The 72,089-nt window shown below is 45.9% G+C and overlaps 1 pseudogene across 1 annotated transcript; it reads right to left on the bottom strand.

Annotated features, from left to right (window-relative positions):
* Positions 1–18,825: 18,825 nt before the first annotated feature.
* On the bottom strand, positions 18,826–61,706 carry LOC311522636 (up-regulator of cell proliferation-like; annotated as a pseudogene). Its single transcript has 14 exons — positions 61,677–61,706; positions 57,453–60,324; positions 33,276–33,447; positions 32,702–32,759; positions 25,420–25,551; positions 24,945–25,024; positions 24,578–24,683; positions 24,040–24,048; positions 23,148–23,243; positions 22,301–22,405; positions 21,800–21,935; positions 20,931–21,025; positions 19,720–19,872; positions 18,826–18,930 (listed from the first exon to the last, which is right to left on the bottom strand). The product of its transcript is annotated as an up-regulator of cell proliferation-like (transcript).
* Between the last annotated feature and the right edge of the window lie 10,383 nt (positions 61,707–72,089).

Genomic DNA, 72,089 nt, shown 5'->3' with positions numbered 1-72,089 from the left:
AGCTGTAACTAGCTTGGAAGAGCAGGTGTTTTGTTAGGGTCGGTTTTTGTTTTCTACTTTTTTAACAAACGCTGTTAGAAACAGTGACAAATTTTTTTTTTTTTGGCTTTAGCTTTTGTACGCACTGAGGCTGTGGGGGCTTTAAAGGCCAAAAATGTTTATTGGCTTTTTATTTTTATGTAAACATTGGGTGTTATTTTAGGAGCACTGACAACAAATTGGCTCGGCATACCAGGGGAATTAATTTTTTTAATATTACCGTGAATTGTTTCATGTTCTATGCATTGTTTTTACGGACCCGGCAGGATTTGGTATGTGGGAGCCCACACCCCTTTCACCGGCCCGTAGGCTTGGCAGGAGCACTGCGAGTGCCTGCAACTTTACCCTGAAAACGTTTAAGTTTGTTTTTACGGCCACAGATCAGATGGCACTTTTGAAGCACGAGTAAGGGCAGTGGGCCAGGCCTGGTGCTTAAAGTCACTGTGAATGGCCATTAGCTGGTTATTTAGGAAATTTTGAACATGCCAGATTTTATTGCAATTTTTTTTGCCTTAGTGATATTTAATACCATTTTTATTAACAGCTTTTGGGTTATTAACCTAAGGGCGGAGATAACATGTAATTTACCCATTTCAGCTTGCACTTTGGTTAACTGTGCTTCAGTCATAAGACTAGTGGCCTTTTTTAGCTGCCCTGATTTTTTATTATGTTGTTGGCTTCTATAAATGTTTTCAATTGCTGCTGCACTATTGGCCCCACTTGACAGGTGTTTGACCCAATATTTTTTTAGGGGAGACACGGGCGCTTTGCTCTGCTCACCAAATGGCAGCTTTTTTGGAGCAGTTGGGATAGATATATGTGACCTGAAAGCTAAATAGGGCAAGGGTAAATTTTATAGTTTTTAATATAGCATTAATTACTATTACTTTAACACATTTATTTTAGTAAAGTACCATACCACATTTGTTGTTTATATAATTTAAAATACTTTTAAGAAGCATTGACATGAATAGCATAGGAGGGGTATTTTGCAACATGGTACAGATTAGGTTATTAATTACTGGGACTATTTTAGTACAGGTAAATTTTTGGTGGCAGAACACACCCTTTTTTAAATATGAATTTGGTTCTTTACTAATTGGGCAACCAAAAACAATAAGGACCTTTTTTATGACATATTATAGACCCCTAAGATGGCTTTTATATTAACCCCGCTATAAAATCCACAAATTTTAATTTTAGATTTTTGAGGCTTATTTGTAGTGATATTGTATACTTTTCTTTTTATGGACTAGTTTGTTTTTTATTTAATTGTTTTCTTAGATAGGATATTTTGAACCTTTAACCTAATTTTTTAAACAATATTTAATTACATTATTAAAATGTGAAGGCCTTGGCCATTGGGTTTTATTAGAATATCTGATGTTGTTTGTATTTGGATGTGTTACGGGGGTAGAAGTATCACGGAGGGAATGGCAGGGGCAGTGGCAACAAGGCACCTTTGGTATTTGTTATTTGAAAGCGAATTAGGGAGGGCAATACATGCTGAAGGTACTTATTGAAAAACACAGGGCGCAGCCTTGGAATAAACCCCCAAACCCAATTAATACCACACTATTAAGCATGGATTTTACAAGGGTTTTTTTTTTTTTGCCAGTGTATAACGCTTCGCCTTGTTTACCAGGGCCAGTTTTTAATGTTCTTTGTAGTTAGGAATTTTTGGACTTTGGCGGTTTTAGCAGAGTGAGCGGCTTTGTTTGTTTTTGTTTGTTTGTTTGTTTGTTTTGGAGCAATTGTGGTTTAGTACTGTGGAAGAAAATATATATATATATATTAGTTTGAATGCAACAAGCCAAAAAGAGTTTATTTTTAAGCAATTGCAAGGGAAGAAATGCAATGGATGAAGAATACCTTTGCCTTAGTAGTTTTTTAAAGTATAAACAATATAAAGCGGTATTTATACCCTTTGATTATATAAGATGGTGTCTTTGTTTATACTTTTTTGATATTTTATTTGTTTTAAAAATTTTTTGCTAACAATTACATTTTATTTTTATTTTAAGGCAAGGTTAAACAGCTTTGTTTGCAGTTTTTTATACGCTTAAGCAGGTCTGCCTTTACATATTTTGCGTTATTATGGTTCTGCATTAGCCTGACTGTTGCTTTGTTTTTAAATCAACTGAGAGGCCGACATTTAATGTTTTTTAATTTTGTTTTTACACTCTCCCCCCGCCTTTTGTGCATTTTTTAGCACAACTACCATTTTATATTTTTTATTTTTATTAGATTTTGTATTTTTGATTTTAGATTAAATGGTTAGCCTTATCAACTGTGACTGGATATAACAACAAAGCATACTGTTTGAACATGAAAGGTATTTTTGTTATTACATTTTTTACAACAACATATTTTTAAACTACATGAAAACAGTATAAACATTACTGTTTTTATTGTAACAATCTGCTGGGGTTGATTTATAGCCTTAGTTACATAACACACTACATTATGATAGACACTTTATAAACTGTGGAATGCATGGTTTTTAATTGAATATATAATTTGAAGTATAATATAATATACTTTGAAGTACATAAATATATATGTACATCAATGAAGTACATAAATACAATATAACTTGAAGTGCATAAATTTGACCTTGTAATTTAGAAATTTTTTGAACCTTTGGTAGGAGTGAGTGTAGGTTTTGGAATTGGTTTGGTATGAAGGTAGTTTAATTCAAAGGTATTTGAAACCTAAGATTTAATTGTAGGACTTTATTTGCAGGACAATAATGGAATTGTTGGCAGCAGTGATGAGATTAAAATGTATATTTTACAAAGTGGTGGCCTCAACATTTACACAGCTGTTACTAACTGGGAAATTCGGTGTTTTGTTCGGGTCGTTTTCTGTTTGCTACCTTTTTAACAACCATTGTTATAAACAGTGATGACTTTTTTTGGCTTTAGCTTTTGTACGCACTGAAGCTGTGGGGGCTTTAAAGGCCAAAGTGTTTATTAATTTTTTATTTTTATTTAAACATTAGGTGTTATTTTAGGAGCACTGACAACTAATTGGCTAGGCATACAAGGTGGTTTAATTTTTTAAATATTACGGTGAATTATTTAACTTTACCTGCATTTTTTTTATGGACCTGGCAGGATTTGGTATGTGGGAGCCCACTCCCCTTTAACCGGCCCGTAGGCTTGGAAGGAGCACTGAGAGTGCCTGAAACTTTACCCTGAAAACATTTAAGTTTGTTTTTACGGCCACAGATCAGATGGCACTTTTGAAGCACTAGTAAGGGCAATGGACCAAGCCTGATGCTTAAGGTCACTTTGAATGGCCTTTAGCTGGTTATCTGGGAAATTCTGCATGTTTGAACATGCCAGATTTTACTGCATTTTTTTTTTGCCTTAGTGATATTTAATACCATTTTTGTTAACCGCTTTTGGGTCCTTGAACTAAGGGTGGAGATAACATGTAATTTACCAACTTTAGCCTGTACCTGGGTTGACTGTCCTTTAGTAATAAGACCAGTGGCCTTTTTTAGCTGTTTTAATTTTTTATTATGCTGTTGGCCTTGAAATGTTTTAAATTGCTGCTGCACTCCTGGCACCATTTTACAGGTGTTTTACCAGATTTCCTTTTTCTAGAGGAGACCCAGGGCCTTTGTTGTGCCAACAGAACAGCAGCCCCCTTGGAGCAGTTTGGATATATAAAATTGACCTGAAATGAGATAGGGCCAAACAAATTTTACAATTTTTAATGGAACATAAATTACTGTAAATTAGTATTTTAAAACTTTTTTTTCAATAAATACGGTACCACATTTGTTTAAATTTTTTTATGTACCTTTAAGAAGCATTGACATGAATAGCATAGGAAGGGGTATATTGCAGTATGGTACAGATTAGGTTATTAATTACTGGGACTATTTTAGTACAGGTAATTTTTTGGTGGCAGAACACACCTTTTTTAAATATGAATTTAATTATTTTCTAATTGGGTCACCAAAATCAATAAGGACCCATTTTTTATATATATACTACAGACCCCTGGAATGGCCATTATATTAACCCCATTATAAAACCCACTAATTTACATTTTAAATTTTTTAGGCTTATTTGTAGTCATGTGATATACCTTTACTTTTACTGACCAGTTTGTATTACTTAATTGTTTGCTTATATGGGATATTTTGAACGTTAAAAATATTTTTAAACAATATTTAAATAAATTACTAAAGTGGGAAGGCGTTGGCTATTGGGTGTTATTAGACTCTATGGTATTGTCTGTACTTGGATGTGTTACGGGGGATAGTATAGTGGAGAAAATGGCGGGGGCAGTGTCAACAAGGCGTTTCTGGTATTTGTTATTTAACAGCCAATCAGAAAGGACAATACATGCTGAAGATACTTATTTAAAAACATAGGGCGCAGCCTGTTGAATAAAGCCCCACATTTAATTAATACCACTTTGTTAAGCATGGGTTTTACAAGGCTTTTTTGGCCAGTGTATAATTTTTTGGTTTTTTACCAGGGTTAGTTTTTAATATTTTTTGTAGTTAGGAATTTTTGGACGTTGGCAGTTTTAGCAGAGAGAGCGGGTTTTTTTTGTTTGAAGCAGTTGTGGTTTAGTACCATGCAGGGGAGAATGACCAGCACGTTACCCTGCAGTGGTCTGGGTTTTTTTGGCAAATGCTGGCTGTGTGGTAATTTCATTACTGGACAAGTGAGCGGTTACTAGCACTTCAGTTTGTTTGTTTGTTTGTTAGTTTTGCTGTCCAGAAGGAGGAAAAGCAATACCAGAAGGAGGGACAGGCTGATTAGTAGTTGAAGTGGAGTTATTTTGAGGCCGAGGGACTTTTTTGCAGAAAGAAGCATGGGTTCAGGCAGTGAGCTCTTGGCACTTTACAGCAGTGTTGGTAGTTAGCAGGACTTGCTAAGGGCCTTTTTAGCGTGGGGCAAGAGCAGTTTTGTGTTGATGGACCTGTACGTAGACCCAGTTACCTGTTTTTTAACCAATGGCAGGCTGGGTGAAGTTTCTTGGAGCAGGACTTGTCTTACCTGTGAATACAGAGACCTAACACATTTTATTAATGCCTGGCATTGTTCTGCAGATTTTACGGCTGCTTGAACCCATTTTAAGCCCCCGTTTTTTTCTTGGGGCAGTTAGGTTTTAATAAAACCCCTTATGTATTTTTAGCTCATTTGACTAAAATGTTTATGGCCAAATGATTTTAATTAAATCATTTTTTTTTTGCCTGGATTTATTTGCAGACCTTTTTTTGAAAAGGGCCCTTTTTTTTTTCTTTCAACTGGCTGCAAAGAAACCAAGAATTTCTTTTTTCTTCCCAGCATTTTGTAAAATTTAACTACTTAATTTTTTTAGCAATTATAGAGTTAACTTTAGTTTTTTAAAATTACTTATTTTTTAAAATGACACTTAAAATAGTAAAATCTAAGTTAATTAATTGTTTTAGGGATTTAAATTTTTGATGCTTGTTATTAGCTATGCTTTTAAAGTTTTTAACTTTTAAAAAAAAAATTTGTGTTGCTTGCTTGGGCCCGATTTTGCTTTTTTTGCGGAACCGTTCCTTTTTATGGGTACAAGCCTTGTTTTATTACCACTTTAGCAAGGAGGGTGGGCTTTTGAACTAGCCCCCACCCCTTTGGGTTATTTTTTTGGAAACATTTTTATTTCCAAGGGCTACCCGGGTGGTGGTGTGTGAGGCTGGCCACCTGGGCAGAATGCATGGCCAATTGGCATTCTCACTGTTTCATGTTTTTTTACGGCAGACACACGGCCATTGCGGCATATGCTGAGCACACATGGTTACATTTTCACATGTTCCTGAAGGGCTGGTACTTGCTTAGCCAGGGCTTCAGGCATGTGCGTTCCGCTTGTTTTGCCTGGAAGTTTTGTTTTAAGGCTTGCAACTTGTTTTGGGCGGAGGTTTGAGTTGCTGCTTGGATAGTGATTTATGCTTTTAGTTGCTTCATTTTTTTGAGCTGTTGGGTACACATATTTTTTAATTTTTTTTTATTGCTTAGTTTTGCTATGACTTGGGGTAGACCCACCTGCACCCTTTGTTTGCAGCCCGGGGTGGAGAGCGGAATGCTAAACCGTTTTTTTGGTTTTTAGGCATACTACAATGGAGAGTGGGGCTTATTTTTAATTATGCAATTTTTAACCTATAATACCAACAGTGCCAAACAAAGCAAGCGTAAAATAACAAGGATAAAACAGATAGATGGTGTGCACTGTTCAGGGCTTTTTCCCTTTGCAATTTTTTCTTCAACTGTCTCAGATTTTTTGTTACCAATTTGCCTGTGCCTTAGTTAATTAGGCTAAGACCACAGGATCGCAGGGGCGGAGATGAAGAGCACACACCATGTGACTGAATTTTAAATCTTTATTAATAAACTAACACAGTGGTGAGTGTAGGAACTGCTTTTACGTCACTTAAAGGAAGAAAAAATGTTAATACTTAAACCTTGACCCACTTTTATACATGTACACACGCTGCCCGGGCTAGCCAGCCCTGGGGGTAGGAGAGAGAGATAGAGAGAGAGAGGTGGATGGTAGGTGGTTTTGTGTATAGATTGTTTAGAGGTACGCTGCAAAATTTTGTAACTTGCTTTTCCTTTTCGGAGCGATTTTTATGCCCTGGGTTTTTGGGGGCGTTCCTTTTAGGGATCTTTGCTTGGTATTTTAGTTTAGGCCGGCTGTTTGTGGCCTTTTTAGCGTTTTCAAACCATTCTGGCTTTAGGGTTGCAAAGGCAGACTGTTGGGTTTTACCGGGCAGCCAATCTTTGCAAATGTAATTTTAGTTTTGCAACTTATTTGCTTTTTGTTTTATGTGTGTTTATATTTTTTTTACAGCCAGCTGGGTGTGAAAGCAGTTTTTTTTCTACTTGGCTTGGTCTCTGTTTTTTGATTTTTGAATGCAGGGCAGCTTTTTTTATTTTTAGGCCAAACTGACTTTTAAATTAACCCTCCCCCCCCCCTTATTGTTTTTTTTCATTTAGCTTTAACTAATTGGGGATATGAAAGAGCTGAGAGGGTTAACAATATAGTTTGGGTAGGGAGGCATTTGGTTGCATTACATTTAGTTTTTACATTTTGTACTTGAGTTTTTAATTTGGGGAGGGAGTTTTTTGGCTTTTGCACTTGAGACTTATGGAGGTTTTTGTAGCTTTTTTTTTGACGTGTATGATTTTATTTATTTATTTTGTTTGCTGTGTTAGCTGCTTAAAAGCTAAAAAGATTTTTATATACTTTAGGGAAAGGGTTTGCGGGGTAGCAGTTTATAAGTAGGAAGGGCTTTTACTTTTTTGCACTGTTTGCTGGGTCATGTGGTTTGGCTGACCCCTCCCCCCTTATGTTTAGAACTTTTTTACTTAGAGAGTGAGGGCCCTGGTGTGCCTGAAGTTAGCTTAAGTCCCAGACCTCGATAACGGCACTTACTTTTTACACATTTATTATTTACTTTTATTTTATTTACTTTTATATTTAGATGCATTTTTTTAATCTATAACCTTAATGTTTTATGTTTGGACGTAATACACCCTTATTGAGGCAGCAAAATTTTTTAGCTTTGATTAGGTTTGACCTCAACCTCATATTGGGGGTGCGGAAAAAAGTTTTTCAGCACCACTGTGCATTTGGCCTTGTTGCATAATAAATAAGTTTGCATGGCGTGAGCCCAAAGGGACAGACAGTCCCATGGTTAGGATATTTTTTTTGATACCCCAGTATCGATTTTTATAGGTTTTTTTTACCTTTTGTTTGGTGCTTTGGACTTTGAAGGGGAAAGGTTTGTAGTAGTTGCTGCTGTTTTAGCCGGGAATCGTTATCTGAGTCACGGCACCAAATTGTGGAAGAAAACAAGTTCTTACTTTTAGTTTGGATGCAACAAGTTAGAGACAGTTTTATTTTTAGGCAATTGCAAGAAGGAAGACGTCCGTTTGGACAGAGTGTCCTTACGCAAATTTTTAAAGTATAAAAAATGTAAAGCAAGTATTTATAGCTTTTTATTATTTATGTAATAATAAAGCTTTGTTTTGTTTATACTTGTTTATATTTTATTTGTAGCAAAAAATGTTAAACAATTACATTTTATTGTTATTGTAAGGCAAGGTTAAAACCAACTTTGCTTTGCAATTTTTATACGCTTACCAGTTTTGCCTTTACAAGTTTTGCATTAGAGTTAGCCTGACTTTTGCTTTCTTTTCAACAGAACTAAGATGGCTGAACTTAAATCCCTTTTTGTTACTTCCACAGGAAGTTTAGACTTGAAATTAGAGGAGAGTACCATCAGAGGAGTGAAGTTCTGGAACAGCCTTCCAAGGGAAGCAGTGGGGGCAAAAGACCTAGCTGGTTTCAAGATTAAGCTTGATAAATTTGTGGAGGAGATAGTATGATGGGTTAACATGATTTTGGCAATTAATTGATCTTTGACTATTTGTGGTAGATGGGGCCTAGTGGCCTGGGACGGGATGTTGGATGGAATGGGATGTGAGTTACCCAGAAAAGAATTCTCTGTAGTATCTGGCTGGTGAATCTTGCCCACATGCTCAGGGTTCAGCTGATTGCCATATTTGGGGTCAGGAAGGAATTTTCCCCCAGGGCAGACTGGCAGAAGCCCTGGGGTTCTTTTGCCTTCCTCTGCAGCATAGGGCACGGGTCACTTGCTGGAGGATTCTCTGCACCTTGAAGTCTTTAAACCATGATTTGAGGACTTCAATAGCTCAGACGCAGGTGAGAGGTTTATTGTAGGAGTGGGTCGGTGAGATTCTGTGGCCTGCACACAACACTAGTCATTAAAGGCATGTGTTCCGTATGGCTGATGTCAGGTGTGCAGTCCAGAATAACAGGGTAATATCTTGCTGACTTAAGATCTCCCACAATCATCCATTTGACTTTTGTTGCCAGTAACTGAATGATCTCATTTTAAATGGTTTTCCAAGGTAGTAGTGTGTGTACATTTCTTGGGTGATGACACTTCTTAGAAGCTCCTGGAGTACAGCACCAAACTCAGCCATCAGCTCCACAATTTTAAGGAAGTTTCCATTGTTTGGCACATACAGCTGATCTGACATGCCACGCAGTGCTAGGTTTTTGGGTAGCAAGCATTCTCACAATGGCAAGGAGCCTTTTCCGAACATTTTGCCAGGAAAGAGACTCTGATGCAATCTTCTCTTGATGCTGATCATCTATGGAGGCCTTTAACCTTAGTCTCATCTCAAGATTTTTCACCTATAAAATGCTCTCTGGTGATTTGCTGCCTTCTCATGGCATGCCAGATTTCTAGCCAGATTTTTCCAGTCCTTTGTTTCTGTAGAACCCAACATGGCTGGAACATTAGAATTCAGTATTTTCGATTTTTGAATACATAAGCCGTGGCCTCTCCACTTTCTCACCATTGGGGATTTCATGCCAGTAATGTGTTGGATGGGAACTACTATTTTCATTGTCTTTGGGGAACATGAAGTTTTTCACTTGCTGTGGCCCGTGCAGTACAAGGAAGTCCCTCAGGCTACTGCTCAAGTGGGTCCACAGTCCTGGATCATCTAGACTCAAGGAATTCAACTCAGCAGCAGCAGTTTCTTGCGCCTCCACCACACTCTTCTCTGAGCTACACTTTTCTTCAGGATCGTGCATGGTTACATCCATTGGAGATGCAGATATGGATGCTGCAGTATCTGCCAGGTCACCTGCACTCTGACTAACTGGAAGATGAGGTATCTCCTCACCACTCACACCCTTACTGGGGCTGGAAGGCTCACTGTGAACATTTGTGTCTACGTATCTCAGGAGAGCTCCTTCCTGCTTAGATAAAGAAAGCAAAAGAAGCATTTCTCTTTTTCTGAATGCTGCCTCAGAGAGACGTTTTCTTCTTTCACTCATGACTGCTGTTCTGTGCCAGCTATAGTGGCTCTCAACGCTCAGTTGAAGGGGACAAATAAGCAGGCTGGTAGCAGGGCCTGAGTGAGGGAAGAAATCAGCGTCTTAAGGGCCTAACTGGCTCCTACTACCTCAGCTGACTTCCTGTTCTCCTCACGTGGGTTCAGGGAAGCAGCAGGAAACAGGAAGCTCCCTGAGAAGCTGGGGTTAATCAGTCCAGGCTCCTGGGGATGCTAGAGAGGTACATAAGAGGCTCCTCCTCCTCTCTCTCCCTGCAGCTCCTGCTGCTTTCTGTGATTCTCTCTCACCTTTTCTCCTGCCTGCCTGTTATGTCTCTTGTGCCCTCCTTCCTCCAGCACAGCACTCCACCCTCTCTGTGCATCTCGAGCAGAGAGAATCCACATGCACCAGCAGCAGACACAGTTTTCTACACTCTGGGTCCTAGTGGTGCCCCCCACAGTCTGGCACCTGAGTCGACCACCTCAGTTCACCTCCTAGTAAGGCCAGCCGTGTCCTGTGGGCACAGAGCACCTAACTCCCACTGAGGTCAGCCTGGGAGGCTGGATGTGCACATTACAGGCAGTAGACTGTCAGAGCAGCATAATCTACTGAAAAACCGTGTATTGCTCATTGCAACCCAAGCTCTCACTGTGTGGCTCTTTGTCCTGCCTCTGTTGTGTATAGCATGAGCAGAGGTTTATGAGATGGCGGCTGCTGCTGTGGCCAGCCATCTCCGTACCTTTCCCATTGTCTCTCTTCTGGCTGTGGATGCTGGACTGCAGCAGCTCCGTGGAGGTCCCAGCCTCGCTCTTTAATGTCCACTCTCCACTTGCTTGGATGGCGCTTCATGGACCATTGAGTAGTCTCCTGAAAACATCCCAGTTGTGGACACAGGCACCAGCAACCGATTCCCCAAGCCAAACTCCCCTTCGCAATCCAGAGAAACAGCCTGGAGCACAGGGTTTGGCCCATGCTGACTGCAGACACCACAGCTGCTGCACGGTGACTCCTGTGACCCCTCTAGCCCATCAGCACTCGGCTCTCCTGCATTCTGCTGAGCGGCTGAGGTCTGGGGGAACAGAAACCCTTTGTTAGAGATGGAAAATCTCTTCACAGGGTCAGTCTGTTAATGGCTGCCAGACGCCTTCCCTGTGAAACCCCAAATGTGCAGCCCCTCTGATTCCCACAGGGGAGATCTCTGCTCATTCACTGGTCACCCGTGGCTGCAGTCTCTGATGGGGGGAATGTAGAGGGGTCTGTGCAGATGGTCCCTTCTACAGCACCCATAAAGGGAGGATATTTGGCCTTGTGATGTGAGGCATGGATCTGAGACTTAGGGCTCCTGGATTCTGTGACTGTGAAAGGGGGTGAGGTCTAGTGGGTGGAGCTGGATTGGTTGACAATGAGTGAGCGGAGCTTGTGCTGAAGGACCCTGGTTCAATCCCCCCAATTCCTGTGGTGTCTACATGTGGCCAGTGATGAGCTGCCAAAATCTTAACAACCGGTTCCCTATAAAAAGTTCTGATTTAAGGGATGTGCCCCAGTATGTATTTTTTATACAAACAGAGTTAGCATAAGTCTGTATTTTCCCGGGAGGAATTTTTAAAATTTAAAAATTCCTCCTGGATGGCGATTTAAGAACCAAAAAGCCTGACCTGCCTGGGAAAATATGGATGTATATTAATCCTGCCTAAAGTTCTTTTTTAAAAAGATGGGCCTATACTAAAAAGGAGCTCACATGTGTGGGTCCCCGCCACACCCTGGGGGTGTGCTAGTGTGACCAGATGTCCTGATTTTATAGGGACAGTCCTGATTTTGGGGTCTTTTTCTTATATAGGCTCCTATTACCCCCCGGCTCCTATTACCCCCCACCCCGTGTCCTGATTTTTCACACTTGCTGTCTTGTCACCCTAGGGTGTGCACATGTGTAGGTCCCAGCTGCTCCCTCTCCCCATCATTGAAGCAGGTGTGCAGGGTTACTGCCCTGGGAACAGCAGGGCACCAGTGGATGTGGGGGTGGGAGCAGCAGGGGGTGGCTGGAGACAGGGGCTGGCTGCGGGCAGGGGGTGCGGCAGGGGGTGGCTGCAGGCAGGGGGAGCGGAAGAGGGTGGCTGGAGACAGGGGCTGGCTGTGGGCAGGGTGGTGGGTGCTCACGGGAAGAGCAGCAGGACGTAGCCCAGGCCCAGCAGAGCAGCCAGGGACCCAGCAGGCAGTAGTGGGAGCCCCAGGGCCAGGGGAGCAGCAGCAGCACCAGGGGCTGGCTGCAGACAGGGGGAGCGGCAGTGGCTGGAGACAGGGGCTGGCTGTGGGCAGGGGCTGGCTGCAGGCAGGGGGTGCGGCAGGGGCTGGCTGCGGGCAGGGGGTGGCTGGAGACGGGGGCTGGCTGCGGGCAGGGTGGTGGGTGCTCACGGGGAGAGCAGCAGGATGCAGCCCAGGCCCAGCAGAGCAGCCGGGGACCCAGCAGGCAGTAGTGGGAGCCCCAGGGCCAGGGGAGCAGCAGCAGCCCCAGGGCTCGTGCCCAGGGCCAGGCGGCAGCCCACGTGGCTTCCACAGCACAGCGCCCCCGGCGGCCAGAGGAGGAATTACATCACTTCCCGGCCGGAGCCCATCAAAGCCTCAGCGCCCCCTGCAGGGAAGCGGGTTAACAACTGGTTCTAAAATGGCTTCAAAATGTAACAACCGGTTCGCGCGAACCGGCTCCAGCTCACCACTGCATGTGGCCATGACTTTACTTACCTGTCAGTGTAGGTTGTTCAGACTATTCCTGGATACATGGTACATCTGCTGCTGGCCATCCCTGAGATGTAGGTCCTTCATCCACACAAGGACATGGCATATCAAGGTCAATCCAGCAGCTCCCATCTGGTCTTCACCTCTGCAATGGACGGCTAGTCCGACCCTGACCAGAGAAAGACAGGGTGGTGTTCTTCAGGGGAATCTGCTGGAGCTCCCGTATCCCCCACTCCACCTCGCTCCCCCGCACGCGAAGGAATTTCCGAAGATACCACTGTTGGGGACACTGGGGCATGGCCACTAGGTAACTCGAGGGGATGGAAGACCACGACTGTCGATAAAGCCCCCTCGCACTAGGCCCAGGTGTTCTTGGCCCCCCATCCTGCCTGGAGGCACTCGCAGCAGCTCTGCGTACTCGGCCCACGTGTCCTTGCCCCCCCCCCCCCCCGCCCCAGCCTGGAGGCACACACAGCAGTTATGCTAAGAATCTGCAGAGTCAGACTGCCTGCAACTAAGCAAGGCCAAACAGGGGAAAGATGGAAGAACAATGCTAAATAAAGCAGCTTTATGTATAGTTTAACAAATGATACAGAAAATCAGGGAACTAGCTGGGAACTGGATTGGCTGGCTATATGGATACTTGGGGCAGCTTGCTATTGGATAAGTATGCTGGAAAAAAGAATGTATAAAAGCCTGTGTAACTTCCTGCTCTGTGTGCAGGATTTGAGATTTTATTCTCCCTGTACCTTTTTGCAGCTGCAAATAAACTTTTCTGTTTCTCCACCCCGTTGTGATTATTGGGTGCAGCACACCAGGTAACGAACCAACTCAAGCTGTTGTTCAGCCTCTCGGCACTGGGTGCCGGCAACACCACTAATCATGGATAAACAAAGCAGCCAAGATGAGGTCAGTGTGGGTTGATTTACTGAGCAGACTGGTTCTAAAGGAAGAACAGATTTCTCCCCTGTTCTAGGGAGATTCCCATCGGAAAAGTATCTGATGGTGGGGGTGGGGGCAATGCAAGCCCCCAGCCCCTTGAATGGCAGGAAATCAGGACTCGGGGAGTTAAGGGGTGTCTCTGTCCTGCTGCAGGGAGCAGGCCTGGAGAGCAGAAAGGGCACTAGTGGCGTTGTAGGAAAGACAGTGACTTCTACCTGTGAAGGTGGCTGAAGCTTCTTGCAGACATTAGTCGAAGATCCTCACACCGCCTTTGGGGATCCTTTTTCCCTAAGAATAAAATAAGGAGAATGACGTGTGAAGCCCAGGTCTGGGATCCAGGGAAAAGGCAGAATCTCAGCCAGGCTACACGCCAGGAACCTGATCTTTATCCCAAGAACCACAATTACCCAGATGAGGTTTTCTCCCCCATTTGCTTCCAGGTTATTTACTCACAGGATACATTCACTTGCTTTGCTGTGTTTCCACTCTCTGCATCTGTTCATTGGTTTAAGTAACATTCTTTCAGTTTTTGCTTCTGTTTCCTCTTATTACAGGGTAGCATCTGCTTAGCACCTTCAAAAAATAAATTAAAAACAAAATCCTGATTCTACATTGAAGAGGAAAGTTTCTGAGAATTAGGCTGCAGAACTTTAGTGTCTGCATATGTCATTCACTAGTATTTATTGTGGTGCAGGTCTGATGCAATCTGCCCACCCAAGAATACCCACATGAAGCATGGGGTGCCCTTAGAATACCAGTTAAAAGAGAGGAAGAGAGTGGATTAATAGCGGGAGGGGGGGAATCCAAAAAAATCCAGTGCATCAGCACTTCTCTGCATCACTGCAGCACCAGTCCCGGGAGCAATACAGGTTAAAAATCTCCATGGTTCTTTCCCCCTAGAACCACATCCGAGCAGAAAAAGGCCTTCAGCCAATTATTTCCTTACACTCTGAATGGGTGAAATTCAGCCCTGTGCAGACAGCCAGGGCAAGGTCTGTGCATCACAGTGGGTTTAAGTGGCCACTTCACTGCCCAGGTGCTGTGAGACTTCGGTGGCATAGTTTTCATCCTGGATTGGAACAGCCAGTGGGAATCCTGTGAGGTACAGAGCAGAGAGGTTGGGGCCACAACGTTCACCTCAGAGGCTGAGCTTCTACAGACTTTTGGGATGGTCCCATCTGAGGAGGATGATTTTGGCCAACCCTAGTTCAGAGCTTTCAGCACCTCAACCGGTGAGTCTCTGGCACAATTGTTCTAATGTATCTGAACTTTTCAGGCCTTGCCCCCACCTCTGACACCCCTTGTACCTCACCATTGCCCTCTAACAGCCCCTGTCCCTTCTCTTGATCCCTGCCATGCCCAAATACAGAGAGTAGCTCATGCTCCTTCTCTCTTAGACCTTCTTCTTACACGATCCTTCCCTACCTTTTGATAAACTGATCACTGTGCCCTTCCCCAGCTCCTGGAGGAATTGCGGCTCCTCAGGACAACCTGGGAATGGGTGGCTCCTACCTCCGGGTGGGGTGTGTGGTTTTCCATCTAAGCATCCCTGAGAGCCAGTACTTCTCGATTTCACAGGATGAGGCCATGGCTCCCCAAGCCGGGCCAGCTGCAGGCTGCATTGCTGTTGGCGACATGGACAGATCCCAGAACCTGGAAGACAGAGCGGGGAGGAAACCCTTGCTCATTTCCCTTTCAGAGCCCCCTTCAAAGACGGGTCAAGAGGGAAGGAGAGGAGGAAGGGCAGAAAGTGAAGCTGCCCCTGTGGGGAGGGCACTCCTGTAGAACCCAGTCAGTTCCCAGCTCTCCCCGACATTGCTCGGTGTGACCTTGGAGAGGTCACTTCCTCACCTTCATTCCCTGTCTGTAAAATGGGGGTACAAGTCTCCCCCGCCCCACAGGGAGGAGAAGCGAGGAGAGACCCATTTTCGGTGAGGGACTCAGACACTCTGGGCACAGATTGTGCCAGAGTGAGGGAAGGGACCCAGAGTTTGCTCCCTAGACCCAGGGGAGGAAGATGTTATCAGAAGGTCAGCAAAGGGGATGGGCCAGGAACTGCTGCCATGGACAGAGCTTAGGGATTTGGTCAGTGCCAGGGACTTTGTACCTCCCTTCAGCAAATGGCTTCCCTCTTGTCATCAGCAGTCCATACAGTATCTGAACTCCTTCCAAGTGTCCTGAAGGGGCTCCCTTCATTCTTCTTGCAGGTGATGGATTCGTTGACCCAGGTCGATAGCTGGGAATTTTGGAGAGGTCATTTGTAGCATGACATGAAATCAGTGGGAAATCTACATTTAGCAAAATAAAGGTTTCATTGGCCTTTGCAAATTTGGAACTGATCTGTCCTATCAATCGACGGTACATGTTCAGAAGAGGATGAAGCACGCCATCGTGGTCAGGTGATCTATGAGAGTCAGTTCCATCATGTGGCCATTTGATTCGGTAAAATTCCTGGCAATGGCTGCCCATGGCCAGGGCAGGGTCTCCAGAGGCCTGAAATGCCAAGGAGTTTGGTGCGTGGTGCCTTGCTGAAAGCGCAGAAGTCACATCAGTCAAGCTAAGTCTGAATTTCAGCCCACATCTGGCACCAGCTAATGAAGCAGGCCCTGGTGGTCATAGTAGATGAATCTACTTCCAGGATGAGCACTGAGTCTCCAAATAGGTGCAGTAGTGAAGGCAGTTGTGAGCTGTTTGTGGGCTTTTTGGAACTTGGGTGACCAAACAAACATGGCGATTATGTGGAGGAGAGCTCTCGTGGGGGTTATTGGCTCTGAGAACCCTGGGCCGAAGCAGCAGTAAAGCGGGTGAAGTCTAGGAAGCACTGGTCTTCTTGAGGACTTCAAACTTCATCCCATCTATGAATGGCTTCCACCTTATTTGGATCAATCGTAACATTTTCCGGGGAGAGGATGTAGCCCAAAAACTCTGTGGAGAGTTAGCCGGAGGTACGCTTTTCGAATTCTGTGCTGAGACTATGCTGCCGAAACCTCTCCAGGTTCAGGTCTGGTGCGCATGCTGCTCTTGGTTCTCCAAAAAAAAGAAGTCTGTCACCTGAATAGATGACACTGTGCAGATCCACAATGGCCCCAAATACATCACTGATGAAGTGTTGCAAGGGCAAGGGACCGTTAGTTAGCTCAAATGGCATGTCTGACAGTTAAAATGTCCATAGTGTGCATTGAAATCTGCCTTCCATTTGTCCCCTGCCCAAATGAGTGTTAGATTGGAAATCCTTACAGATGAAGTTTGATGAACAACTTTGCAGATTTCCTGCGAGCAAACAATTGTGGGATTCCTAACTGGGGGTTATGGTTCCAAATGATCCTTTTTTTCAGGGGCTGATTGTCTAAAGAGAGACATAGTAGAGTCCCACATTTCTTCTTCCCCAAAAGGGCCTGGGCACCCGTGTGAAACGCTAATTTGCTCATAAACTCTTAGGACCGGTTTTCAAGCCTGTACGCAGGGAGAGCCACTAATTCTGGTTCCACCAATGTGTAAATACTGATGAAGGCAACTTTCAACCAAGGTTGCAGGTCAAGGGGGCAGTCATAGTCCTGGTGCAGAGGCAACTAGTCCCCATTTCTTTCAAAGGTATCCATGTAATCCGGATATTGATCAGGAATGCCGGGTGTCCGAGTCAAGAAGGTGGAGTAGGTCCAGAGGCAGAGGCTGGTTCAAGGAACCCCGACATTTTCAATCATTTCCATTGTGCAGCTCCAGCAGGGACATCATCAGGCCAGGCTCATGTAGTGAGGCCCTGGTTCACACCTGGTGTGGTGTGTCCCTGTTGCATACAGGCCACTGACTTGCAGAGATCCTGCTTTTCTCCAAAAAGTTGCACCACCTAATGTCATGTATTGCATCTGATCATGATGCCCAGGGGTGGGAGCACAGGTCGCAGCAAGGTGCAGGATTGTGCCGAGGCTAAGAGTGGTCCTAGAATCAAGGTCCAGGGACACAGCAGGGTCAAAACCGAGATCAGAGTCCATCGACAAAGCAGAAGCAGAACCAGGGCCAGAGTCTAAATCCATGCCAAAGGCCATAGCCCGGTAGTCAGAGAGCAAAGATCAGCCAAGTCAGTGTCAAGCCAGAGTCCAGATACAGGCCGAGGGTCAAAGCCGGGTAGTCAACGTCCGAGTGGTTGGGGAAGATCAGGAGGAGAAGGCAATGCTGGAGCGGGTCAGTGGAGGGCCTGGAGCGGGGCTAAAGAAGGGCAAGGAGATATGGAATCAAGGTGGGCAGGCAACATCTGGAGCCAAGAAGGGTCACGCCAAAGTCATAATCAGAGACCGGAGCCAAGGGTCAAACCAGAGTCAACAATGAAGAACCGGAGGGCAGGGCAGGACAGGGTGGTGCATGCAGGCGGGAACCAGGATGACTTACAGGTTCTCCTAGGCACTGCCCAGCTGGATCCCTAGAGACCCCTAAGCGGGGGACTCCCTTCCTAGGAATAAAAGAAGGAGAGCAAGATGACAAAGATGTCTCTGACCCTGGGGTCGAAGCCAAGGGCAGCTCCCACCCAATCATTGTGCCAGGACCCCATCCCCCTCCTGGTTCATTTCACACTCAGAGACCCACCCCCCCAGCAGGAGGGGAGAATAAAGGGCAGAAAGTGAAGTTGCCTCTCGGGGAAAGGGACTAGCCTGGGATCCACTCCAGTTCCCAGATCTACCCCCAGGAGTGTGTGACCAGGATTGCAGCCCTTCTTCTGTGTCTCAGTCCCCACCTGCCAGATGGGGAGGATCCTTCCTTGCCCCAAGGTGTTAGGGGGGAGTTTCATTCCTGTCTGGGAAGGGTTCAGATACCATGTGTGTGGCTTGGGCTCCAGGTGGGGGATGGTCATACATTCACTGCGACGGGGTAACATGGGCAATGGGGAGGTCTGAGCAGTGACGACAGGGGAGGGCTCCACATCGGGCCACCCCTCCCAGAATGCAATGATGACTGAGGATAAACCCTGGCTCTGCGGATGCTCCCATTTCTGGGCCAGTCCCATGGCCCTGAAAGCCTGATGCTTCTGAAACTGGCCTCTGGGCATGGGGGCAGGGACCGTATCTGGCCTGGCCCCAGCTCCAGGAGTCAGGGTGGGGCAGGGTGGTGAGAGCGAGGTGCTCGGTCTGGGTTTCTCTCAGTGCTGTGGGGTTTATGGCCCCTCCCCCTAGCCCTTCTCCCCCAGGCCCAGCAGGAAAGAGCAGTACCTGCAGCAGGGAGTGGGAGGTTCTGGGCATGGGAAGGGGGGGCCCTTCAAGGCTGTCCCACGGAGCACAGCCCCTGCAGCGCTTTGGGCACCTGGCGCAAGCACCGGATGTTGAACAGGTGCGCCATGATCGCTGCTGTCACGTCCTCCTGCTGCAAGGGAACAAGGATCGGTCAGAGCCTCCGACACCCATGGCAATGAAGGGCATGAACGGCACTGGGAGCCAGCAAAATTTCCACCCCAACCCTCCCCACATCCAAGGGACAGATTCCCGCACCCAACCCTCCGAGACGAAATCTTGTCTCCTCTCGAGTGACCTCCAACCCCACTCCCACCACTGTGGAATGAACTCCTGTCCCCTTCCTCTCAGTCCCCCTGTGAGAGCTATTCTACCTCCCAACCCAGCCAGGGATTAAGCTCCACTCCCCAGAATCCCCTTATCCACCCTCTCCCCCTCCAGCTGAGGGGCTGGAAGGCTCTGGGCAGCAGTGCTGTGGGGTGAGAGGAGATGGAAACCTTTCCCAAAGGGATCCCCCCCCCCCGTTATTAAGATGATGCCATGGACAGTAGCTCTGGGGAATGGGGCACTTCAGCAGCCTCTGCTGACTGACTCCTCCAGTTCTCCCAGAGCAGGTGGTGGCTGGGATAACATGATACTAGGGCCCTAGGAACCAGCCTGAGGCCTGGAGGGGTATGAAACTCTCACAGGGGGAGTTGGCAGCCCCTAGCATGAGCAATAGCAGCGTGTCATGTTGATGTGACACCTGTTAGGAAATAGCCAAGCTGGGTCTGCTCTGCTTTGAGCTGCTCAGGGGAGAAGCTGACACCTAACAATGGCACCTGCCCGGGTCAGTGCAAGGGGCTGGGATGGGAGTGACTGTCAATGGCCTGGAGGTGAAAGGCCCTGGGTGTCCCTCCCGAATTGATCCTTCTTTGGTTACCTCATTCCCGATCAGCTGGCCGGCTTCCCCCAGGATAGAATATGTCAGCACAAGCCCAGCCTGGCTGACACGGAGCTGGGGGTCATGTATGGCCAGAAGCGCTGCCTGGAGGAAAGATCTTTTCTGGCCTTCCGTGAAGATCTCTCCAAAGACCTAAAACAACAGCACCAGAGCCCTTGTCAATTGTCCAGAACCAGGCTCCAAATCCCTCTACTATCTCACAAGGTGGACAAGAGTCCTCCTTGTGCAGCCAACTTTTGGGGTCCCATGGACCAAGGAACCCCCTTCAGGAAGAGGTTGCAGGCACTGAGGAATAGCTCTTTCTGGAGCGGGAGTCACCACAGGTGCCATGACATGCTGGGAACGTGTCTGCGCACTCTGGAACCCAGCTCACAAAGACAACAAAGGACCCGCTAATGCTCCCAGCAGCGCTATTTCCTGCAGCTCACCCGCTAGAGGTTAGGGGCCTTTTCGATCTGCTTCTGTTCCTGCTCCCCATCCCACCGACAATCCCACGAGCGTCACATATGCTGCAGTGACTCAGCCCAGGAAAGGAGCTCAGTGTCCCTCACACAACGCCCAGGGCAGGGGCAGGTTCTGCTTCCTGACTCGCCCTGGTGCTCGGCAAACCCCACACCCTGCCTGTGCTTCCAGAGGTGCAGGGAATCCAACAAGGATCTGGTCCAGCAATTGCTGGTGTGAGCTTCCCAACTCACTGGCCCAGGGGCTCACCTCTCAGACACCAGGGTGTCAGCCAGGGAGACAGTCAGCAGAGCCAGATTCCTGGAGATACAATCCTTCATTAACTCAACCCACCAGAGGATCCCTTTTATGCCATGTAACCATGGATCCATGCAACACACACAAGCCTGGATCGTTAGCAAGGGTCCAGCCCAGGCTCCTCGGCCTCTTGCAGCCAAACACTGTCTGCTGGAAATAAGTATCATAGAATATCAGGTTTGGATGGGACCTCAGGAGTTCATCTAGTCCAACCCCCTGCTCAAAGCAGGACCAATCCCCAACTAAATCATCCAACAGATTTTTGTCCCAGGTCCCTAAATGGCCCCCTCAAGGATTGAACTCATAACCCTAGGTTTAGCAGGCCAATGCTCAAACCACTGAGCTATCCCTCCCCCTACAGAACACACTCACTGCAGGGGGAGACAGCTCCACACCTGAGCTACTGCAATGCCCTGGCGGAGAGTCCTTACCTCCCCAACCCTGGCCATGTTTCTGTACGCCAGGCGCTCGGTGTCTTGGAGCCCGTCCCGACACCACAGATCGCTCTCCTCTCTGATGTTCAGCCCTGGGGGAGAAAGACACACCCATTGGGGAGGTTTGGCATCTGGCTTTAATGCCTGTTTCCTTCTCTTCCCTTTGCTGGGTGAACACTGGCTGGGGTTCTCATGGCATCCACGGCCCAATGGACTGGCAGGGTCCCCACCAGGTGCTTTAGTACCTGAAGGGGGATTTGTCTCATTTATCACAGTAATCAGGTGACCCTTACGGTCATTCTGCTCTGGGCATGGGTGCCTGTTAATGGTGGCTGCTAATGCTGAAAACGCCCCACAGCCACTGACTTCAGGATCTGGCCCTAGCTACCCACTGGTGACATTCTAAAAGCTTTGTGTCCATCCCCTGTGGTCCCTGCCCCTGCCTTCATGATGGGCTCTTTCCCTCCATGTGTCTCAATAGGTCCGTTCCTGTCCCCTCACCAGCTGGCAGCCCCCTGGGGGGCTGATTTCTCTGGACTGGGGGACAGAGCCAGGCTATGAGGTAAAGCAGCCAATTTCCCTGGCATCTTCATCCCCTTCCTCTCTCCCTGAATTAGGGAGATGAGTGTGAGTCATCATCTAAGCTGGGGTCAGTCTCAGAGGAGGGAGCTTCTTTCTGTAGGGTCCCTTGGCCAGTAAGTGGGGGGCCCAAAACAGGGGCCTTCTTTCCATTGGGGTCCCTCTGCCCTGCTGCAGTTGGTCTAAGAGCAGAGGCCTTAGTTCTATTGGTGTCGCAATGGCCAGCTGGAGCTAGTCTCCAAGGGACTCATTTCTATGGGGTCCCATTGCCCAGCTGAGTTTCTTACCCCTCCTCTGCAGCAGGAGCCTCTGCAGCCAATAGATCCCAGCCCTGGCTTGCCGGCTGATGTCATCGGCTGGGTCAGAGAGGTAGAGACCCAGCCGCAGCACAAAGTTGCCCGCCTTGGGGAAATCGGAGGAGGTCTGGTGGAGGAGGAGAAGGGGGGAATCCATCAACATTCTGCCTTCAGCTCCCCAGCTCCCCGGGGCTAGAGCTCTTCTCCCATCCATCTGTAGGAGGCACTGAGGGAGAGGAACAAGAGCCCTCTTTCTCTCTGCCCCCAAGGGAGCTTGGAGCAAAGGGACCCACGGCCTGGGCCCTCTATGAGCACTAGCTGCCAGGCTTCTCCAGAGTAACAAGGGCACTGAGGCCAGGCGCGACCCTGCCAGCCAGTGGCCTATGGAATGTCGCAGTCCCTTACGGAGCCAGGGGGGACCACTTAACCAGGGGATGAGGAATTTGACTCAAGCCCTGGCTCTGCAGGATGCTGGGGTCAAAGGTCACTTACGTCAAATCCAGAGAGGGAGGTGGCAAATCGGAGCAGGGCAGCGCTGCTCCGTATGGCCCTAGCTCTCTCCTGGGTGTTTCTGGAGTCGAGCCAGAAATGGAGGTGCTGCAGGAGAAGAAGGCAGGGGAGGGTCAGCCGGCAGGCTTACATGCTCTACAAACGAGCCTCTCCCACTCCACATGGGGCAGAGAACTTGTGCTCAGGGTGCAATATCTGACTCCTCATGTGGGGGTTCATGACACTGCCCACATCTTGCTGGGCACAAGCTGTCACTGTCTCTCCAGCCTGGGACAAAGCTCAGCCTTGGGGCTGGTCTATTTGCTCTGAACCCCTGATCCTTCAACAGCCCATCAGGATCGAGGCACATGCCCTGTGCCCCCAGACCCCAGCTCCAGAGGCCTTGGTAGGATGGATGGAGGGGCCGTGGGGACAATCACTCCAGGAACTGCCGTGTCCCTAGGACAGAAGAGCTGTTTCCCTCAGTCTTCTCCTCTATCTCAGGGTCTCCCTAGAAAGGAGCCAGTAACTTTTCTCAGAGGCCTGTGTCCCAGGTCGCACAGGGGTTTCAATCTGTCAGTCCCCAGCCAGGCCTGGTGCTCACTGTTCGTGCTCAATGGAACCATGCAGAGCTCTGGCTGACAGTCCCAGCTCCTTCCCTCTGCCCCCGCCCCTTCCCCGCCACCGCTACCCCGGATCATTCAAATGCACTGATGGCTCTGGGAAAGCGTGGCCATCTGCGTCCAAGCTGGGAGGACACAATGGAAACATGGTTCTTCTAGTCTCTCCTTTGCAGCCCTCCCACGGGGTTCATGGTAAATTCCCCCCCAGACCCTCCCATTCTGCTCACCTCCAAGAGGTGCTGCAGCTTGTCCGTGGTGGGGGTCTCTGCCAGCAGGCCCCCGAGCATGGTGTCCAGGCTCTCTAAGTAGGTGTTGTGCAGAGCCTGTGTCATAAATATAAAGGCAAGGGTAAACCCCTTTAAAATCCCTCCTGGCCAGAGGAAAAATCCTCTCACCTGTAAAGGGTTCAGAAGCTAAAGGTAACCTCTCTGGCACCTGACCAAAATGACCAATGAGGAGACAAGATACTTTCAAAAGCTGGGAAGAGGGAGAAAAACAAAGGGTCTGTGTCTGTCTGTGTGATGCTTTTGCCGGAGACAGAACAGGAATGGAGTCTTAGAACTTAGTAAGTAATCTAGCTAGGTGGGTGTTAGATTATGATTTCTTGAAATGGCTGAGAAAAGAGCTTTGCTGAATAGAATGAATATTCCTGTCTGTGTGTCTTTTTTGTAACTTAAGGTTTTACCTAGAGGGATTCTCTATGTTTGGAATCTAATTACCCTGTAAGGTATTTACCATCCTGATTTTACAGAGGTAATTCTTTTCTTTTTACTTCTATTAAAAGTCTTCTTGTAAGGAAACTGAATACTTTTTCATTCTTCTAAGATCCAAGGGCTTGGGTCTGTGGTCACCTATGCACATTGGTGAGGATTTTTACCAAACCTTCCCCAGGAAGTGGGGTGCAAGGGTTGGGAGGATTTTGGGTGGAAAGGCGTGTCCAAACTTTGTTTTCCCAGTAAACCCAGATAAAGTTTGGTGGTGGTAGTGGAAATCCAAGGGCAAAGGGTAAAATACTTTGTACCTTGGGGAAGTTTTAACCTAAGCTGGTAAAAGTAAGCTTAGGAGGTTTTCATGCAGGTCCCCACAACTGTACCCTACAGTTCAGAGTGGGGAAGGAACCTTGAGAGCCTGCAAGAAGAGGGAGCACCCGTCAGTCATGGGACATGGGGCTACCCCTCTCAGGGGACCAGGAGGGTTCTCTGGGGAGCCCTGGCCAGACCCAAAAGGTACATCCTGGCCTCTGCCATTCACATCACTGCAGGGACACTTAGCAAGAGTTCATGGCTGGATGCCTGCTGGCTCTTCAATCCTTGCCCTTAGCAGTTCTCTGCGCAGGGCCTGGTACCCAGCAGAATATGGAAAAGCCAAACCGCAATGGGTGGGAGGTAGGATCCCTGGGAAAGTCCAGGCAGCAGAGCACACAATGAGGAGAAGAGGGAAGGCTGGGATCAGCCACAGAGGGGTAACGCAATCCTCACTGGCGGGAAGGGGCCCTCCCTTGCAGTTTGTGTCATCCCCCCCACCCCACACGCCCTGCCCGGGCTTGCCCCCCGCTCTGCTCACCCCTCCCCTATTCTCAGCAGCTCCATCAAACCGAGGGGGCAGGGACCAGAGGCCGCTCCTGCTCCTGGGACAGAGAAGTAGGATCATGACCTACCCGGAAGTGGGTGGTGTCCTGCCCCGTGCCCATGGTGAAAATGGTGTATTGTAGAGCCCGCAGGAGGCGTGACTCCAGCTCCAGGGCAAGTGGTGGCTTCAGTTTGCTGGAGGGAAAGAGGAGCCCGTGTTATGCTTGGCAGCACCGGAGTGGCGCTGGCAGTGTCATGCACATGACCCTCCTCCCCTGCAATGATCCCTCCCTATGGCCACTGTAACGTTACGGGAGTGAAATCACCCCCAGCCAGGAAAGAGGGGATGTTCCCACCTCCTCTGCTGGGGGATGCAAACAGACACGGCTGGGGTTAATCTAGGCCCGAGAGGATCTGCACCGGGGTTAGAGCAGCTGGATGGGAGGGTCCTGGTACCTGAGGCTGCAAACCGCGGCCATGGAGCTGGAGACGATGGAACTCGGCTCAGACACCATGGGCAGATCTTCAATCAGCTCCTGAGAGACCCCAAGGAGATAAAATTGCATGTGAGATTCAGGCCCTGTAGACCCACAGGTGCTTCCCAGGGAGGAGGCCAAAGTGCTCTGCAGAAACAGTCAGTGTCACCCCCACCCCTAACCAGCTGGCCTCCCCATTCCTCCCATCCATCAAACTTACTCTTTCCTTCCTCCTCTCCCACCCAATTCTTCCCTCCCCTCAGCCTCAGCTGCCCCTCCGGCCTTACAGTTTCCCCACTGCCAGTTCCCCATCAGTGTCAGAATTTCCTCTTTCCCTGCTCCCCAGTCCTCATCCCCAGGAAGCCCTGTCCTCTGCTTCCCCCTCCAGCCCCACTAACTCTTCCTCCCATGTTGGGCTCCCTCACCCCAGGAGCCGGGCACGGGGTCCCACTCACCGCAATGCTCTCCACAAGGGCCGCTTTGGAGAAGTGCGGCTCCAGAGTGTCCCACCCCTGCTGCTGTGCCGACAAGCACAGACGTGGGACAGCGTGGAGGAAGCGGAGCTGTTTGGCCCTGTCCTCCACCCACTAAGAGTGGGGTTGTGGGAGAGAGAGAGAGAGAGAGATGGTCAGGTAGGGACCTCCCCACCCCACCTACAAAATCTCCAGGTCTCAGGACCTCCCTGGAGTTGGACAGGGAAAGCCGCCCGTCTTCCCAAAACCAGTGTCACCCTGCACAGACTAGGGTTGTAACTGGGGCAGTGTCTGCGGGAAGCGGACACCTTGGCCTGCATGAGATGAACACCCCCACTTTGAGGTGCCAGGTAACAGGGGAGAAGTGCCCCTCATTGCGGGTGATGGATTCTCTGGGACAAGACCCCGAATGTGGGTGGGGATGGAACAAGGGGCAGGACAGACTTGGGGGCAGTGCAGCTGGAAGATTTTTGTACCTCAACTCTGCCCTGGAGGTGCTGCTGGATGACCCTGATGGTGTCTTGTTCAGGGGACACATCCTCCTCCTCCTCCTCCTCCTCCAGCTGGGCACTGAGGGTCTCTACACCAGGGAGAGAAGGAGAAAAGCATCATTTATGCTACTGCTGTGAGAATGCAGGGTAGAGAAATGGCTCAATGTCCCCCATCCTCAACAAGGAACCCCATGGCATCAAGGTCCCCACCCTGCCCTTCCCAGAGATGACCTCAGCCCCATCAGCCTCAGGGCCCCGTGGCCATCAGCCCCCACCCAACATTATCAGGGGAGGCTGGAGTTCCCCCAACTCTGCCCAGCATCTCCTGCCATGGAGTGTGGCTGGGCCACTCCCACTGGTGTCAGTGGGGCTCCCGTGGCTCCGTCCTGGCGCCTTGGTGAGCCAATGGGCACAGGGTGTGTCATAAAGATCAAGGGAAGGGTAACCACCTTTGTGTATACAGTGCTATAAAATCCCTCCTGGCCAGAGGCAAAACCCTTTCACCTCTAAAGGGTTAAGAAGCTAAGATAACCTCACTAGCACCTGACCCAAAATGACCAATGAGGGAACAAAATACTTTCAAATCTGGAGGGGGGCGGGGGACTAATCAAGGGTTTTGTCCGTCTGTGTAATGCTTTTGCTGGGGACAAATCAGAAATGCAAGCCTTCCAACTCCTGTTAAGTTAGTAAGTAATCTAACTAGCAAATGTGTTAGATTTTCTTTTGTTTAATGGCTGGTAAAATAAGCTGTGTTGGAGGGAATGTATATTCCTGTTTTTGTGTCTTTTTGTATCTTAAGGTTTTGCCTAGAGGGATTCTCTGTGTTATAAATCTGATGATCCTGTAAGGTATTTACCACCCTGATTTTACAGAGATAATTCTTTTACCTTTACTTTTATTAAAATTCTTCTTTTAAAAAACTAACTAATTTTTCATTGTTCTTAAGAACCAAGGTCTTGGGTCTCAGTTCACCTGTACCAATTGGTGAGGATTATTATTAAGCCTTTGCAGGAAAGGGGGTGTAGAGCCTTGGGGGATATTTTGAGGGAAGATGTCTCCAAGTGGTCTCTTTCCCTGTTCTTTGTTTAAAATGCTTGGTGGTGGCAGCATACTGTTCAAGGACAAGGCAAAGTTTGTACCTTGGGGAAGTTTCTAACCTAAACTGGTAAAAACAAGCTTAGGGGGTCTTTCATGCAGGTCCCCACATCTGTACCCTAAAGTTCAGAGTGGGGAAGGAACCTTGACATGGTGGCAGTGGTGGGATCATTTTGGACCAGAAACACAGCAGGATTTTAAAAGGTTTTGTAAAAGGTGATTGCAGCTGTAGATTTTGTCTCTCTGTCTGGGGGACAGAGCAGCAGGCATAACAAAAGGAGTTTTCTGTCGGCTGAGAACAGCTATCAAAGAAAAAAGGTATCGGGTTACAGCACAGCAAAATTTTACAAGTCAGGGTTTTTGGGTTTTTTGCTTTATTTCTAACTCTTGGGTGTAAAGTGAGTTAAAAACAGAGAGGTGAAGAGGACAGAATGCCATGTTCAACAGAAGCTGCAATTAGCCAGATTTGAGGCTGAGGGAAAACAAAAGGAACATAAAAGATGGGTCGAACTCAGGTAGAGAAAATGAAGGCAAAAAAAGAAATGGAGGCAAAGGAAAAAGAAATGGAGGAGAGGAAAAAAGAAAAGAAGCATGCAGAGGAGAAGAAGGAAAAAGAGAGGAAGCATACAGTGGAGATGGAGAAGGCAAAGGCTCGGCAGAATATACTAAATAACCCTAACAATCCTTCCCCAACAATCCACAAATCCTTCCCCAACAATCCATTACACTATGTCCACAGTATAATGAATCCAGTGATATTGCTGAATATTTTCTCACCTTTGAGAGACTTTGCACACTCCATCAAATCCCTGAAGCTCACAAGATGACCAGATCGGCCGCAAGATTGCCTGGAAGAGCTCTGGACATATTCAATAAGATGGTGATTGAGGAGGCTTCGAACTATAATAAATCCAAGGGTTTGGTTTTAAAACAATTTCAAGTTACACCTGAAACTTACAGAGTAAAAGTGAAAGCCCTTAAGAGAGGACCTGGACTAAGTAATGTGGCTTATGTAAACCAGAGAACAGATCTGTTTGAGAAATGGCTCAATGGACAGGATGTAACTAGCTTTGGAGGAATACGGGATTTGATAATACAGGAGCAATTCCTGAATATGTCCAAGGATGATAGATGGCAGTGTTTATGGGATAAAAAAATGAACTCAGCAGGAAGTCTTGCTTTTTATGCTGATCTATACAAGCAGTCCCAGACTGCCAGAGAGGCGAGGCAAACCGGAACAAAACGGGTGGAGGGAGGAGAGAGGAACAACCCTGGTCACAGTTGGAGCGGATACCAGAAGGGACACCCTCAGACCACATCCTACTACCCGGGGCAGCCCAAGGCCCCAACTACACCCCAAGGAACACTCCAGACACCTTGTTGTCCCACCACACCGTTCTCCAGCAACCCACCTCGCCCCAGTGACCAGTCAGCTGGGCAAAGTTTTAAATGTAACAAGCCGGGACATGTCAAGCCCAACTGCCCCAAGAACCCCTGGAAATTATAGTTCATTGCACCAAAATCACACCAGAGGTCCTCAGGCCCAGATGCCTCCCAGACACCCTCAGAGTGGAGGGAAACTGTGAGTGTGGGCAGGAAGAAGGTCACAAAATGGAGGGACACCGGAGTATTGGCTATCCAGGCTTCCTTAGTGGACCCCAATTTAATTGACCCAGAGGTCCAAGTGACAATTCAACCCTTCAAGGCCAACTGTTTTGACTTGCCTACAGACAAGTTGTCTGTTCGCTACAAGGGCTTGTCAGGAACGTGGACTTTTGCAGTCTATGATAATTATCCCATCCCCATGCTGTTGAGGGAAGACTTGGCCAATCATGTGAAGCTAGCCAAGAAGTTGGGAATGGTCACCCGCAGACAGGCTAAGCAAGCTGTCACACCTAGCTCTATTTTGGAGACTTCTACCAGGACGCACTCAAAGATATTGGAACCCGACCCCATACAAACGTCTGCAACAGCAGGAGTGAATCCAGTCACAGAGACCCAGACAGAGCCAGTCCCAGAACTGGAACCAGCAAAAAAAACAGCACCAGACCCATTGCCAGCACTGAATCCAGTACTTGCAACCCCAACACCAGAGGGCCCCACCCAACCTGCACTGGCAGCAGCAGATAACCCTACACAAGAGGCTCAGCCAGAGCCTAAACCCCAACATAGTGCACCAGCCACGAGCGGTTCACAGTCAACTAAAACAGCCCCATCACCTGCATCGCTTCCAGAGGGACCAAGCCCAGGTCCACAATCCAATCAGGAATTGATGTCTCCAGCATCAAGGGAACAGTTCCAGACGGAACAGAAAGCAGATCAAAGCCTCCAGAGAGCTTGGACAGCGGCACGGAACAACCCACCGCCTCTCAGCTCTTCGAATCAATCCAGGTTTGTTGTAAAAAAAGGACTTTTATACAAGCAAACTCTTTCTGGTGGATACGAGGAAAACTGGCATCCTCAGAGACAGTTGGTAGTTCCAACTAAGTATCGGGTAATGCTATTAAGCTTAGCCCATGATCATCCTAGTGGCCATGCTGGGGTGAACAGAACCAAAAACCATTTGGGAAAGTCGTTCCACTGGGAGGGAATGGGCAAGAATGTTTCTACCTATGTCCGGTCTTGTGAGGTGTGCCACAGAGTGGGAAAACCCCAAGACCAGGTCAAAGCCCCTCTCCAGCCACTCCCCATCATTGAGGTTCCATTTCAGCAAGTAGCTGTAAATATTCTGGCTCCTTTTCCAAAAAAGACAGCCAGAGGAAAGCAGTACATACTGACTTTCATGGATTTTGCCACCCGATGGCCAGAAGCAGTAGCTGTAAGCAACACCAGGGCTAAAAGTGTGTGCCAGGAACTAGCAGACATTTTTGCCAGTGTAAGTTGGCCCTCCGACATCCTTACAGATGCAGGAACTAATTTCCTGGCAGGAACTATGGAATGCCTTTGGGAAGCTCATGGGGTGAACCACTTGGTTGCCACTCCTTACCACCATCAAACAAATGGCCTGGTGGAGAAGTTTAATGAAACTTTGGGGGCCATAATATGTAAATTTGTAAATAAGCACTCCAATAATTGGGACCTAGTGTTGCAGCAGTTGCTTTTTGACTACAAAGCTGTACCACATCCCAGTTTAGGGTTTTCACCATTTGAACTTGTATATGGCCACGAGGTTAAGGGGCCATTACAGTTGGTAAAGCAGCAATGGGAGGGGTTTACACCTTCTCCAGGAACTAACATTCTGAACTTTGTAACTAACCTGCAAAACACCTGCCAAACCTCTTTAGCCCTTGCCAAAGAAAACCTACAGGATGCTCAAAAAGAGCCAAAAGCCTGGTATGATAAACATGCCAGAAAGCATTCCTTCAGTGTAGGGGACCAGGTCATGGTCTTGAAGGCACTCTAGGCCCACAGAATAAAAGCTTGTTGGAAGGGCCATTAATGGTCCAAGAGCTCCTGGGAGCTGTTAATTTTCTCATAGCATTCCCCACCTCCAACTGAAAGCCTAAGGTGTACCATATTAATTCTCTAAAGCCCTTTTATTCCAAAGAATTAAAGATTTGTCAGTTTACAGCCCAGGGAGGAGATAACGCTGAGTGGCCTAAAGGTGTCTACTACAAAGGAAAAAGTGCTGGTGGTGTGGAAAAGGTAAACCTCTCCATGACCCTTGGGCATATGCAGCGACAGCAAATCAAGGAGCTGTGCACTAGCTACACGCCGACGTTCTCAGCCACCCAGGACTGACTGAATGGGCATACAACTCCATTGACACAGGTAATGCTCACCCAATTAGAGCCCGACCTTACCGGGTGTCTCCTCAAGCTAAAACTGCTATAGAATGGAAGATCCAGGATATGCTACAAATGGGTGTAATCTGCCCCTCTGGCAGTGCATGGGCATCTCCAGTGGTTCTAGTTCCCAACCCAAATGGGGAAATACGTTTTTGCATGGACTACCATAAGCTGAATGCTGTAACGCTCCCAAACAACTATCCAATGCCACGAACAAATAAACTAGTGAAGAAACTGGGACGGGCCCAGTTCATCCCTATCTTGGACTTAACCCAGGGGTACTGGCAGGTACCGCTAAATAAATCCGCCAAGAAAATGTCCGCCTTCATCACACATGTCGGGCTGTATGCATTTAATGTGCTCTCTTTCAGGCTGCAGAATGCACCTGCCACCTTCCAAAAACTTGTAGATGGTCTCCTAGCGGAATTGGAAAAATGTGCAGTCACAGACATTGATGATGTGGCCATATTTTTGGAATCCTGGGCAAAACACCTGGAACACCTACAAAAAGTCTTCAAGAGCATAAGGGAGGCAAAACTAACTGTTAAGACTAAAAAGTGTCAAATAGGCCTAAACAGAGTAGCTTACCTTGAACATCAGGTGGGTCAAGAAACTATCAACCCCCTACAGGCCAAAGTGAATGCTATCCAAAAGTGGCCTGTCCCAAAGTAAAAAAAAAAAAACTGGTCCAATCCTTCTTAGGCTTGGCCAGATATTACAGGCCATTTGTTGCGCAATACAGCCAAATTGCCAATTTCAAGTTACACCTAAAACTTACAAAGTTAAATTTCAAACCCTTAAAAAAGGCCTGAACTAATGTGGCTTATGTAAACCAAATAACAAATCTGTTTCATAAATGGCTCAACAAACGGGCTGTTACTAACTTTGAAGGAAATGTATATTCCTGTTTTTGTGTCTTTTTGTAACTTAAGGTTTTGCCTCAAGAAATTCTCTGTTTTAAATCTAATTACCCTATAAGGTATTTACCATCCTAACTTTATATAGGTGACTCTTTTCTCTTTTCTTTAATTAAAATTTGTCTTTTAAACACCTAATTAATTTTTCATTGTTCTTAAAATCCAAGACTTTGGGTCTGTGTTCACCTTTACCAATTGGTAAAAATTATTATGAAGCCTTCCCCAGGAAAGGGGGTGTAGGGCTGGGGGAAATATTTTGGGGGAAAACGTCTCCAAGTGGTCTCTTTCCCTGTTCTTTGTTTAAAATGCTTCGTGGTGGCAGCAGACTGTTCAAGGACAAGGCAAAGTTTATACCTTGGGAAAGTTTTTTTTACCTAAGCTGGTAAAAATAAGCTTAGGGGTCTTTCATGCAGGTCCCTACCTCTGTACCGTAAAGTTCAGAGTAGGGAAGAAACCTTGACAGGGTGTTACTAGTCCCCCGCTGCCCCTGTCCTCCCCACTGTCCCGTGGGTCTCCCCTCACCTGCACAGAGGGAGCCTTCAGCCTCAGGGCTCTCAGACCCCACGGAGGGGCTGCTGGCCCCTCGGGAGAAGGAGGAGCTGCTGGTCCCCGTGCCAGAGTCGCCCAGCTCCTGCTCTGGGCTGGCTGGGGGCTCCTCGGTGGCCAGGCTGGTGGATGGCTCCGGTTGGGCACTGGGGTGCGGCTCCTGGCTCCTCCGCTTCCTGTGAAGGAAGCTGCAGAGCCACCTTCCCAGGCTCCCACCCTCTCTTGGGTCCCTCCTACATAGCATCACACTGGGCCACCTCCATTTGGGACCAGAAGGGGCCTCAGGGCATGCTAAGGGAGCCGATGTCTTCCTCCTCCTCCAGAAAGCCAGGGAGCTCCTCCTCCTCGCCTGGCCACTGGCCTCTTCCCCGCCCGCGGGGACAGAGGGGCCGCTCTCCTCCTGGGAAAGCCGGCCGCTGCTCCCTACCGGCTCCGGAGCCACCAGCCCGGCCTTCCTCCTCAGCATCCGCCTCAGCCGCTGCATCCTGGGAATGAGTGGGGAGCAGCCATGAGTCTGGGTTCAAGGCAGCCTCTCATTAATGTGCCTGCCTGTTCCTCCATCCACCTCCCCTCCGCTGAGGCAATTTCTCCTCACCACACACCCCACCCCAGAGCATGGGGGCTGCCGTCCACACCCACTGGCAGCAGCTCACAGCACAGGCTGCTCCCAACGTTCCCCCTCACCCCTGGGGCCCTGTGACACCAGGGGAGTCTCGTCCTTTCAGAGCAGTGGGGCTCTCTGTTAGTTTGGACAAGCAGCTCCCTCCACCCCAGAAGGTCCCGCTCCCTCCCAGGCCAGGGAAAGAGCAGCACCCGGACAGTCCCCAGCAAAAGTTCACAAGGTGCCAATGCTGGGAGGGAGGAGTCGCCCTCAGTTCCCACTGATTGCGGTTGTGGGTGTTCAGCACCTGGCAGGTTCTGCCCTCCCCAAAGACTCTCGACGTGGGGAACAATCTCCTGCAAGGGAAGGGCTGGGAGCCCTCTTGCTGGCCCATTCCCACCACACTGGGGATGGCTCTGGAGAACTCCACTCACTTGCTCTAGATGGGAAAGCGCTGGGTGGCAGATACTCACCGAGGCCTAGTCTCTTGCCCTCCTCCTTGATCTCCTGCACCCAGGTGGGCTGGTAAGGGTGCTGCCCAATGCCCTGCCAGCAGAGCAGGGAGTAGAAGCCTGCAGATCGAAAGTGGCTGTGAAAACAAGATGATGTTTTACTGCCAGGGGATGGATAAACTCAGCCTAGCAACCGGGGGTTCACAACACTGACCTATGGCCAGCAGCACACCTCCCATCTCCAGGTCTCCTCGTACCTCACGCACATTCCTGAAGCGTGATGACCCAAGGGCTGTAGGGGAGTGTCCCCAGCCCCAGTGAGGGAAACAGAGGCCTGGGCAGGAGAAGCCACTGCCTCAGGGTCGTTGAGGGAGTCAGGGATAGAGCCGGGGATGGAGCCTTTGTCCAGGCTCCCGCACTAACCACTAGAGGAACAGTCCCTTCCAGAGCTGGGAAGTGCCAGCGGGACTCGATTCCCAGTCTCCCTGGCTCTGAGTGTGACTTGTTGTTGTGACTGAGGCAGGGGGGTGGGAATCTGGACTCCTGGCTTTCACTGGTGATTTTCTTCTATTCCCAGTCTCCCTGGCCCTGAGTGTGACCTATGGAGGTGGTGGAATCTTCATCCTTAGAGATTTGTAAGGCCCAGCTTGACCAAAAAAAATCATCTATTTTAAATTAAGGGCAAAATTTATGAAAATCTCTTCAATAATTTAAAGAGAAGAGGAAAAAATAACATGAAATCGAACATGTTCACTGCCAAGTTTTTGAGAGAGTCACACCACTGACATGATAGCTAAAGCCCTGGAAGCAAAGTTAGCTGAAATGCTAAGCCAGCTTTGGACAGCAATAGCTTCCTTGGAAGGTGCAGAAACTATTGTCTTCTTTTCAGTTTATTCAAAGAGTTCAGTTCAATGACTCGTTCGTTGAAATTCAAGAAAGCCATTGAGAGTTCACAAAACAGGCAACTTCTTTTCCTCCCTCAATCTATGGATAAAAACTAGGTGTGAGGGGATGGATATACTAGTTCATAAATCTAGAAACACGTGAAAACCAGAACGTATCATTTTAGTTCACTAACCACACTTCAAATTTCCTTTGTTTAAGAAATCAGTTTTAAATGCAAAACATTTTCATGCAACGTTTTTCTTATGCTTCTCTTTCTAGCTCCAGCATGACCGTGGTTTGTGACCAAAGAGAGGTCACTTCTTTTCTCTTTCCCTCTCTATCATGGAGATGGAGAAAATTCTCTAAGTCCTAGCAGGCAAGAGATTTGAGCACGTCAGGCGTGTTAGAGCCCTTGTGCTCTAAAGGACAATGGGTGATTGTTGTTTGGGGCAAGAACCCCAACAGATTTGATACTTGTCCCCCATCCAAAGCCAATAACACATCTCTGTATTTTCAATCATGAGTTAGACATTCTCAGCACTCCTCTATCTCCCGCAGCCCTCAGGTGTTCCTTGGATTATGGAGGCTTGGTTGCAAAGAGGACTGGAATTTTTTTACTGGCTTCCTGGGTGTCCCTAGCCAATGAGGGTCTCAGTCTGGCCTCCGAGGCCCACACCCCCCAGACACTGAAGATCAGTATGGATAGATTTCAATTCACATTTTTTGTCTTTGTATTTTTGAATTATTTTCCTAATGAAAGATTGATTCTCATGAAATTCACAGAGCTAGCGGATGACAGAACAAGGAGCAATGATCTCAAGTTGCAGTGTGGAAGGCTTGGATATTAGGAAAAACTTTTTCACTGGGAGGGTGGGGATGCCTTTGAATCTGCTAGGATAGGGTCCCCCATCTTCTACTTAGAGCCTATATTTTTTCTTACCTTCTACACAGATGACGATTTCTTTCCACACAATCAATACAGTCATAAAAATAATCCCGAGAATCTCCTCCACACCAACCGTCTCTTGGTCCCCACTGAGAGACCGCGAGATGGAGGCTTGCTGCAGCAAGGCTACAGGGGTCTCCGAGGTTCCCCCTGCCCCGCACCCCTGTCCTGCCGGGCTGTTGTCAAGGGAGCTCTGTGGGGTCACACCCGCCTCATCATCTTTGCCCAATAGGCTGAGTTCCTGCCAAAGGCCTTTGTGAAGTCACTGCCACACTCACCTTTCCCTTGCAGGCCTGATGTCTGCCCCTGGCCAGCCCAGCTGGATGTTTGAGCTGCACCCTGGATCTCCCCGCTTGCTCATTATTGATTCTGGGGAGCGAGCAGGCCACCCAGTAAAACAGCAGAGTCTATTCCTCACCCCACACTGGGTTTTCCACACAGACATAGATTGTGAAACTATTTGATCTCCTAATCCGGCCTCTATTTCACTGGCTATGACATTTCACACACTTACCACCATATTAAGCCCAATTGCTTGTAATTCACAAAAAGGTGCCATGGCACCTTCCAGAATGATAACCAGTTGTGATGGGAGGATACCAGGAAACAGAGAATCCACCTCTTCCCCAGGTCCTACGCTACCATCACTCCCAGCTATCTTCGAGACACCACCAACATCCTGGGGAAACTACAATCCATCGGTGATCTTCCAGAAAAGGCCATCCTGGCCACCATAGATGTAGAAGCCCTCTACACCAACATTCCACACAAAGATGGACTACAAGCCATCAGGAACAGTATCACCGATAATGTCATGGCAAACCTGGTGGCTGAACTTTGTGACTTTGTCCTCACCTATAACTATTTCACATTTGGGACAATGTATACCTTCAAATCAGCGGCACTGCCATGGGTATCCGCATGGCCTGACAGTATGCCAACATTTTTATGGCTGACTTAGAACAATGCTTCCTCAGCTCTCGTCCCCTAATGCCCCTACTCTACTTGCGCTACATTGATGACATCTTCAACATCTGGACCCATGGAAAAGAAGCCCTTGAGGAATTCCACCATGATTTCAACAATTTCCATCCCACCATCAACCTCAGCCTGGACCAGTCCGCACAATGGATCTACTTCCTGGACACTACGGTGCTAAGAAGGGATGGTCACATAAACACCACCCTATACCGGAAACCTACTGCCCGCCATGCTTACCTACATGCCTCCAGCTTTCATCCAGACCACACCACACAATCCATTGTCTACAGCCAAGCTCTACGATACAACTGCATTTCCTCCAACCCCTCACACAGAGACAAACACCTTCAAGATCTCTATCAAGCATTCTTACAACTACAATACCAACCTGCTGAAGGGAAGAAACAGATTGACAGAGCCAGAAGAGTACCCAGAAGTTACCTACTACAGGACAGGCCCAACAAAGAAAATAACAGAAAGCCACTAGCCATCACCTTCAGCCCCCAACTAAAACCTCTCCAACGCATCATCAAGGATCTACAACCTATCTTTAAGAATGACCCATCACTCTCACAGATCTTGGGAGACAGGCCAGTCCTTGCTTACAGACAGGCCCACAACCTGAAGCAAATACTCACCAGCAACTACACACCACACCACAGAACCACTAACCCAGGAACCTATCCTTGCAACAAAGCCCGTTGCCAACTGTGTCCACATATCTATCCAGGGGACACCATCATAGGGCCTAATCACATCAGCCACACTATCAGAGGCTCGTTCAGCTGCACATCTACCAACGTGATATATGCCATCATGTGCCAGCAATGCCCCTCTGCCATGTACATTGGCCAAACTGGACAGTCTCTATGTAAAAGAATAAATGGACACAAATCAGATGTCAAGAATTATAACATTCAAAAACTGGGTTGGAGAACACTTCAATCTCTTTGGTCACTCGATTACAGACCTAAAAGTGGCAAGTCTTCAACAAAAAAAAACTTCAAAAACAGACTCCAGTGAGAGACTGCTGAATTGGAATTAATTTGCAAACTGGATACAATTAATTTAGGCTTGAATATAGCCTGGGAGTGGATGGGTCATTACAGAAAATAAAACTATTTCCCCATGTTTATCCCCCCGCCAGCACCCGCTGTTCCTCAGACGGTCTTGTCAACTGCTGGAAATGGCCCACCTTGATTATCACAACAAAAGATTTTTTATTTTTTGTTTTTTTCCCTCTCTCCTGCTGGTAATAGCTCACCTTACCTGATCACTCTCATTACAGTGTGTATGCTAACACCCATTGTTTCATGTTCTCTGTGTATATGAAATCTCCCCACTGTATTTTCCACTGCATGCATCTGATGAAGTGAGCTGTAGTTCACGAATGCTTATGCTCAAATAAATGTGTTAGTCTCTAAGGTGCCACAAGTCCTCCTTTTCTGTTTGTTCCAGTGGTTAGTCTCCCTCACTGTCAAAAATGTGTGCCTTACTTCTCATCTGAATTTCTCTGGCTTCAACTGACAGCTGTTGGTTCTTGTTGTGCCTTTCTTGGCAAGATCGAATTAGCCCTGCCCCATGAAATCCGATCTCCCTGTCCTGCTGGGATCCCTCCAGCCAGGAGAACCCAGTAGGGGCCTCCTAGCTGTTTGTCTGCTGGGCTGGGGATGTCAGGTGCACCAGAGGCATGCAGAAGTGAGTGCACTGCATCAGCCCAGCGTTGGGCTCAGGGGTTTGGCCTTGGAACTTCTGCTCCAGCCACATCTCTGGGTGTCTGGGCTAGGGGCTTCTGACCCCCGTGGCTGCAGCCAAGGCTGGGGTGCTGAGCTCAGGACTTTCATGCCCCTCCCCACTGCTCTCGGCACTCTGGGTGTCTTCCCGGCATCCGCAGCTGGGGCTCAGGGCTTCCCTTGCAGTTCCTTCTGGGGCTCAGGGGTCCATTTTTCTGGATGCCCCCAAATTGGTCCTTGCGTTAATTTGCCAGGGGACTAGTAGGTAGGAGCCCCCAGCTGAGGTGCTCTCAGCAGCAGGGACCCATCCGCACATCTTAGAACCTCCTCTCACTTCAGAAAGTTTCTTGGCTGCTGCCCTCAGAGCCCAGGTCTGAAGGCAGCACGGAAGTGAGCGTGGCAATGCTGTAACGCCCCTACAACAACCTCTGAACTCCCCCACGATCCCATTTTGGTTGGGACTCCCAGCAAACGAAATATCAAGGAGATGGACATGTTCCAACGAGACAATTCAATTAAGAGTAGGATACCAGAGGAGGAAAAATCACTTTTGTCGTGGCAATGAGGGTGGCCCATTTCAAACAGTTGACCAGAAGATGTCAGTAAGAGTAGGGGGAAATTAGTATGGGGGAAGTTAGGACTTTTGGCTGCAGAATTTTATTTCAGTTTTTATGAGATTGTGTCTTTTAGGTTTTCTGGCACACAAGCAGAGAAGTTAGAGAAAAACATAAATGATTCTTGCTGGAAGTTTGCAATGTCTCGCTAATTTGTTTCTTAAGACCAGAACAAAAACACATAAGAACCCCAAAATCAGAAGGAGAGAATGTAAGCTTCTGCCTATAACAGAGAGGCACAATTCACTGGGTACCTGCTGACTGACTGCTGCTACACCCCCACTGCGCTGCTTAGCATGCAAGTAGGTCCAGGAACCGTGCCCAAAATTTAAAGTCGCAGTATTCAATATTTAACACAACCACAAGTACACCAGAGCATCCAAATTTTCTGTTTTACAAGGTCTCTCCTTGTTTTGGAACACTGGTTTCTAAACATGCCATCGGGAATTTGAATCAAATTTCAGCTACTAATTAGCATGTGTGTGGAACAATCACTAATGTGCATTCGGTGTTATGTTGTTGGTTTCTTTAGGAAATCTGGGGAAACGGGAGCACTGGGAAAGCCTATTTCCCCCCCACACACAGTGCACATTTGCTGCCCACGGGTGCTGCCTGAGCAGTAGCATTGTGACATCAGAGATAATCCACCACTCAGCGCTCCCTGCCTCCAGCTCCTTGTCACACTTGGGGAGAATGACTAGCCCCTGGCTGCCATGGCAACAGCTGCCTTTGACAACTGATTGCCCCCTTCTTACCAGAACATCATCACAGAAAGGAAGTTTGTAATGAAACAGGACCAGATTTGGATAAGCAGGGCAGCCGCCTGCTGCGCTTATTTGGGTTTGTACTGTGGTACTGTACAGTGTTTCTTTTCAAAGAGCAATTGTTTGCTACTTTCCTTAGTAAAGGCTCAGTGAAAATAAGATGCAAAATTCCTGCTCTTTTACTTGGATATTGTTTATCTGCTTCTTACAAATTTGGGATTAGAGCTTAGAACTTTCACTGATACTGAAGTTGCATAAAATGAGTTTTATTTTAATACAGTTTAATTTAATTACTTTCTATACTCTGATCAACACAGCACTGAGTGGTGAAAAGGGACCTTCACAAAGATAAGAATGGCAATAAAATATATACTGAAAACAATAGATGAGTAAGAGCTTCATTGTTTAAACAGCACATATATAATAGATGTTCTTTCTATTCAAAAACGAAGGAAATTAAGAAACCAAAAACCCTTCATTTAACGCTTCTTAGGTTAGCTTTCATCAATAAATTAAACCATCAAATAATTAGGAAATACAAAGTCAAGGTTTTCAAAAGGATTAAAAGGTTAAGAAGTTTAGCATTCTCAGGTTAGCAAATGTCCAAATAAGTGTTGCCGTGGCACCCTTAATTCAGTCCTCTTGTGCCTTTGCCCAACGATGCAGACGTTAATTACATGATCCCATGTTATTTTTTTCCCTCTCGACCCCTGCCTTATTCAGTGCACAGAATTCTTTGCTCTGTGGCTGTGTATTGAAGGAGTCTGTTGTCTGCAGGATCCCTGCCTCATTTATTGCAGAGTTAATGTTTCATGGGCAATACTCATTCTGGTATTTCCTAACTTGAGAGTACTTGACTTTGTAGCCTTGGTCCTAATTTTTATGGCTTACTTTACTGAGGAGACCAACCTTTATGACAAAGGTGGGTTTTGTTTTGGTTTTGGTTTGTTTTTTGGTGATGTATCCATTATTTATCTGTTCAGTACCAGTCGTGTGTGCTTTACAAAACAGAAAGAGTAAGGACACTCCCTAAAACTGTTACGAATTACACCTGATAGGACACGCACACAACTGCTGCGAATTACACCTGGTAGGACATGCACACAAATGCTGCGAATTACACCTGGTAGGACACGCACACAAATGCTGTTACGAATTATACCTGATAGGTCACGCACAGTTCGAATCTAGGCTGAGGCACATAAACAAAGTCCACAACTGCAGAGTTCCCACAAAACACCAAGTTTATTACGCTCGAGTGTGGTGCCCCCCTGCTAGCCAGGAGGGGACCCCGAATACAGATTATACAAAGGTTATATACTTTTTAGCAAAGCGTATTGCCCTCGTGCATCAGAAACCTAGCCAATAAACAAACCCTTTTCTTATCTACCACCTATCCCTGCTTGGTGCATTCCTCGTGCTAAACCAGTATGTTAATTACACAGCATGGTCCGAAAGCCATGCATCAGGAACTTTTATTATCAGGATGGGAGGCCTCACATCACAGGCCAGGAGATACGGAGTTAGAGACTGACAAAAATCAGATACTGGGAGTCAAGGCAGGCTGGAGACAAGGAGGAGGATTTTCACAGGGATGCAGTGTCTAAGGAACACTCCTCCTGGTGCATGATGGGCTTGCTTTTAGACAATGGTGGGCCCCAAACCAAAATGGAGTCACATGTGCTAACTTTTCCTTAACAATACAAAGACCTTATGATCTAAGGAAGATGGACACACACAAAGAAAGCAGGATATGTAACGACTACTAATTTCTTTCTTTCTTTCTTTCGATGAATAGTTGTCACAAATAAAAAGGGAAGGGTAAACCCCTTTAAAATCTCTCCTGGCCACAGGAATAATCCTCTCACCTGTAAAGGGTGAAGAAGCTAAAGGTAACCTCGCTGGCACCTGACCAAAATGACCAATGAGGAGACAAGATACTTTCAAAAGCTGGGAGGAGGGAGAAAAACAAAGGGTCTGTGTCTGTGTGTATGCTGCTTTTGCCGGGGACAGAACAGGAATGGAGTCTTAGAACTTTTAGTAAGTAATCTAGCTAGGTATGTGTTAGATTATGATTTCTTGAAATGGCTGAGAAAAGAGCTGTGCTGAATAGAATGACTATTCCTGTCTGTGTGTCTTTTTTGTAACTTAAGGTTTTGCCTAGAGGGATTCTCTATGTTTTGAATTTAATTACCCTGCAAGGTTTCTACCATCCTGAGTTTACAGAGGTGATTCCTTTACTTCTATTAAAAGTCTTCTTGTAAGGAAACTGAATGCTTTTTCATTGTTCTAAGATCCAAGGCTTTGGGTCTGTGGTCACCTATGCACATTGGTGAGGATTTTTACCAAACCTTCCCCAGGAAGTGGGGTGCAAGGGTTGGGAGGATTTTGGGGGGAAAAGACGTGTCCAAACTATGTTTTCCCAGTAAACCCAGATAAAGTTTGGTGGTGGCAGTGGAAATCCAAGGGTAAAATAATTTTGTACCTTGGGGAAGTTTTAACCTAAGCTGGTAAAAGTAAGCTTAGGAGGTTTTCATGCAGGTCCCCACATCCGTACCCTAGAGTTCAGAGTGGGGAAGGAACCTTGACACCTCCCCAAATATGATATAAAATAGCATATAAATAAAATATTAAAAGGTATTTTAAAGATATAGTTAAAGGACTATCATCAATTAATAAACCTCTTTCATAGTACCCTTGTAATTGTTGCCTTACTCACTAGTGTTTTCCAGGAGTGGCTTTTGAGTTTCAAAAAAAAAAAAAGTTTGATTATATCCAAACCAAACTTTCCAGTTGGAACATTTCAGTCAAAAGTTTAGACCTGGTCTTTTGTAAAAGGTACGAATGGGGTAAGTCTATCATTGCTTGTCATGATCTTCATCCAGTATAATTCTGAGCTATCAGTAATTGTATATATGTTTGAGAAAGAAATGTGTCCATATTAGAAAGAAAAAGTTTTTGGCTGAATCCTAAAGTACTTACTGCACTATCTTGTCTTATATTTAGATTGTCAGCTGTTTGGGGCAGGGACTATCTTTCTGTTCTGATTCCAACAATAGAGGTCTTAGATATTGTGTGTGGCAGGAAGAGGGAATCATGAGAATCTTTTATAGTGAGGCAATCTAAATATAGGGTTTGTTACTAGCTCCCTCTATAACTTGTCTCACAATTATCATCACTACGTGTACACACAGATTACATTAATGTATTATTAAGGTTACAATTTTTAATAAAGTCAAGAAATGCTCAAGTTAAGATTCTCATATTAACCTTAACTTCTCATATTAACCTTAACTTCCACGGCACATTCTGTGTCCCGGTACTGGAGGGAGGGGTAGCCTTGACGGGGTCCAATTTTATCCCCTCACCTTAGTGCAGCAGTCCCTTAATTGGCTGTTTGTTCCAACCCTCCCTCCCAGTCTCTTCACCACAGTATCACGCCTGCCTCCTACCTGCCTCTCCCATACCCTTTGCCCTTTTCTTTACATTGAATTGATCCCCTCCTAAATACCCCCTCAAAAAATATATCTTGGAACTAAGATGTCTGCTGCCATTACACTGTTCACTCTGCTGGCATGTCCGGGCTAGTTAAATTACAAGCTCTTCAGGGCAGGGACTGTCTGCTAGCACAATGGGGCTTCTTCCGGTTAGACGTTAGGCCAGGGATAGTCAATTATTTTTTTGTCACGGTCCAAATTTGTTGGTCAAGGTATAGTCAAGGTCCAGACTCCAGAGGAAATAATAATAAAAAAATTATAAGAAGAAGAAAATAAAAAGATTTGGGGTTCCATTCAAAAGCATCTGGCAGTCTGGATTTGGCCTGCGGTCTGCCTATTGATTACCCCTGCCTTAGGCCCTTCTTACTGATGTAATAAACATGATTAATAATATTAAATAGTAACATTGATCATATGGGTTTAGATTCCGTGCTGCCCTTTATTTGCAGTCCATGAAGAGGAGGACAAGATGGCTTTAAACCACCTTTACAAACTCCTGATTGTGGGCTACTCTGGGGCCAAAACATCTTCCAATGCAGGGGCTTTCTAAGTAATAGCAGCCTGTCCTGACTGCCTGTGAGCAGCAGGACTTCCCACAATCTCTGCAGAGCTACGTTTTGTGGGTCCATTCCTGATATGTTTTGATTGCCTGCAGCTCCACCCCGGGTATGCCTCCTACCCTAGGGATTCAGATCGCACCCTTGGTCTTGCGGCTGTCAACAGTTCTTGTGTAGAGGGGATTCTATCCCAGCTGGAAACGCTCCTCTGGACATTTTACCCAGCACAAAGCCTGTGGTAAATGATAATCATCTCGTCTGAGGACATTTTGGTGTCAATCTCTTTTAAAGTAATGGGAGACAGCAATCATTTCTAATATGGGAAATTTCAGGATTTTTAAACCAGGAATAAGGAGATCCTATTGGACTTTTAAAAGACACCATGTAACTCTAAATTCACAATGTGAGTTGGCAACATGGTATACTGGCCAAGTTCACTTACATCTCACTTATCATGCCTATTACAAGGGTAACCACTGAATACTCTTTTAATCTGTTCTTCTTTATTAGCTAAGGAGACACTAGAGCCCAAAGAAAAATGGAAAAGGAAGAAGAAAAAAGGATGCTTTCCGTGTTCCCCATTCCGTAGAAAAAGCAAAGTATCTATAGGTAAGCGGGACTCTTCCCATTTGGTTTGGGGCTCTACTCCTCACTCCCAGGAACTGTGACGGGTGCACTATCGGCAATGCTGGGAGCCTGAAGCAACTCATGGAAATCGGGGCCATCACAGGCAGCTTGTGGGTATAAGAGGATGAGGTTTTTTTGGATGGGGTGGTAGAAAGGGGACGGATACCTGGGGCGCCTACACCATTCTGCCTCTGATTCCCATTACACTGCGTTCTGCCACATTCCATTAATATCCTCCAGCTGCCCCAGTCCCTGTTCTGCTTCTCACCCCATCTACAGTGGAATCAGGCTTTCATCCTCACTGCCAGGGTGCCAACAGGGGGAGCTTTGAGACCACAGCAGACACTCACCCTGCTAGCAGTTCAATGCCCGATGCCACGGTGGCCACCAGCAACTGCAAGGAGCAATTGCAGGGAAAGTTTTTGTCAGCCTCAAGCCCTGGGCGAGAGGATACTCTGTGAGTTCTTTGCAGGCAGATCATGCTCAGTGCGGTTGGCACAGAGAATTTCAGGGATGGAGCACATTCACTAAGGTTAACTTGGAGCTGTGTGGGGATGGATCATGCTCAGTGAGGATGGAATCTTAGATTTTGGCTGCCAGCTTCCAAAAAGCCTCTACTGAGCATGTGCCAACAGTTATTTTCAGAGGCGTATAAATTGGGTAGCTCTGGAAGAATTTTCTGAGAGACAGCGAAAGGCCCCCTTGCTTCAAATGTCAAGTCCCTGTTCTAAAGTATGGAGCTGTTAGACCTTCTCAAAGAAACAGTTGTAATTTTTTTTTAAAAGTGGCAAAGCATCACTTCCTGTATAGAGGGGATTCTCCCCCCGCTGGAACCATTCCTCTGGCCCTTTTACCCAGCATAAAGCGTCCAGAGCAGGAATGAAAATATCACCCAGTGCTTTTTTTTTTCCCCAGGGAAAAAAGAAATAAAATAAACTCAAGCAAAAAACAAACAAAACAGTCTATCCTGATTTCACTATGTACTTGTACAGTTGCACAAAGTCAAAAGTGTATGAAGCTTGCAGAACGTCCCAGTAAAATAGCAACGTGTAACCTGTGTGACATTCAGTAGTCCTATAAATACGAAAGCACCTCTGAATTTAGAAGACATTTCATTCTACCGTATGACAAAAACATTTTTTTTTCTTTTGGTTATAACTGTTATTATTTAACACCTCTTTTTTCTAAATTAACCTGGGTATTGGGCCTCAGTGAGGAATAGAAAAGCCTCCTAAGAAATTTTCACCTGCAATCTTCAGCTGCTTTTAAAATTATTTGAGTGAAACCAAAACAATAATAAAAACCCCACAAACAAACCCAACACTTAACGTATTTTTGCAGAAGTAAAGGTTGCATTTTTGCATCTTCATCTATTTCAGATATGGCCCAGGATTTCATAGTAAAATTCCCTACAAATAGCTGAGGACTCCATCTTATACATTGCACTTCTCAGATTATTACAAGGAAATTAGCAGTGATCCTTCCACATTTTCAGTTTGTTTGTATTCACACAAATGGGGAAGAAAATACATGTGTTTGTGTCTAGTGAGAAAGTCAATTATTGATGAAGTACCGATAATTTATTTTCTTTCATTTCACTATCTGGTGGTTTAAATCAGGAGCAAGATTCAGCGACACAGAGAGCTCCAAAGTCAAGGCAGAAAGATGTCTTAAAGCTGGAGCAAGAAGGGTACATTGAGCCGGTCCTGGAGCTGGAGGAGACAGAAGGACTTAACGGTATTTCCTCTCATAATTTTTGCACTGTACCTAAATTCAGTGGGTGAAATTCTGGTGCCTTTGAAGTCAATAGAACATAGGACTTGAAGGAATCTCCTCGGTCATCGAATTCAGTCCCTGCTGTCATAGGCAACCCCATGACATCATTTCATTCATAAACTTTTCAAGCTCCATCTTCAAACTAGTTAGGTTGTTTCCCCCCACTTCTCCTATTGGGTGGCTGTTGAAGAACCACTCTCCTCCAACAGGAATTTGTCACTGACTTCAGTGGAGCCAGAATTTCACCCAACATGCTTCACTTAAGTTTACAAAAATGATCCATTAGGACCTTCAAAAACCAAATACATATGAGATTGGCCTAAATATCACAAGAGTAAAACTATAATTATACTATACTTCACGGTTTGTAAATTTCTTGTCTGGTTTGTGAGCCTTTAGGGGAAAGCTGCCTCCTGATTTAGTCTGTGGAGTGCCTTAGGGTCAAATTCAACACTAAACAAATATGCAAACTGCAGACTTCCCCCCTATCTGCTTGAAGATGACTCCCCTTATCTACTCCTAACCCCTGCAAGGGTGGAGCTGCCATTTTGTGCCTCTTCATCTCTCTCCCTTACCCCTATCCTATCCCCTTCCCCTCCCTGCCCCACTAAGTCCCCTCCTCCACTCCACACTCCTCCCATTGCCCCCCAGAGGCTTCTGTCCCCAGTGCCACCTTGCATTCACTTGCCCCCACATTTTCCCACCCTCTCCCCTGCCCTTACAGTATCTTACCCCTCACATTTTCCCTCTTTCACCCCCTATTTCCCTGAGATCTCCTCAGTCCTCCCCCCCACCTCTCTGAATAGCCTCTTCTCCTCATGAGGATGTCTCCTGCTTCCCACGTTCCTCCCAGTTCCTCAGAGTTACTTGTCCAGCCATTAACCACAGAGTCCAGAAAGTGGCCATTGTCTCTGAGGGCACCCTGGCTTCAGTGTAATGGAAAACTGTGGGAGATGGCAGCCATCTCTATTTGGGGCAGCCTTACTTCCACATGCAAAGCCTGTAGTGAATGATAGTCGTCTCATCCCAGGGCAGTTTGGCATCAATCTCATTTCAAGTAATGGGAGACAGCGATTATTTCTACTATGGGAAATTTCAGGATTTTAAAGCCAGGAATAAGGAGATCCTATTGGACTTTACAAAGACACCATGTAACTCTAAATTCACAATAAGAGTTGGTACCATGGCATACTGGCTAAGTTCACTTACTTTGCACTTATCATGGTTCTTACAAGGGCAACCACTGAGCCCCGTCATGCACACTTCTCTTTAAGAGGGAATCTGGTTGTGGTCTCTCTTCTGGGTTTTTACTGCCCACTCGGGAAAAGAAGTCTGCCATTTGCATGGGCCTTACCGGGTCAGTGGCCAACTTGAAAATCGTAGGGCTGCAGTGAAAGTTACCACCTCATGACCCAGGCATTGATGTCCTTCATAATGTTAAGCAATCGAAGTTGCATGTGGTCAGTGACCAACTGAAAGGGGTTCCCCAGTAGATGATACCTAAGTGCATTGATCGCCTATTTCACCACCAACACCTCCTTTTCTATCGTTGAATACTTCTGCTCTCAGGGAAACAACTTCCTGCTCAAATAAAGGACTGGACGCTCCTCTCCCTTAGCTTCTTGGGAAAACACTGCTCCCAATCCCATTTCTGACACGTCAGTCTGTAATATGAAGGCTCTGTCAAAGTCTGGGTGGAATAGGATGGGCTCCCTAGTTAGTCGATCCTTCAGTTCCAGGAAGGCTCTCTCACAGTCTGCTGACTACTGTATCTTGTGAAGCTGGAAGCTCTTTTTTAGGTCGGGTAAGGGTGACATGAGCGTTGCAAGGTTTGGCACAAAGTAGCAATAGTATCCTGCTAGGGCCAAGACTTGGCTTATCGGCCTTTTTGTCATAGGGGCCGGGCAGTCCCCTATGGCTTGTACTTTATCCAACCGGGGGTGTAGGGTACCTCAGCCCACACTGTACCCCAACTATGTTACCTCTCGCTGCCCAAGATGGCACTTGACTAGGTTGGTGGTGTGCCCGGCTTCCCCTATAGCTTGCAAGATGGTTGTGAGGTGTTGGAGATGTTCTTCCCATATGAGGTTGTCTACAACTATATTGTCTATGTAGGCTGCTGCATATAGGTGGTGAGATTGCAGCAGCCTGTCCGTAAGTCACTGAAATGTGGCTGCCGCCCCACAGAAACCAAAAGGCATGGTGACTAACTGGTACAGTCCAAACGGGGTGTGACCAGCAGTGCGAGGGGAACCCCTCACTGGAAATGCCAATGCCAGGGCAGGCTGCAAAGGGGAGAGCAGATACTCCCCAGACTGGTGGGTAACACTGAAGTTAAACTCCCCAACCAGTCACAAACTGTGCTTCTAATCCCCCACACTGGTTATCAAGAAGCAAAAATGAAATCACACAGCCCCTTAATTGCTTTCCAGCCTCTGGCTCCCAATCAACACCTGCGTCCAGTACAGTGAGAAGTTATCTAAAAACTCTGCTCACATATACAAAATGTTCTTCTGACCCCAAAGGGTCAGCCATGTCACCAGGCCAGTATAGGTTTGGATACTACCCAAAATACCACTCTGCCAGCCAGGTTTATTATAAAGAAAAAAGAAAGAACAAGAAGATAGATGTTAAATGGTAAAGCAGTTACATATATACAAAGATTTGAAAGTCCATATATCAGGCTCCTATCAGTACTTGTGAGTTTGCTGGCTTGAATGTCCCTCTGGAACACAACCCCAGCTAGGATGGGTCATTCAGTCCTTTGTTCAGAGCTTCATTTTGTAGCAAAGTTCATCCAGAGATAAGAAGCAGGACTGAAGACAAAATGGAGAAGATGCAGCTGCCTTTTATAGTCTTTTGTCATGCAGCCTGTGCTTCCTTTGTTCCAAACACAAGCTGCCCTACACATGGCTTGAAAGCCTTAGAGTTCTGTCCATAGGCATGCCCCTGCCAGAAAATGACCACATGGTGACAGGGATGCTGGAAGATGGGGAGGCCAAGGGGCCATGACCCTCCGCCTTTTTGCCATGGGCCCAGCCCCCTGCTCCTCTTACTCTGGGAGAAAGAGACTTCTTTTAGTCTTTTTTCTTCAACCTTCTTGGCCAATACCAGATGCCTTTGTAGGACCCTCTCCTAAAGTTTAGCCTTTTCAGAGTCTGATAAACTGGATCTTTGAAGAATGTCTTTCATCTCTGAATCCAATTGGTGAGGAGGTGTGGTTCTGATATTTTCTTCATCACTAGAGGCATGTTTCATCACTGGAGGCGTGTTTGTTCTAGCTGATGGCTAGGAACGAGGTACAATTTTTCAACCATTTTATTTAAAATGCCTGACAGCAAAGCTCAACAAATGTTTGATAAAACCCCTGATCTGTTTTACAATCATCTTTTATTCTTTTGAGGAACAGGTTTTTGTAATCGCTCAGTGTTTTACTAATCCCCCATTTTCTTTTTAGCATGCTTACTTGTTAGGGTTTCGGGGGGAATTTTCCTTTTACAGAGTTGAGTGCTATTTCAGAGCTGGCCACTACCAGGTTGTCAGAGGCTGAGCACAGAATAACCTTCCTTTGATGCGGTCTGGCTTTGATGAGGAGTTTCAAAAGAGCTAGGTTTCTGTGTACATGGCTAGACATGCTTATCAGGGGGAATACTCTTTTTTTAAAATGGCTAAGGATTGTTAAAAAAAATTACTACTTTTCTGTTTTTTTTCAAGGTGTATACATAGGGCCAGTCTGGGGGAGAAATGCTTGTTCTTAACCTGTAGGCTTCGGGTGCTAAAACATTTAAATCCACCAGCAGAAACTTGTGGGCTTTTTGATAGCATCCTCAAAAGCCTCCCAAAAGAATTGTGTTTTCCCAGGGTACGTTTGCCATGCCTGGGTGGTAACTTGCAGTTTATCTCCATGGTTTTAAAGAGAACTATATACTTTGTATTTAAAATAATCATTTGTCTTTTTTCCCCTGACAAAACACATTTTGCACAATGTACAAAATACTCAGCTTCCTGTGGTGTATGTACTTTGTAAAGGCTTTCTCAATTTCACTGCTTTCAGAAGAAGACTTCTTCAGGTCATCTCTAATAAATATGCCTTGTGAAAAGGAAAAAATACTTTTTTTTCCTTCAAAAATGGTCAACAGTGCCAAATGTGTATGTGTCAACATATGAAACTGGAGGACAAAAGAGGGTGTGGAAACCTGTAAAAATATATATATTGATGAATCCTATTGAGCTGTATACTACTAATGTCTAGAGTGAAAATATATAAAAAACCCACAACGGGTTTTCACCTCAGTCCCCGGAAAAATCATGGAGCAGGTCCTCAAAGATTCAATCCTGAAGCACTTACATGAGAGGAAAGTGATCAGGAACAGTCAGCATGGATTCACCAAGGGAAGGTCATGCCTGACTAATCTAATCACCTTCTATGATGAGATTACTGGTTCTGTGGATGAAGGGAAAGCAGTGGATGTGTTGTTTCTTGACTTTAGCAAAGCTTTTGACACGGTCTCCCACAGTATTCTTGTCAGCAAGTTAAAGAAGTATGGGCTGGATGAATGCACTATAAGGTGGGTAGAAAGTTGGCTAGATTGTCGGGCTCAACGTGTAGTGATCAATGGCTCCATGTCTAGTTGGCAGCCGGTGTCAAGTGGAGTGCCCCAGGGGTCAGTCCTGGGGCCGGTTTTGTTCAATATCTTCATAAATGATCTGGAGCATGGTGTGGATTGCACTCTCAGCAAATTTGCGGATGATACTAAACGGAAGAGTGGTAGATATGCTGGAGGGCAGGGATAGGATACAGAGGGACCTAGACAAATTGGAGGATTGGGCCAAAAGAAATCTGATGAGGTTCAATAAGGATAAGTGCAGGGTCCTGCACTTAGGACGGAAGAACCCAATGCACAGCTACAGACTAGGGACCGAATGGCTAGGCAGCAGTTCTGCGGAAAAGGACCTAGGGGTGACAGTGGACGAGAAGCTGGATATGAGTCAGCAGTGTGCCCTTGTTGCCAAGAAGGCCAATGGCATTTTGGGATGTATAAGTAGGGGCATAGCGAGCAGATCGAGGGACGTGATCGTCCCACTCTATTCGACATTGGTGAGGCCTCATCTGGAGTACTGTGTCCAGTTTTGGGCCCCACACTACAAGAAGGATGTGGATAAATTGGAGAGAGTCCAGCGAAGGGCAACAAAAATGATTAGGGGTCTGGAACACATGACTTATGAGGAGAGGCTGAGGGAACTGGGATTGTTTAGTCTGCAGAAGAGAAGAATGAGGGGGGATTTGATAGCTGCTTTCAACTACCTGAGAGGTGGTTCCAGAGAGGATGGTTCTAGACTATTCTCAGTGGTAGAAGCGGACAGGACAAGGAGTAATGGTCTCAAGTTGCAGTGGGGGAGGTTTAGGTTGGATATTAGGAAAAACTTTTTCACTCGGAGGGTGGTGAAACACTGGAATGCGTTACCTAGGGAGGTGGTAGAATCTCCTTCCTTAGAAGTTTTTACGGTCAGGCTTGACAAAGCCCTGGCTGGGATGATTTAATTGGGGATTGGTCCTGCTTTGAGCAGGGGGTTGGACTAGATGACCTCCAGAGGTCCCTTCCAACCCTGATATTCTATGATTCTATGATTCTATGAACGTGTGATTGATGACACCATCCGAATCTGCAGGTCCTCATTAGAGCTGCATGGCCCAGTCCCCCTCAGCTGAGTTTCTGGGTTGTCTCCATAGTTTCTCTCCTCCCCAAGCTCATGTGACTCAAGAGGGGGATGGAACTGCATGGACTTGAGGACTGAGGAAAGGTACCATAATGTGCCTAAATAAGCCAACTACCATCAGTTCGCAATTTCAGTAACTGATTTACTGCACACTGGAAAGGCCAGAAATAATGTATTGAGGTTGAGCTGCTAAAAGCATGTTCTCTACCTGTTGATTTGAACCCATCACATTCCTCTTTGAAGCCCTCTGCTCACTCCTAATCTGATATTCAATCAGATTTAAATTATTGGTCACCTTTTCAAGGAAACTCTGTCTCCTACCTAGACGAGCTTTACCTTGTAAAGAATTCCATTTCATTGTGTCAGACAAGAGTAAATGTTGACCACAGTCTTTGTCCTGTAGCGTTAGTTGATTTTTTAGATACACTAGGCCAAGGCCATTGAGCACCTTGAAGATAAAGACCAAGATTTAGAACTTGAATGCTACTGCATTTCAACCCTTGGAGTGTTCACTTGGTGCATGGGGAATGGGAATTTTTTGATCATGAGGCATTTGTGTTTCATCAAAGAAGAAAATCTTCTACAAAGGAACAGCTGTTGTGAAATCAGGTTTTCGCCAAACATTACTCCTGGAGGCATTCTGTACTACTGTAGGCATGCATAATTAATGAGCCATGCAGATCTTTAATTTTTTGTGTAGAGAAAAAAAAAGCTTCTGCCAAAATGTTGCTGCATTCCACCTTTTACCCACCAGAGGGCACTGTGTCACAAGAACAGCAGCAGATACTCGCAGAAAATAATAATTACCACTCGGGGGGGCATGGGAGAAAACCTTTTGTAGTGATAAGCAAGGTGGGCCATTTCCAGAAGTTATCAAGAAAGGTTTTCTTCCCCCCACCCTCCGCCCCCACTCTCCTGCTGGTAATAGCTCATCTTAAGTGAGTGTGTGTGATAACACCCATTTTTTTCATGTTCTGTGTGTACATAAATCTCCTCACTGTATTTTCCACTGAATGCATCCAATGAAGTGAGCTGTAGCTCACAAAAGCTTACGCTCAAATAAATTGGTTAGTCTCAAGGTGCCAGAAGGACTCCTTTTCTTTTTGCGAATACAGACTAACACGGCTGCTACTCTGAAACCTGTCAATATTCCTAGAGATTGTTCTCAGATTTCTGACAAGCATAGGGTTGTCTGCAGCGTAGTTGTAGCTGGGTAGATCCCAGGATATTGGAAAGTCAATGTGGGTGAGGAAATATCTTTTCTTAGACCAACTTCTGTTGGTGAGAGTGACAAGCTTTTGAGCCACAAAGAGCTCTTCTTCGGGTCTGGGAACATTACTCCCAATGTCAGAGCAAAATGCAAGATGGAACAGATTGTTTAGCATAAGTAGTTAGCACATATTGTAAGGGACCATTCAAAGTAGAATGGGCCATTAGCACCTCTGCAAACATAGGAAAAAAAGAGGGCGTTAGTGGATTACAGATTGTTTTAATAAACCATAAATCTAGTGTCTCTGTTCAATCCATGATGTCCATAATCCATGATTTGGTGTCCAGCAGAGTAATGAATGTAAGCTCCCTGGTTCTTCTTTTGAAAATGCTGTGCAAGTTGCCTTTGAGGATTGGGTCTGATAGGTCAGATATAGAGGATTACTTTATGAAAAGTGTTCACCCACAGGTGATAGGGTGTTTTTGTCTTTTATCATTTTCCTGTGTATATTCATTTGAGTTTATAATGCTTATCTGTTTCATCCATATAATCATTATTCAGGCATTTAGTGCACTGGATGAAGTGTGCTACATGTGATAGGCATGTATAAGATCCTGGAATCTGGAAAGGTGTTTTGTGTGGAGTGTTGATCATGATAGTAATGGAGATATGTCTGCAAGTTTTGCATCTATAGTTCTGGCAGAGTCTGGTGCTGCTTTGAGTGGGTGTGTCCTGGTCTGTGGGGAGCTTCCTCTTGATGACGATCTACTTCTCTGATGAAGTGTCCTTGTTTGGTGAAGGTGGTTTTAAGTGGCCATACTGGGTCAGACCAAAGTCCATCTAGCTCAGTATTCTGTCTTCTGACAGAGGCCAATGCCAGGTGCTTCAGAAGGAATGAATCAAAAAGGTAATCATCAAGTGATCCATCCCCTGTCACCCATTCCCAACTTCTGGCAAAGAGAGGCTAGGGACACCATCCCTGCCCATCCTGGCTAATAGTCATTGATGGACCTATCTTCCATCAATTTACCTAGGTCTTTTTTTACCACGGTTATAGTTTTGGCCTTCACAATATCGACAACAAGTGTGTTAAGCCAGGAATAGTCAATAGGTGGACCATGGGCCAAATCCGGACTGCGAGATGCTTTTGAATGGACCCCACAATGTTTTTATTTCTTTATTATCATTATGGGTTTTTAAACATTTTTTTCTTGGATTCTGGACCTTGACTGTACCTTGACCAAGAAATTTGGACCTTGACAAAAATAGGCTATCCCTTCATTAAGGTATATATCACTTACTTTCTCCTCAGAGCACATTCTGTGGTATCTGAGTGCCTGGCTGTCAATAACATATTTCTTGGTATGGTTGGGGTGGTTACTAGATCTATGAAGGTAGGTGTGGTGATCCATGGCTTTCTTGTATATGGTTGTCTGTAGGGTTCCATTGCTGAAGCTGATTGTGGTGTCCAGAAGTTGATGCTAGTGTGGGAAAGCTCCAGAGAGAGTTTAATGGATGGGTGGTGGTTGTTGAAGTTGTGGTGGAAGTCTGAGGGAGTTTAAGCTGTCTTCCCATAGGATGAAAATTTCTCAGGTATATCACTGGTTTCATGATGCACTTCTCCAGAAATTCTTCTTCAGGATGACCCATGAAGAGGTTAGCATATTGGGGAGCCATCCTAGTACCCCTGGCTGTTCTCATGCTTTGGACAAAATGTTTATTGTTGAAGGTAAATCTATGACAGGCGAGGATGAACTGGATGAGTTTGGCTATGTGTTTGGGATGGATAATTGATGGTTGTCCATTGTCTTTTAAATATTTTGGGCAGGCAGCTATCCTGTCATTGTGAGGGATATTGGTGTATAGGAAAGTGACATCCATGGTGGCAAGGATGGTATTCTGAGGAAGGTTGTTAATACTGTGGAGTAGAGTAGGGCTCAAATGTACTTGAGCCATCCAGCTACTGTGAGAGTGGACTGTCTGGAAAGACTCTTGCCTAGGCTCACAGCCCATGCACGTTTCAATCTCTTTGGCTCATGAGTGTTTGCATGCAGTGTTCTAGAAAGACAAAGGTTTCCTTTAATAGATGTTTTCAGTTTTGCTTCCTCAAACGGGCAGTCAGTGCCACACACTGGCTGAAATAAATGCTGAGTGACTGAGATCAAGTAGGGGATCTTGAGCTGTGTGGTGCACAATCCCCTCCATTATAAGACTGCTGATTTTGCAAAATGCTGTGTTTTTGACGAGCTGTGCCTAGGGAACTCCTTGCTCAAATGACCCCAAAATTTGGGTCACTAACCCTATCCTGTTCCCCCATGAGACAACAAATTTCAAGACAGTCCAAGTAAGCATACAGATCTTACAGCACTAAGAAGAAATAACATTTAAGTAGAAAGGGCTTCTCAACCTAAACTAAAGCAGAGCTGGTGCTTCATTATACAATCATAGGCCTGGAAGTGACCCTGAGAGGTCATCAAGTCCAGTCCCCTGCCCTCAAGGCAGGACCAAGCACCATCTAGACCACCCCTGACAGGTGTTTGTCTAACCTGCTCTTAAAAATCTCCAATGACGGAGATTCCACAACCTCCCTAGCCAATTTATTCCAGTGCTTAACCACCCTGACAGTTCGGACATTAGGAAAAATTTCCTCTCAAAACTTCCCTTGCTGCAATTTAAGCCAATTGCTTCTTGTCCAATCATCAGAGGATAGGAAAATAATTTTTCTTCCTCCTCCTTAAAACAACCTTTTAGGTACTTGAAAACTGTTATCATGTCCCTTCTCAGTCTTCTCTTTTCCAGACTAAACAAACCCAATTTTTTCAATCTTCCCTCATAGGTCATGCTTTCTAGATCTTGAATCATTTTTGTTGCTCTTCTCTGGACTTTTTCCAGTTTGTCCACATCTTTACTGAAATGTGGCACCCAGAACTGGACACAATACTCCAGCTGAGGCATAATCAACTTGGACTGGAGCAGAAGAATTACTTTGCATGTCTTGCTTACAACACTCCTGCTAATACATCCCAGAATGATGTTTGGTTTTTTTGCAACAGTCTTACACTGTTAACTCATATTTAGCTTGTGGTCCACTCTGACCTCTAGATCCCTTTTTTGCAGTAATCCTTCCCAGGCAGTCATTTTCCATTTTGTACATGTCCAACTGATTGTTCCTTCCTAAGTGGAATATTTTGCATTTGTTCTTATTGAATTTTGTCCTAGTTACCTCAGACCATTTCTCCAGTTTGTCCAGCTCTTTTTCAATTATAATCCTATCCTCCAAAGCACTTGCAACTCCTCCCACCTTGGTATCGTCTGCAAATTTTATAAGTGTACTCTCTATGCCATTATCTAAATCATTGATGACTATATTGAACAGAACTAGACCCAGAACTGATCCTTGCAGAAGCCCACTCGTTGTGCCCTTCCAGCATGACTGTGAGCCATTGAGAACTACTCTGGGAATGGTTATCCAACCAGTTATGCACCAACCTTAAAATAGCTCCATCATGGTTGTATTTCCCTAGTTTTTTAATGAGAAGGTCATTTGAGACTATATCAGATGCCTTACTAAAGTCTCGATATACCACATCTACCGCTTCCCCCCATCCACACGGCCGTCACCCTGTCAAAGAAAACTATCGAGTCAGTTTGATATGATTTGTTCTTGACAAATCCATGCTGACTATTACATATTGCCTTATTATCTTCTAGATGTTTGCAAATTGATTCCTTCATTATTTGCTCCATTATCTTTCCGGGTCCAGAAGTTAACCTGACTGGTCTGTAATTCCCTGGGTTGTCCTTATTTCCCTTTTTATAGATAGGCACTATATGTGCCCTTTTCCAGTCTTCTGGAATATCACCCGTCTTCCATGACTTTTCAAAGATAATAGCTAATGGCTCAGATATCTCCTCAGTCAGCTCCTTGTGTATTCTAGGATGCACTTCATTGGGCTCTAGTGACTTGAAGACATCTCACTTGTCTAAGTAATTTTCACCTTGCTCTTTCCTGTTTTGAACCTACCCCATTTTCACTGGTGTTCACTATGTTAGGTGTCCAATCGCCACCAACCTTCTTGGTGAAAACCGAAACAAAGAAGTCATTAAGCACGTCTGCCATTTCACCATTTTCTGTTATTCATTTTTTGTCTTCATTGAGTAATGGGCCTACTCTGTCCTTGGTCTTCCTCTTGCTTCTAATGTATTTGTAGAATGTTTTCTTGTTACCCTTTATGTCTCCAGCTTGTTTGATTTCCTTTTGTGCCTTGGCCTTTCTAATTTTGCCCCTACATACTTGTGTTGTTTGTTTGTATTCATCCTTTGTAATCTGACCTAGTTTCCACTTTTTGTAGGACTCTTTTTTTTTTATTTTTAGATCATGGAAGATCTCCTGGTTAAGCCAGGGTGGTCTCTTGCCACTCTTCCTATCTTTCCTGTGCAGTGGAATAGTTTGCTCTTGTGACGTTAATAATGTCTCTATAACACATAATAAATGGGTTAATTGTTTATCAGGTCCAAATACCCTAACACTGCACTGGAGACATTACCGTACCAGGACTGGCCTGGAGGTGTCTTAGCATTCGCTCCCCATGTTGCAATGTGGGTAAATTTGCTTTGTAAGTAATGACAGTACTCACAGCTCCCCAAAAGGACAGAGAAAGTAGTGTGAGTGAAGGGACTGATTTGGTCGCTGGGAGGTAAGCAAAGCCACAGTGCTGTTAGCTACACCTGTAAAAGACATGTCCCAGCAAAGAGATGGAGGAAGATATGAAGAAAATCAAAAATAAGTCTTCCCAGAAGGTGTAATCTGCACTGACTGCTGAAACTATTGGCACTTCTTCTAAAATCTTCTTTGTACTTTTCTATCAGGTGCAGATTCGCTGCTCCACTTTCAAAATACTGTTGTAAATGATTCACAATCTTCTCTGCTTCTTGCCTCAGTTTTTCCTGTGCCTCACTCTTTAGTCTGATTGAAACATTAGTGTCTAGTTTATCTGGTGGCTGATTTTGGATGAAAGTTTCCTTTTCAGATACCCAGAAAGGTATCTCCTTCCGGAAACCCCATTCCCACTCTGCATACTTCACGGACAGCTGGTTATAGGCTTCAGCAACAAGGCTGTTTCTAAAGCTGAAAATGAAGTTCTCATGTTTTACAGCATTCCACAGGCTCCTCAGCCATTCAAGAAATTGGGGAAAGTCATTGGGAGTTCTCTCTTGTGAACAATCTTTCAGAAATTCAAACAAATATTTCTTTAATTCATAAACCTTTTGACTGTATCCCAAATTCACTGGAGCCATGGGGGCGGGGGGCTCCATGCCACAAGCAGGAATGTACCAATTGTATTTTTCCAGACCATAATCCATAATATCAGAAAATTTCATCTCCTTGCATTTCTTTTCCATGTTTGCTGCAGCTTTGGTCATTTCATTCAGCTGTTCCAGGAGGTGTTTCCTTTCCCTCATGTTTTGTTCATGTGCAAACACGTCACTGACGTTCTGATGCACAAACTGGCAGTTGGTTTTTTTCCCGATTTTCTCCATTCTGAGAAATGCATGGACCACAATTTGCAGAACATCTTGCATTTCAGTGGCGTTCTCCATGTCCATGTTAACGATGGTGATGTCACTCAGTCCAATCACCAGGGTGACCAGCTCATTGTCATGTTGATAACTATCCTCCAGCTTGGCCAGTTCGGGGGCTTCCAAGCCTTCTGTGTCTATCACCAGGATGGAATCACAGCCCAGTTCCTGCTGAAAGTTCCCTGCCGCTTTAATGAGTAACATGAAGGCTCCTCATGTACATCGGCCACTGCTCACTGCAAACTGCAGGCCGAACATGGTGTTGAGGAGGGTGGATTTCCCAGTACTCTGTACTCCCAGCACCATCAGAACCAGCATTTTGGACCTTCCCCCCAGCTTGGCATGAAGCTGTCTCAGAACATCTGTTACCCACTGCAGTGGGATGTTGGAAACGTCTCCATCAATGATCTCCATGGGAAACCCTTCCAGCATGAGGTCAGCTGCTCTACCTAGGAGATGGGTGAATTGCCTTTGGCTTTCTGCCATTTTACCTTCTTTAATCATTGAGCATTCAGCTTCATAAAACTGCCCCAACTCACGCATGAAATGCTCCACTCCTAAGGAACTGGCAGAGATTAATTTGTCTAACTCTGCAAACATTTTGGGGTCATCTTTTGAGTTTTTGCATTTCTCTTTATATTGATCCCGTAGTCTAGAAAGATTCTCCTGAGCAATGGGATCCAGGCCAAACTTCATCCATTTCAGGAAGTAATGTTTCTCCATGGGAGGTAGTAGTCTTATCCCAGTAATAAATGTAATCAAACCATCAGTAAGGTCATGTTTATTCTGCTGAGCACGTAAATCCATTAATTTCTTTTTCAGCTGAGATTTATAGTTCTCAAGTGGGGTGTCTCCTTGCTTTCTCATTCGACACAGCTCTTTATCCACTTTAGCCAAGTTTCTCCATGTCTCCCCTTGGAGTCTCAGCTTTTCCCTCTTGTACTTTGCCACGTCTTTGATTTGTGCAGTGATTTCCTTTGCATATGTGTTTGCGGTCTGACATTCCTTGTTATCCTCATCTACCTGGATGCCAATTGACGTGCTCTCTCAGCCCTGGCTTCTATACTCACTCTCTTGGGAGAAGATTTCATTATGGCTGCTATTGCAGACTGCAGAACTTTTACAAATTGTGCCTTATTTCTGGTACCTCCTCCACAGCACATGTGACTTGTTCAGTTTCAGCATCGAGGCTAACTTTTTCAGGAATTCCAGCGTTTGCTTGGCTTTCCCAGCCTGATTATTGAAGATGAAGTATTATTTAGTGGCTGATCCCTGCAGAGATAACAGCGCATATTCTCGCTCACTGATGCTCTCAGTAACTATGAACACTGCTGAGGAGATCTCTGTTAAAAAGCTAAACTGCACCCAATGCGACTCAATATCTCCATGCAGATTTGTAACCGCGACAGGTTCTGAAGAAAGATCTGAATTCCCCATCCCACCAGGGAAATACCAGGAAATCTCAATCAGCCCATCTGTGATTGCCCGTGGGACATTCCCAGACTCCATGTCCTGGTGGACAAAGAAATCATGGTGCTGCTGGGAGGAGCTGAGAACCTCATTGAGGAGGTGGGACATGGAGAAGCTGCAGTTCCCAATCTGCACAAAGGAAACGGTTGGCACTGCTGTGAGCACCAGGCTCTCCTCTCTGAACCCTCTGCTCTCTGACAGGGAGTGGGGCCTCCACTTCTTCACAATGTCCCTCATGGCCCACAGCAGTAGGGTGCACTTGGGGGCATTGAGGGGAGGTAGCAGCAGAGGGAGGGCAAACTGCCACATGGACATTTTGGACAGGATCTCCTGCTGTAGGAAACTGTCTGAGCAAAGCAGAATGGCACAGAGAGCATCAAGGGGGTGCAGGGAGTCAGTGGTGTCTGTGTCACTGAGAAAAGAAAAATCTTTAGGAATATCCAGCTCCTCTTTGTCCATAGTTAGTGTTTGATCAGTGGGTGCCCTCTGCTCAAGGCTTGTGCTTCTTGCCATCCCATTCAGAGCCATGAGCTTCCTGAGGAAATGCCAAGGTAAATCTCCTGTTGTCTGAGGAGGGCAGTTCTTTAGACTTTCTGGTGTGATTTCCAGGACATCTCTCAGCTTTAGTTTCCTGCTTCTCTATTTCTCCATTTCTAACTTTGACTCGATGTACTGAAGGGCTTTTGGTCTCTCTGCAGAAAGGTAATACAACATAAACACTTTGTTAAACTGAAAATGTTTTCAGGTAGAACTCTTACTTTGGTATTAGGGCCAGAATGTGAAGGAATTGCAATTATTAAACAAAAATTGTGGCGGTCTGCATGCTCCTTGTGAGTGACAACCACGTAGCGGGGTCGGGTAGCTGGAGTACTGAAGCACCATTTATCTGGTGCAACCTTCACAGATTTGACCCAACTGTCACACTCTCAGTCATCCTACCTGAAATGCCACACTTATGGAGAGCGACGGAAATTCTTTCAGACAGGTCTTGTATTCAACTAGAAATGTGGTTTCGGATTGCCTAAAATTACTGCAATTTTGATATGAGAGTTTCCAGCCATTCATAAAAGGGCCAGGGAAGGAGGAGGAGGTGGTGCTGCTGTTCCCTCCCCCGGTCCCTCCCATAACATGTAGCCCAGTGGATGTGGGAAAGCCAAGTTTGAAATCCTGCTCTGAAACAGGCCCCAAATTAACTTTTTTGAGTCACCAAAAATTTCAAAATATTGTAGATTTGGTTTGACGCAAACTAAATATTGTTTTTTAATTTTTTTTGGAACCACCACCAAACCAAAAAAAACCAATTATTCATCCAGCTCTGCTCAGTTGCAGTCCTTCAGGCAATGCATAAATTCTTCCTTCTTTCCACCTCCCTTGTTTACTACTCCACCTGATGGTGTTCTTGTCACCACTTTTCTTCTCAGTACATCACACTAGGGCAGGAAGTGAGGATGAATATGCAGTCAGCTTACTGGCCCACACTAGCAGCATATTCTACCCAGGAGACAGATCCGCAAATGTTACAAAGGCTGAATGATGACTAGAAATTGTAGCAACCAGCATGGAACTTAGAGGGAGGATCACAAGTTGCAGGAGGGAAGAGTATGGAGAAAGCACCAGCAGGTCAGTCTGTGTGCACATGGCTGGAATGCGAAGCTCCAAGTGCTGCAGCTCTGTAAATAGTTGCTTGAACAAAGGGCTGGCTTAGTTTAATAAGACTGGATCCTCACAGAGGAAATATTGATGGATGATATTGAAGCAAATTGAGAACAAACAGACAAAGGCGTATAATTTAAATAATACCAATATTCTGAACACTAGAGGTGTAGCGGCATTAGATGACAAAGTCTGTGAATACGCTGTTCGAACATTATGCCAAGATGACCAGGCTCATATATGGTGATGAGGATAGAGCCATTGCAAAAACATGCAAGATGGAGTATATAGGAAGAAAGGCGAAGATCATTTAAATATGTGCCTATAGAATTCAGTACCATGGCTTCAGAGAGATCTTTCTCATACATGAGCGAGAAGCTTGAACCAAGCAATTCCCCTGGGCTGGACCCCATCTGTGAACATGAGATAAAGCACTTTGGGAAGAAGGCTAGAGCCAGGTTGTTGGACATCAGAAATTACTCAAAGATAAAAAAGGAAGGTACCTAAATTGATGGAAATCACCATTACTGTTTCTCTGAAATCCGGCAAGGATCCCTCTTTTCCAGGCAGCTATTGGCTTATATCTTTAACCAGTCTCCTTTGCAATATAATGGAAAGAACAGTACAGTCAAGGCTTCTGTGGTGGCTTCTAAAAGAAGGAAAGGTAGAACCTACCCAAATGGCTTATGGGCCTTTGCACTCAATGACAGACTTGCTGGTGGCCTTCTGGCAGCCTCTTAGCAATGGCTTCCAGAAAAAGCCACCGCAGTCATCAACAGGAGTCTGTTTTAAACTCAGTGCAACATTTAATGGAGTCTGGCGTAATAGGCAGTGAGATGGGAGTTTGGTAAAATGCACCTCTGGATAAGAGGTTTCCTACCATACAGGAAAAAACCCCACTAAGATTAAGTTATACTCCTTCAAAGACAACAAGGCCAGGATTTCTTCAGGGCTCAGTATTAAGTCCTGTTGTTTTTTTGCTGCTCTCCTCTGGTCTGTCAGACTACCTAAAATGATTTGAATACACCCATGCAGACGATGTTGCACTTCATACCATGGGTCTTGAAAAAGATATATGGAGAATGGATTGAATGAGGACTTAGAAATCGTAACTAGATGGGCAATGCAACATAAATTCAAGCTCAATCCAGCAAAAACAAAGTCCACCTACTTTACCATAATTATAGGAGGTTCAACTACAGTCCAATCTTCACACTGGCTGGAGAAGGTATTGCTGTTGAGAAAAATCTGCTATACCTTAGAGTGACATTGACACTGTACTCATGTTTGGACCACAGGTCAAAAGATTGGCAGCCAAAGCAAAGAAGAGATTGGCTCTTCTATAATGTATTACAGGTACCAACTGGGGTTCACATGTTTGAACACTGAAAACAACATACTGCTCAATATCTCATCCAATACTTGAATAACTCTTACCTGTCTGGTCACACAGTGCTCTCAGTAACCTTGCCAAGATCAATGTTGTGCAGTCATCTGCAATTCACACACTAACTGGAGGTGTAAGATCCACTCCAACAGCAATTTGTAAAAAGAGTTTTTGATGTTCAACCACTTGAGAATCATAGAGAAGAATAGCTATTTTGGTATGGAAATTATCTCATTCCCTATCTGAATGTCATCACTGTTCAGGTCTGTTCAGAAACTGGAAAACCAAATTGAGGCTGAAAAGATCCTCTTGTTTCCAGAAGTGCACAAAGGCTACTGGAGAAACAGAAACACTTGATGATGCTATGAGGGTAGAGTGTGTGAAGCAACATGTACACCCACTAATCCCTCCACATGAATCTATTTACTTTAATAAATATCTCTCCCTTTGGGAACCTTGCTCAAAGGAACATATGGAGTTGGCCACCCTAAAGAAAATTGTAGAAAAGCCCATTGAACAGTCTCAGTCACAAGGCAAACAGATTCATGGGTACACTGATGGTTCATCAAATAAATCCTTTAAGAATGGTGGCTGTGGATGAAGAATGTCTTCATCCAGGACCCTAGTGGAGAACATACTCATGGCACCACAAGAAATAAACAGAGCAGAAATAGAGGCCAGTGTTGTGATCTTTGTTGACAGGTGTCGATCCTCAGTTCCTTTAGAAGAAACCAGAATGCTATCATCAATGCAATGCATAAAGAGGTTTGGAGGATCAGAGAGAGAGGCAATAAATTAACTTTGGAATGGATTCCATCACATGTTGACATATAGGGGAGTGAGATAGCTGATAACTGTCCAAAACTGGAAGATAGGAAATTCAGGTGTCGATGACAATGGTTGAGGATATTGACACCCTATCAAGGAAAATGTTAGCTGAAATAAAAGATCCTTTTATCCAAAAGATGAAAGGTCCTCTGATACCAAAACATCTCAGAAAATAACATCCCCACAATCGCGAGAGTGCAGACAGGGCACCCTGCAGGAAGGCTAATCTATAGAGATGGGACCAAGATATATCTAACCTGCAAGATGTGCGAAGATCAGGGTTTCAAACCACCCATGCTTTTGAATGCAATATTGTAAGGAAAGTGATGCTCTTCAGAATTGACTCCTTGGTCAAGCCTTTACAGAAGACCCTGTAAGAGTCACTGAATTCATTAAAAGAAAAGGAGTACTTGTGGCACCTTAGAGACTAACCAATTTATTTGAGCATGAGCTTTCATGAGCTACAGCTCACTTCATCAGATGCATACTGTGGAAACTGCAGCAGACTTTATATATACAGCGACCATGAAACAATACCTCCTCCCACCCCACACTCCTGCTGGTAATAGCTTATCTAAAGTGATCATCAAGTTGGGCCATTTCCAGCACAAATCCAGGTTTTCTCACCCTCCGCCCACCCCTCCCCCACCCCCACAAACTCACTCTCCCTCTGGTAATAGTCCATCCAAAGTGACCACTCTCTTTAAAATGTGTATGATAATCAAGGTGGGCCATTTCCAGCACAAAACCAGGTTCTCTCACCCCCCTACCCCCCTCCAAAAACCACACACACAAACTCACTCTCCTGCTGATAATAGCTCATCCAAAGAGACCACTCTCCCTACAATGTGCATGATAATCAAAGTGGGCCATTTCCAGCACAAATCCAGGTTTTCTCACCCCCCCCCACACACACAAACTCACTCTCCTGCTGGCAATAGCTCATCCAAACTGACCACTCTCCTTACAATGTGCATGATAATCAAGGTGGGCCATTTCCAGCATAAATCCAAGTTTAACCAGAACGTCGGGGGGGAGGTGGGGTAGAAAAAAACAAGGGGAAATAGGCTACCTTGCATAGTGACTTAGTCACTCCCAGTCTCTATTTAAGCCTAAATTAATAGTATCCAATATGCAAATGAATTCCAATTCAGCAGTTTCTCGCTGGAGTCTGGATTTGAAGTTTTTTTTGTTGTAAGATAGCGACCTTCATGTCTGTGATTGCGTGACCAGAGAGATTGAAGTGTTCTCCAACTGGTTTATGAATGTTATAATTCTTGACATCTGATTTGTGTCCATTTATTCTTTTACGTAGAGATTGTCCAGTTTGACCAATGTACATGGCAGAGGGGCATTGCTGGCACATGATGGCATATATCACATTGGTGGATGTGCAGGTGAATGAGCCTCTGATAGTGTGGCTGATGTTATTAGGCCTTTTGATGGTGTCCCCTGAATAGATATGTGGTAGATATCTGATCTCTGGTCACGCAATCTACGATACGACTGTATTTACTCCAAACCCTCAGACAGGGACAAACACCTACAAGATTTCTATCAAGCATTCTTACAACTACAGTACCCATCTGCTGAAGTGAAGAAACAAATTGACAGAGCCAGAAGAGTACCCAGAAGTCACCTACTACAGGACAGGCTCAATAAAGAAAATAACGGAAAGCCACGAGCCATCACCTTCAGCCCCCAACTAAAACCTCTCCAACACATCATCAAGGATCTACAACCTATCCTAAGGGACAACCCATCACTCTCACAAATCTTGGGAGACAGGCCAGTCCTTGCTTACAGACAGCCCCCCAACCTGAGGCAAATACTCACCAGCAGCCACATACCACACAACAGAACCACTAACCCAGGAACCTATCCTTGCAACAAAGCCCGTTGCCAACTGTGTCCACATATCTATTCAGGGGACACCATCATAGGGCCTAATCACATCAGCCACACTATCAGAGACTCGTTCACCTGCACATCTACCAATGTGATATGTGCCAGCAATGCCCCTCTGCCATGTACATTGGCCAAACTGGACAGTCTCTAGGTAAAAGAATTAATGGACACAAATCAGACATCAAGAATTATAACATTCAATAACTGGTTGGAGAACACTTCAATCTCTTTGGTCACTCGATTACAGACCTAAAAGTGGCAAGTCTTCAACAGAACTAAGATGGAATATAAGCTGGCCCACCAGGGTTCCCCACCCTCCATTGCTGGTAAAAGTTCCCGCCACTTGGTAGCTGGGTGGGACACGAGGGTGGGGAAATGCTCCCAGCACTGGCAGCTACTCCCCTGGTCAGGGTGGGTTTTTTTGCAGCACTGAGAGAGCTCTTTCCCAGTGCTGGTGCTGCGACTACAGAGCCACGTTAAAGCGTTGCCACGCTTGGTGGTGAAGACATCCCCTAAGTCCAGACAAGGGTGAGGGCACAGTGCCCCTCTTGCTTTGCCTTCATTCAGATGGGAGGCAGTAATTTAGGGCAGGCATCTAACAGCAGAAAATTAACAGAACCCCATGATGGCTCAGCTGTGCTGGCTGACACGTTCCGTGTGAGAGAGCAGAGAACCACATCTCCATCCATTCCCCTCCCACCTTCAGCCAAGGACACACAGTCCTTTCCTCCAGCTCTCGACGCAGCTCCAGGGATTTATGCCTCTTCTTCCTGCCCCCTTGTCAAATTGAGAGAGAGGAAACTTGTACCTGAAGCGGTTTCCAGAGCTCAGGTGCCAGTTCTGCTTCTCCGAGAGCTTCTCCTGCGGCTTGCGGGCAGGGATGTCCTGCTCTGAGGGGCCAGTGCTGATGGGACACCTCCCCAGCTGCAAAGGGAGGTTACTGGGGGGCAAGGAGAGGCCCTTCTGGCCTATGCTATGGAACGACTGGGGGAGCAAGAATATCTGGGAGAACCATGGGAGAGAAGGAATGGTGGGGGCAGCTATAACCTCTGTAAATGCCCCCACCATTAATGTTATGCATCCTTAGTCAGGAGTTCTCTCCCTGATGATTGGCCCATGGTACAAGAGATCCTGAGTTCAGTCACTGGGGATCCCCGTCACTGATGATCTTTGTGAAAGGCAAAGGAGGCCTTTGCAGCTGAGCTAGGATCTGTGCTCTTTCTCCCTCCCCACCTACGACTGCAGTTTCTTCTTCTCTCCACCTCCTACAAGGAGGTCAAATATATCCCGTCCATTGATAGCCACCTTTGAAGTTCAGGTGTGGACAAAGCACCCTTTCAGTTAGGCTAAATATGGGAGCAATTAAATACCCCATGGTTTAGTGGGAGCAAAAACAACAGAACCCACCACCCAAGGCATGGACCAGCATGGCAAGGCCTGAGTAGTAGGTGAGACAAGCAGGCTGAGGAGAACCCTAGGACTGATTGCAAAAATGCAGGGGCTGGGGAATGGATTTATGTTGCAGATAACTATCGAAAGGAATAAGGAAGCCAGCAGAAACCCAGAGAAGCCTTGGTAATGTGGCTGTGGAGGAAGCCAAGAAAAAGCCCTTTGTTAGGGCACAGGACTGGCTACAAGCAAGTTTGCATTTCTACTGTGTTCAGGGAAACAGAACTGTGTGCACCTTCTTCTTAAGTAAACAAGATTGTACCAAGAAATATGGGACATTTATAATCAATTTCTCCTCTTAATGGAAACAACCTGGAGAGGCCCCAAATACTGCTAAGCACTTGGACCGAGAGGCAACCCTATAAAGAAATACAGTACACACAAAAAAATGCCTTTAGCTTGAACTGCACCACAAAACCTTAACTCTGAATTCATACTTCCCCCACACGAAAAGAATAGATCATGTATCTTCACGTTTCTAGAAAGCTCATGTTAATGTTGCTGATGTCACAGTTAAAGTTTGTGTTACAGTTGGAGGTAGTGGGCAGTAGCCTGTGGAATCGCCAGGTCCATCAATAAGAGTGATTAACACAATCTGTGGGTTTTAAGGCTTGATAGAGAAGCCTCCGAGTCTAAGGCCAGCCATGCTCTCTGGTTTATTTGGGCAGATCCTCTCAAGCCTGCTTGTGACACCCGTCACCCACAGGGCCACAGACCCCCCCCAGTTGAGAACCACTGTGGTAGAATAGATCCCTGTCAGCCGAAAGAGCTGAGGCTTTGTCTTCACTGCAGAGTTAACTTGAGTTTTCTACACTCAATTACTGGGCTTGAATCAGCCTCTCTCACATGAGAAGAGCCACACTGTGAATAAACAAAGGTCCTGCTGTGTCCAGACTGGCACTGCACTCACTCAGGTGGGGCACTCAGACTTTTAGGAGCTCATCCCAAGGCTCTTTGCACAGCAGTGAGCTGAGCCACTCTATGGATTCTTCCCCAGTGGATGGTGGGAGAACTTGTCTGTCCTTTCTTGGGACACAGGGGGAAGAGTGGGAAGGCATTGGAGAATTAGAAGCACTCAAGTGCAGCTAGCTTGCATCCATACTACAGAAAGATCATGTTAGCTGGTGAGTTGTGCTAACTTAGGCTTTAGCCTGTGCCCCGAGGGGCCAGCTCACTTGAGTTATTAGCAGCACATCTTAAGGGTTTTTCTGTGTGGACAGGAGTCGAGTTAGGGCAATGCATAAAGTGTAGCTCAAGTTAACTCGGCATCTCCTTTTGAATCTGAGCAATATTATCTGCAGAATACAATGAAAATACTTCACTCTCACAAGCCCCATTCACACCTGGCAGTGCCAATCTCTTCTAACCATGTTCACTGCCACTACAGAACAAAGGGCGATAAGAGGACATTGTCTTGGGGAAGGTCTGTCTCCTCCGGCTCTCTGGTTTGTTGAAAGTCTAATTCCAACTCGGGATTTATGCCACCTTTCTCCCACAGCTTTGGGGCTCACAGAGTCTGTGATTCCTGATTTAATACCTCCATCAAGATAAACAGAAGAGAAATAAGTAATTTAATGACTAATTCTCTTCAATCACATCCTGTTTTGTATGTGTTTGTTTTATTCAATACACTGCACCTGCCGCCAGGGCCGGCCCACAACATTTTGGCACCTCAGGCATTAGGGTGACCAGATGTCCCAACTTTATAGGGCCAGTGCCGACTTTTGGGTCTTTTTCTTATATGGGTTCCTATTACCCCCCACCCCCTCTCCTGATTTTTCACATTTGCTGTCTGGTCACCCTATCAGGCGGGGAGCTCAAATGACACCCCCATGCCCCCTTGCTTGGGACAAAACTTTGAAAGGTCTCAATTCTGCCTTCTTTCTGTTCTACTCCGCCCATGGTACTGCTCTGCTACCTACCCCAATAAAGGAGAACTAACAACTTTAAATGCCTTGTTCAAAAATTGTCAGTACACTTTATTATGCAGACAAGAAAAGTTACATTTGCTGTTCAGGCATTTGAAAGTTAACACTGGCATTTTGATGTTTGAATAATCAAAGTGGTGCTTCCGTGCCTTCTTGGTTGCAGAGATTTGAACTGCTTCTGCTTCCTGAAGGTCCACAGTCTGGGCCAACTCATACTCTATTGAGATGGTTGCAAGGCCGACTAGCCTCTCCTGGGTCATTGTGGAGCATAGATGTGTTTTTACTAATTTCAGCTTGGAGAAGCTGTGTTCTCCACTGGCAGCTGTTACAGGAAGTGTTAGAAGTATGCACAGAGCAACAAAATAATTTGGAAAGATGGTGGTCATCTTATTTGTGCACGCATATTCCAGAACAGCCTTTGGAGTTGATCCTGTTGAATGTATCTGAAAAGGGCTTTCAGTTCATCACCTATATCACTTGCATCAATATCGCCCATGTCATCATGTGTCAACAGGGTCTCTAGTGCCCTGCATTGCTGGTTTAGGTCTTCTTCAAGTACAGTGAGGAGTTTGGGAACATCCTACAACATCCCAAATATGCTGCTGTGATCCTTGAGCTGCATGAAACATTCTGCAACTGATTGTATCGCACAGTCTAGCACCCGGTTAAAGAATTCAGCTTTGAATTGTTGTTTGGGGTCTCTTATGAGATTATTCCGTGCCTCATATACAAAATGTCGTCTTCTTTGGTGACTCTTGTATTCTTGAATGGGTGGGGAAATAGCTTCAGTGTGAAGCTCCTCTACCCATTTCTGCGCACTCTTCAGAACGTTTTGAAATCCCTCATCTGGCCGGAAGGAGTGTAGGTGGCTGCAGCGGCAGAGGAGCCAGCCACCAGAGCTGGAGACAGGGGAGGTTGAGGGGGAGTTCTGCTGGAGGAGAAGGACTGAGGTGAGAAGGCAAAGGCAGACACAGAGACAGCAGTGGTGGTGACCCAAGCGGTGGGGGACACAATGAAAAACTCATGTTTTCTTCCACTGTTGCCCTCTTTAATGTTTTTAATGAAGTAAATACTCATGGGAACTGTGAGCTCATGGGAGAATTTAACTTCCCAGATATAGATTGGAGGACAAGTGCTAGTAATAATAATAGGGCTCAGATTTTAATAGATGTGATAGCTGATTAATTCCTTCCTCAAGTAGTTGCTGAAACAACAACTGGGGATGTCATTTTAGATTTGGTTTTGGTAAGTTGTGAGAACCTCCTAGAAGAAATGGTTGTAGGGGACACCCTTGGTTCCAGTGATCATGAGCTAATTCACCTTAACCTGAAGGGAAGGATAACAAAAAATAAATCTGTGAGTAGGGTTTTTGATTTCAAAAGGGCTAACTTTAAAAAAATGAAGGACATTAGTTAGGGAAGTGGATTGGACTGAAGAACTTATGGATCTAAAGGCAGAGGAGGCCTGGGATTCCTGCAAGTCAAAGTTGCAGAAGCTGTCAGAAGCCTGCATCCCAAGAAAAGGGAAAAAATTCATAGGCAGGACTTGTAGACCAAGCTGGATAAACAAGCATCTCAGAGAGGTGATTAGGACAAAGCAGAAAGTATACAGGGTGTGGAAGATGGGAGGGATCAGCAAGGAAAGCTACCTTATTGAGGTTAGAACATGTCGGGATAAAGTGAGAAAGGCTAAAAGCCATGTAGAGTTGGACCTTGCAAAGGGAATTAAAACAAATAGTAAAAGGTTCTATAGCCATATAAATAAGAAGAAAACAAAGAAAGAAGAAGTGGGACAGTTAAACACTGAGGACTGAGTGGAAGTTAAGGATAATCATAGAATCAAAGAATATCTTGGCATGGCCCAATATCTAAACAGGTACTTTGCCTTTGTCTTTAATGAGGATCTTAGGGTAATGGTAGCATGACAAATGGGAATGAGGCTATGGAGGTAGAGATTACCATATCCGAGATAGAAGCCAAACTTGTACAGCTGAATGGGACTAAATGGGGGGCCCAGATAATCTTCATCCAAGAATATTAAAGGAATTGGCACATGAACTTGCAAGCCCATTAGCAAGAATGTTTAATGAATTTGTAAACGCAGGGGTTGTACCACATGACTGGAGAATTGCTAACATAGTTCCTATTTTTAAGAAAGGAAAACAAGTGATCCAGGTAACTACAGGCCTGTTAGTTTGACATCTGTAGTATAGAAAAAATTTTGAAGAGAAAGTAGTTAAGGACATTGAGGTCAATGGTAAATGGGACAAAATACAACATGGTTTAACAAAAGTTAGATCGTGCCAGACCAACCTGATCTCCTTCCTTGAGACAGTAACAGATTTTTTAGACAAAGGAAACACAGTGGATCTAATTTAGCTAGATTTCAGTCAGGCGTTTGTTACGGTGCCACATGGGGAATTATTAGTTCAAGAATACTAATTATTACAGAGGGTCCTACTGAAAGGTGAACTGTCAGGCTGGAGGGAGGTTACCAGTGGAGTTCCTCAGGGATCGGTTTTGGGGGCAATCTTATTTAATCTTTTTATTACTGACCTCGGCACAAAAAGTGAGTGTACACTAATAATGTTTGTGTATGACACAAAGCTGGGAGGTATTGCCAATTCAGAGAAGGACCGGGATATCATACAGGAAGACCTGAATGACCTTGTAAACTGGAGTAATAGTAATAGGATGAAAATTAATAGTGAGAAGTGTAAGGTCATGCATTTAGGGATTAATAACAAGAATTTTAATTATAAGCTGGAGATGCATCAATTGGAAGTAACAGAGGAGGAGAAGGCCCTTGGAGGATTGGTTGACCGCAGGATGACTATGGGCCACCAATGTGATATGGCCGTGAAGAAAGCTAATGCAGTTTTGGCATGCATCAGGCGAGGTATTTCCAGTAGAGATAAGGAGGTGTTAGTACCGTTCTACAAGGCACTGGTGAGACCTCATCTGGAAGACTGTGTGCAGTTCTGATCTCCCATGTTTAAGAAGGATACAGGAACAGGTACAGAGAAGAGCTACTAGGATGATCCGAGAAATGGAAAACCTGTCTTATGAAAGGAGACTCAAGGAGCTTGGCTGCTTTAGCCTAACCAAAAGAAGGCTGAGGGAACATGTGATTGCTCTCTGTAAATACATCGGAGGGATAAATACCATGGAGGGAGAGGAATTCTTTAAGCTCAGTACCAATGTGGACACAAGAACAAATGGATACTGTGGAAGAAGACAAGTTCTTACTTT

This window comes from Lepidochelys olivacea, assembly GCF_965140295.1.
Source record: "Lepidochelys olivacea isolate rLepOli2 genome assembly, chromosome: 6".
Taxonomy (NCBI): domain Eukaryota; kingdom Metazoa; phylum Chordata; order Testudines; family Cheloniidae; genus Lepidochelys; species Lepidochelys olivacea.
The sequence above is the reverse complement of the archived record's forward strand: the minus strand, read 5'-3'. Positions and strand labels throughout refer to the sequence as shown.